The 72089-nt window shown below is 42.5% G+C and overlaps 3 protein-coding genes across 3 annotated transcripts in view; 2 read left to right on the forward strand and 1 right to left on the reverse strand.

Annotated features, from left to right (window-relative positions):
* Nucleotides 1-16884: 16884 nt before the first annotated feature.
* On the forward strand, nt 16885-36792 carry LOC140366245 (high-affinity choline transporter 1-like). The gene is made up of 8 exons (XM_072452912.1): nt 16885-17089; nt 18714-18830; nt 20089-20244; nt 24297-24445; nt 26769-26912; nt 28285-28438; nt 33271-33488; nt 36247-36792. The coding sequence occupies exons 1-8, from the start codon at nt 16906-16908 to the stop codon at nt 36790-36792; spliced, it is 1668 nt and encodes a 555-aa protein (XP_072309013.1). The 5' UTR covers nt 16885-16905.
* Nucleotides 36793-37747: 955 nt separating this feature from the next.
* Nucleotides 37748-39164, reverse strand: LOC140366305 (nuclear factor 7, brain-like). The gene has a single exon (XM_072452973.1). The coding sequence runs from the start codon at nt 39162-39164 to the stop codon at nt 37764-37766; it is 1401 nt and encodes a 466-aa protein (XP_072309074.1). The 3' UTR covers nt 37748-37763.
* Nucleotides 39165-68116: 28952 nt separating this feature from the next.
* LOC140366246 (high-affinity choline transporter 1-like) overlaps nt 68117-72089 on the forward strand; it is a 19920-nt gene continuing 15947 nt past the window's right edge. The window contains exons 1-3 of the mRNA XM_072452913.1: nt 68117-68321; nt 69946-70062; nt 71321-71476. Of these exons, the coding sequence (XP_072309014.1) occupies nt 68138-68321; nt 69946-70062; nt 71321-71476 (457 nt within the window). The 5' untranslated portion in view covers nt 68117-68137. The remainder of the gene's footprint in view (nt 68322-69945; nt 70063-71320; nt 71477-72089) is intronic.

The following is a 72089-nucleotide window of genomic DNA, read 5'->3' on the forward strand; positions in this document are numbered from 1 at the left end:
ACACTTGAACAAGGATGAATATCAAACACAAGGCTTAACTGCAGACTGAAATAAACTCAACTTGTCTGCTTTATTCACTGTTTTTTAACAGAAGTTACAACTTACAAATCACAAGCTACGAGCTAAGACTCAACTCCACAACAAGAGCATGTTGAGTATTGTTGACGAGTCAGTCTGGGTCAAGGGTCAAAGCAGCTGTTTCATCTGATACTATGTTTTGCCTTTAGACACATTTCCACTCTTTAATGTTGCAGATCCATTGGCATCAAAAGTCAGGTAAAAACCTTCAAACAGACAAAACACCAGTGTAAATAATTAAGTCACAGTTTAAAATAACAGAGATACAAAAACTAGCATAAAAGTCAACTTGAATCACTATAAAGCAATCAACAAAAGTAGAATATGAAAATATTTTACACAACAAATCAAAATAATACATCATATTAGCAGCATTAAACACCAGACCATATTTAACAACTGTAATTAAGCAATATTACTTTGACTTTACTTTGTATTTATTTAATGCCAAATACATCACACCACAACATAACACTTTTATTAACACAAGTTATTTCATTCATATTTACACCCAGACAAGACCACGCTGACCCCGCCCCTTTAACACGCGGCGGCCACAGCTTAAAACAGTTCAAATAAAGCCAGTGATCTTACCAGCTTCACTTCAATGTTCACATGTGGATATACCTGGTTCTGCGCAGCTCGACACGTACGAGGCGCTCCCGTCTCTCGCATCTTTAAACTTATTTCGCCGTCTTCAACTTAAACCCGGAAGACGCGTGCTTCGCTAATTAGGGTCCGTGTGCGCTATTGACGGCGGCGCGTGGCAGTGTTTACGTCTTTTCCAGCGAGAATTTCGCGATCAATGGAAGGTTTAAGATGGTTTAGATTCTAGAACAAAAAGGATATAGTATTTGAGTGTTATATTTTATATGAGTCCAGAACCGAATCACCGGGGTTTCGTTATTTTTGGACCTGAACCAAACGTTTTTACAAGTCCAGATCCGGTCCGTCGTAGCGGTACGCATCCCTAACTACAGCACAACAGAACTTTACAACACAGAGCCCAAGAGGTGCCCACCAGCTCAGAGGGCAAGAGGAAAGAGGAAAAACATGTCTGGAATGCTCTCTCAGCTTGTGGATACCCGGCTTGGGCTCTAAACAGATTGAAGGGAACCAAAAAGCAGGACAAAAGGGAAACAGAACACAGAAGGTAGGGTGTTTCTATCCCTTATGTCTCGGGACTGTCAGGAAAACTGCAAAGATTCTTTAGAAAACATGAAATCCCTGTTTATCTTAAAGCAGGCAACACTTTAAGACAAAAACTGGTTCACCCTAAGGACAAGATGTCGACACAAAAACAGAACAATGTAGTTTACTCTATCCAATGCAGTGAAGAAAAGTGTGAAGAGCGATACATAGGAGAGACTAAACAGCCACTTCACAAGAGGCTTTATCAGCACAGAAGACGTGCAAGTTCAGGACCACAGAGCGCCGTGCAGCTGCATCTTAAAGCCACAAACCACTCTATTGAGGACAGTGAGGTGAAGATTCTAAGCAGGGAAAAAAGATGGTTTGAAAGAGGAGTTAAAGAGGCAATCTTTGTTATAAAAGAAAAAAACATCTTTAAATAGTTAAGATTAAACCTTCCAGTTTTTTGTAATGGAATTTTGAATCCCTGGAGAGGTTGACACCCTGGGCATTCAGATGCTAATCAGTTACACAGTGAGGAAAGAGAGCATGAGTCAGGGACAATAGGAGGCGTAGAGTCCATTAAATGACTGATATAAAACAAAGAGGCTAGCTTGATATAATATCATACAAAGAGGTTTTGTTTCTGTTGTAACCAATAACACCTTTTATCAGGAGGTCCCGCCCGGTGGGCAGGGCCTACCCAGAGTAGGATATATATCTGAGTTCCCGGTCTTGATTCGCAGATTGAGAATGACTCTTGGATGAGAGTCGAAACGTATTGTTTTTTCAAAAGTCCAGATGACTACAACTGAATCTTTTTCTACTATAGATGCTTTTCTTATTAGGCCCGAGCCACAGCAGGGCGGAGGGCTCCACCCCATGGCGGCATGGGGAAGGCTTAGAGCTTTCAAACGATGTATAATTTGTTGTTATAGAAAAAACGGCTATATTGTTTTTGCTAAAAATATTATTATTATTAGGCCCGAGCCCCAGCAGGGCGGAGGGCCTATTGCTCCCGCAACGCTGCCAACGCTGCCAAAGGCAGCGTTGCAACTGTCTGACCAAACATGCGGGCGCAGTCCGCATGTTTGGTACCCTGTCGCCCCTGGCAAGTACAGTGAACTAGCCCATGCCGAAGGCATGGATCATGCATACTTACTCCTGCTATGACAGAAATAGTCAACAATGAGTGAATGGGCGTAGCCCATTCACTCATTGTTGACAACAGCAGCGCGAAGCGCTGCATTCCTCCAAAAACCCTCCTGGCATCGTCCCGTACGCGAAAATCCATGCCGCAGGCATGGGTCATGCTTGTATCTGCTCAAATCAATGGAAGTCTATGGGGAGTGGGCGGGGCATCCCGACGGAATAGGGAGTGACGAGCGCGTAAGCGCTCGTAATGATGATTCCACCCCATGGCGGCATCGGGAAGGCTTAGAGCTTTCAAACGATGTATAATTTGTTGTTATACTGGAAACGGCTATATTGTTTTTGCTAAAAATATTATTATTTTTATTTTTATTATTTTTCTTGTTCTTCTGCTTTTTGAGATCTAATTTGACCCCCTGAACATGCTCAAAAACTCACCAAACTTTGCCCAAAATTCAGAATCGGCGAAAAATTAGAGTTTTTCAGGGCCATTTTTTTTTTCGTCAAAAAATGGCGCGACAGCGCCACCGACAAAAGTCAAAATACATTGCGCCTATGGGAGACGCCCCTAGGTCAACTTTGTCGTAAAGCTACGAAATTCGGGACACGCATTCCTCTCGTGAGGACAAAAAAAAAAAATCATTGTGACCACGCCCCCAGACTTACTCGGTGTACGTCCTCTAGACAAGTGGGGCATCTAAATTTATCCAAATTTTAAGGATAACTTTTACGGTCTCTGTGCGACGGAGCCGGCAACGTTTCCCAGAATTCTGACTATTTGGCCTTCAGAGTGGCCTATAAACAATAGTTTTTCCAAATGACATGATATTTTGAACAAAATTCTAATTTGCCATCCTGATCATACAAGTATGAGAGCCAAAGTCATATTTTGTACGTACTGGTACGGTCTCTGTGCCGTGGAGCTGCAAATATACTGTCACAAATGGGAAAACGCCAAATCTTTGAAATGTTCACATTTACGCTTCACACTTTAACGAACTCCTCCTAGTGCGTTTGGCCCACTGATCTCAAAATCAGTGTACCTGCTCTAGACAAGTGGGGCATCTAAAGTTATTCAAATTTTATGGATAACATTTACGGTCTCTGTGCAGCTGAGCCGCAAACTTTTCGCAGAATTTGGACTATTTGGCCTTCAGAGTGGCCTATAAACAAGTGTTTTTCCAAATGACATGACATTTTGCACACAATTCTCATTTGCCATCCCCAAAATAAAAAGTATGGGAGCCAAAATCATATTTGGTAAAGCGTAGCCGTAGCGATGACAGAAACATCCCATGTTATCCCTATGGGGAAACCGCAAAATCTCTAAAATGACCACATTTTTACACTTCACACTTTAACATACTCCTCCTAGGGCGAATACCCGATCAAGTTCATATTTGGGGAGAATCATCTACACAAGCGGGGCATCAAAAGTTATCCATATTTTGATTTTAAGTGCTACGGTCTCTGTGCGGTAGAGCCGCAAATGTATGTCACAAATGGGAAAAACGCCAAATCCTTGAAATGTTCACATTTATGCTTCACACTTTAATGAACTCCTCTGTGGGCAATAGCTCGATCAAGCTCATATTTTGGGAAAATAATCTACACAAGCGGAGCATCAAAAGTTATCCATATTTTTATTCCAAGTGTCACGGTCTCTGTGCGCTGGAGCTGCACATTTGACCGACATTTGTGTTCATTTGCAATGGTTAAGCACAGGATTGTACATGTCCAATGTGTCACTGTCTTAGTTCTTAGACAATTGCGTTAGCGCCATCTCTGTAAAATGCAGAGAGCAGAGTCAGAAGGCCGGCGGCCCGCGAGGGCCGTTGGATGCCGCTTGCGGCTTTAATTTTTCTTGTTCTTCTTCAGCGCTTTGATCTCTAATTTGACCCCCTGAACATGCTCAAAAACTCACCAAACTTTGCCCAAAATTCAGAATCGGTGAAAAATTTTATTTTTTCTGGGCCATTTTTTTTTTCGTTAAAAAATGGCGCGACAGCGCCACCGACAAAAGTCAAAATACATTGCGCCTATGGGAGACGCCCCGAGGTCAACTTTGGCGTAAAGCTACGAAATTCGGGACACGCATTCCTCTCGTGAGGATAAACAAAAAAAAACATTGTGGCCACGCCCCCAAACTTACCCTATGGCCGCCATCTTCCTTTGAAAATGAAAACAAGCTGAGTTAGCCATTTTGTTTACGTCAAACTTTGACGAACTCCTCCTAGGGCGTTTTGCCCACCGACTTCAAAATCGGCGGACGTCCTCTGGACAAGTGGGGCATCTAAAGTTATTCAATTTTTTGAGATACCTTTAACGGTCTGTGTGCGGCGCAGCCGCAAAGTTGGACAACTTATTTTGGAATATTGCAGATCTAAAAATTGCTCCCATTTGATCAAAACCAGTCCGATTAGGACCAAATTTGAATCAGTTGTTAAACTTTCTAGTTTGGACCAGTTTAGGCTGACAAAATTGAAATGGCCGCGATAGCGCCCCCTACAGAGTGACCTTTAAATTAACATTGAAGGTCAAAAATTAGTTTTACCAAAATTGTCTAAACTTTACCCAAAATTCTATTTTGCCGTCCCGATCACAAAAGCCAATCACAAAAATGCCTAAATTTTTACGGCGTAGTCGTAGCGATGACAGAAACCTCCCATGTTATCCCTATGGGAAAACCACCAAATCTCTCAAATTACCACATTTTTATGTTTTACACTTCAACGAACTCCTCGTAGTGCGTTTTGCCCACCAACCTCAAAATCGGTGTACGTCCTCTAGACAAGTGGGGCATCTAAAGTTATCCAAATTTTAAGGATAACTTTTACGGTCTCTGTGCGACGGAGCCGTAAACGTTTCCCAGAATTCTGACTATTTGGCCTTCAGAGTGGCCTATAAACAATATAGTTTTTCCAAATGACATGATATTTTGAACAAAATTCTAATTTGCCATCCTGATCATAAAAGTATGAGAGCCAAAGTCATATTTTGTACGGCGTAACCGTAGCGATGACAGAAACATCCCATGTTATCCTTATGGAAAAATCGCAGAATCGCTCAAATCACCACATTTTTACGCTTCACACTTTAATGAACTCCTCCTAGGGCGATTGTCCGATCAAGTTCATATTTGGAGAATATCATCTACACAAGCGGGGCATCAAAACTTATCCATATTTTGATTCTAAGTGCTACAGTCTCTGTGTGGCGGACCCGCAAATATATGTCAGAAAACCGCGATATCTCTAAAATGACCACATTTTTATGCTTCACACTTTAATGAACTCCTCCGTGGGCAATAGCTCAATCAAGCTTTACTTTGGGAAATATCATCTACACACGCGGGGCATCAAAAGCTATCCATATTTATATTCCAAGTGCTACGGTCTCTGTGCGGCGGCGCAGCAAATTTGACTGACACTTGTGTTCATTTGCACTGGATTGGCCATGTCGAATGTGTCGCCGTCTGTCAAGTTCTTTTTTAATTCAAGACACAATAAGGGCGCCATCTTTATCAAGTCGAAAGCGCAGAGTCGGAAGGCCGGCGGCCCGCGAGGGCCGTTGGATGCCGCTTGCGGCTTTAATTAGGCCCGAGCCCCAGCAGGGGGAGGGCCTATTGCTCCCGCAACGCTGCCGAAGGCAGCGTTGCAACTGTCTGACCAAACATGCGGGCGCAGCCCGCATGTTTGGTACCCCGTCGCCCCTGGCAAGTACAGTGAACTAGCCCATGCCGAAGGCATGGATCATGCATACTTACTCCTGCTATGACAGAAATAGTCAACAATTAGTGAATGGGCGTAGCCCATTCACTAATTGTTGACAACAGCAGCGCGAAGCGCTGCATTCCTCCAAAAACCCTCCTGGCATCGTCCCGTACGCGAGAATCCATGCCGCAGGCATGGGCCATGCTTGTATCTGCTCAAATCAATGGAAGTCTATGGGGAGTGGGCGGGGCATCCCGACGGAATAGGGAGTGACGAGCGCGTAAGCGCTCGTAATGATGATTCCACCCCATGGCGGCATCGGGAAGGCTTAGAGCTTTCAAACGATGTATCATTTGTTGTTATAGTAAAAACGGCTATATTGTTTTTGCTAAAAATATTATTATTATTATTATTATTATTATTTTTCTTGTTCTTCTTCAGCGCTTTGATCTCTAATTTGACCCCCTGAACATGCTCAAAAACTCACCAAACTTTGCCCAAAATTCAGAATCGGCGAAAAATTTTATTTTTTCTGGGCCATTTTTTTTTTCGTTAAAAAATGGCGCGACAGCGCCACCGACAAAAGTCAAAATACATTGCGCCTATGGGAGACGCCCCGAGGTCAACTTTGGCGTAAAGCTACGAAATTCGGGACACGCATTCCTCTCGTGAGGATAAACAAAAAAAATCATTGTGGCCACGCCCCCAAACTTACCCTATGGCCGCCATCTTCCTTTGAAAATGAAAACAAGCTGAGTTAGCCATTTTGTTTACGTCAAACTTTGACGAACTCCTCCTAGGGCGTTTTGCCCACCGACTTCAAAATCGGCGTACGTCCTCTGGACAAGTGGGGCATCTAAAGTTATTCAATTTTTTGAGATACCTTTTACGGTCTGTGTGCGGCGCAGCCGCAAAGTTGGACAACTTATTTTGGAATATTGCAGGTCTAAAAATTGCTCCCATTTGATCAAAACCAGTCCGATTAGGACCAAATTTGAATCAGTTGTTAAACTTTCTAGTTTGGACCAGTTTAGGCTGACAAAATTGAAATGGCAGTGATAGCGCCCCCTACAGAGTGACCTTTAAATTAACATTGAAGGTCAAAAATTAGTTTTACCAAAATTGTCTAAACTTTACCCAAAATTCTATTTTGCCGTCCCGATCACAAAAGCCAATCACAAAAATGCCTAAATTTTTACGCCGTAGTCGTAGCGATGACAGAAACCTCCCATGTTATCCCTATGGGAAAACCACAAAATCTCTCAAATTACCACATTTTTATGTTTTACACTTTAACGAAGTCCTCCTAGTGCGTTTTGCCCACCAACCTCAAAATCGGTGTACGTCCTCTAGACAAGTGGTGTATCTAAAGTTATCCAAATTTTAAGGATAACTTTTACGGTCTTTGTGCGACGGAGCCGCAAACGTTTCCCAGAATTCTGACTATTTGGCCTTCAGAGTGGCCTATAAACAATAGAGTTTTTCCAAATGACATGATATTTTGAACGAAATTCTAATTTGCCATCCTGATCATACAAGTATGAGAGCCAAAGTCATATTTTGTACGGCGTAACCGTAGCGTTGACAGAAACATCCCATGTTATCCTTATGGGAAAATCGTAGAATCGCTCAAATCACCACATTTTTACGCTTCACACTTTAACAAACTCCTCCTAGGGCGATTGTCCGATCAAGTTCATATTTGGAGAATATCATCTACACAAGCGGGGTATCAAAACTTACCCATATTTTGATTCTAAGTGCTACGGTCTCTGTGTGGCGGACCCGCAAATATATGTCAGAAATGGGAAAACAGCGAAATCTCTAAAATCACCACATTTTTACGCTTCACACTTTAACGAACTCCTCCTAGGCCGATTGCCCGATCAAGCTCATATTTGGGGAAAATCATCTACACAAACGGGGCATCAAAAGTTATCCATATTTTGATTTTAAGTGGTACGGTCTCTGTGCCGTGGAGCTGCAAATATACTGTCACAAATGGGAAAAACGCCAAATCCTTGAAATGTTCACATTTACGCTTCACACTTTAACAAACTCCTCCGTGGGCAATAGCTCGATCAAGCTTTACTTTGGGAAAAATTATCTACACAAGCGCGGCATCAAAAGTTATCCATATTTTTATTCCAAGTGCTACGGTCTCTGTGCGGCGGCGCAGCAAATTTGACTGACACTTGTGTTCATTTGCACTGGATTGGCCATGTCCAATGTGTCGCCGTCTGTCAAGTTCTTTTTTTATTCAACACACAATAAGGGCGCCATCTTTATCAAGTCGAAAGCGCAGAGTCGGAAGGCCGGCGGCCCGCGAGGGCCGTTGGATGCCGCTTGCGGCTTTAATTTTTCTTGTTCTTCTTCAGCGCTTTGATCTCTAATTTGACCCCCTGAACATGCTCAAAAACTCACCAAACTTTGCCCAAAATTCAGAATCGGCGAAAAATTTTATTTTTTCTGGGCCATTTTTTTTTTCGTTAAAAAATGGCGCGACAGCGCCACCGACAAAAGTCAAAATACATTGCGCCTATGGGAGACGCCCCGAGGTCAACTTTGGCGTAAAGCTACGAAATTCGGGACACGCATTCCTCTCGTGAGGATAAACAAAAAAAAACATTGTGGCCACGCCCCCAAACTTACCCTATGGCCGCCATCTTCCTTTGAAAATGAAAACAAGCTGAGTTAGCCATTTTGTTTACGTCAAACTTTGACGAACTCCTCCTAGGGCGTTTTGCCCACCGACTTCAAAATCGGCGTACGTCCTCTGGACAAGTGGGGCATCTAAAGTTATTCAATTTTTTGAGATACCTTTTACGGTCTGTGTGCGGCGCAGCCGCAAAGTTGGACAACTTATTTTGGAATATTGCAGGTCTAAAAATTGCTCCCATTTGATCAAAACCAGTCCGATTAGGACCAAATTTGAATCAGTTGTTAAACTTTCTAGTTTGGACCAGTTTAGGCTGACAAAATTGAAATGGCAGTGATAGCGCCCCCTACAGAGTGACCTTTAAATTAACATTGAAGGTCAAAAATTAGTTTTACCAAAATTGTCTAAACTTTACCCAAAATTCTATTTTGCCGTCCCGATCACAAAAGCCAATCACAAAAATGCCTAAATTTTTACGCCGTAGTCGTAGCGATGACAGAAACCTCCCATGTTATCCCTATGGGAAAACCACAAAATCTCTCAAATTACCACATTTTTATGTTTTACACTTTAACGAAGTCCTCCTAGTGCGTTTTGCCCACCAACCTCAAAATCGGTGTACGTCCTCTAGACAAGTGGTGTATCTAAAGTTATCCAAATTTTAAGGATAGCTTTTACGGTCTTTGTGCGACGGAGCCGCAAACGTTTCCCAGAATTCTGACTATTTGGCCTTCAGAGTGGCCTATAAACAATAGAGTTTTTCCAAATGACATGATATTTTGAACAAAATTCTAATTTGCCATCCTGATCATAAAAGTATGAGAGCCAAAGTCATATTTTGTACGGCGTAACCGTAGCGTTGACAGAAACATCCCATGTTATCCTTATGGGAAAATCGTAGAATCGCTCAAATCACCACATTTTTACGCTTCACACTTTAACAAACTCCTCCTAGGGCGATTGTCCGATCAAGTTCATATTTGGAGAATATCATCTACACAAGCGGGGCATCAAAACTTACCCATATTTTGATTCTAAGTGCTACGGTCTCTGTGTGGCGGACCCGCAAATATATGTCAGAAATGGGAAAACAGCGAAATCTCTAAAATCACCACATTTTTACGCTTCACACTTTAACGAACTCCTCCTAGGGCGATTGCCCGATCAAGCTCATATTTGGGGAAAATCATCTACACAAACGGGGCATCAAAAGTTATCCATATTTTGATTTTAAGTGGTACGGTCTCTGTGCCGTGGAGCTGCAAATATACTGTCACAAATGGGAAAAACGCCAAATCCTTGAAATGTTCACATTTACGCTTCACACTTTAACAAACTCCTCCGTGGGCAATAGCTCGATCAAGCTTTACTTTGGGAAAAATCATCTACACAAGCGGGGCATCAAAAGGTATCCATATTTTTATTCCAAGTGCTACGGTCTCTGTGCGGCGGCGCAGCAAATTTGACTGACACTTGTGTTCATTTGCACTGGATTGGCCATGTCCAATGTGTCGCCGTCTGTCAAGTTCTTTTTTTATTCAAGACACAATAAGGGCGCCATCTTTATCAAGTCAAAAGCGCAGAGTCGGAAGGCCGGCGGCCCGCGAGGGCCGTTGGATGCCGCTTGCGGCTTTAATTAGGCCCGAGCGCCACAAGCTGGCGAGAGGCCTATTAATCTCGTAAGGCCGTGCGAAGCACGGCTGCGAAAGTGCGCACGTAGTGCGCACGAAATCGAGCGCGAAGCGCTCGCCCACTTCCAAACACTCACTAACGCACTCCTCCACTCATGCACGCCCCGTGCATACTAATTAGTTGTAGGAAAATGGAACATTACCGTTGTAAACGGGCGAAGCCCGTGCAAAAGTTCGCACTAAACGAGCACTTTACATTGGGATGACGACCGCGAAGCGGTCGTCATCCCCATATAAAGCACTCATTTGCGCTAAGTAGCTCACGAATACGTTCCCCATCTCTTGCATGTTCCGTGCATATAAGCATGTAATGCAAAAATTGAACATTATTACTGTATAGAGGGCCAAAAACACAAAGTGGGCGGAGCCCACTCAAAATTATCGAAAGTACCCGTCAGTGACCAGGGACCCACACCATGAGGTAGGAAAGCGCGAGCGCTTTCCGAAAATGTATAGTTTATGATATTTGAAAAATGGGAAACATTGTTTTCGCATCGGAATATTATTCTTTCTTTCTTTCTTTCTTTCTTTCTTCTTCTTCTCGGGACCAACCCCCCTATTTTTCACCCAGTGAACATTGACGAAAAGTCACAAAAATTTGCACACCTCTAAAAATCGTGCCTCTCTACATTCTGGCTATTTCCCTTTTCTAAAATAAAAAAAATTGGCGCGTCAGCGCCACCAAATGTACCAAAAATGCATTGAGAGATGGGAAATGACCCAAAAAAAATCTGATCGTAGAATCATGAAATTTGGCGCAGAGGTAGATGGTGACAAGAGAAGTAAAAAATATTATTACGGCAACGCCGTCCCCCGAACCAAATGTCGGCCATATTACTTCAAAAATGGCTAAACATGACTTCGGAGTTTTTCCAAACATCGTACTTTTACGAACTCCTCCCAGGGCGTTGGCCCTAAAAAGCTGAAATTTGGTGAAAATGCTACTGAGGAGTGGGACATCAAAAGTTATCCAAATTACATTGATACCTCTCACGGTCTCTGTGCGGCGAAGCCGCAAACTGTAACTAAAATTTCAGAAATCTCCCATATTTAAAATTTCTGCCGTTTGCGCAGATAAAGTCCGAATTGCGTCAAATTAGAATCAGTTGTTAAACTCTTTGCCCTAAACCTACTTGAAGTGAAATAAATTCATTTGGCGCCACAGCGCCCCCTACAGATTTTATATGGAGGTTAAATGTTTAGTTTTGCGAAATTATATGAAATTTGACACACAACTCAATTTTAGCATCCCCATCAAAAAAGTCAATGAGACCCATGTCATAATTGTTATGGCGTTGCCGTAACGATGACCGAAACCTCCCATGTTATTCCAATGGGGCCAGAACATGTTTACACTTTAGACTTTCACAAACTCCTCCCAGGGCGTCAGCCCTATTAACCTGAAATTTGGTGAGACTCATCTTCAGGGGTGGACCATCAAAAGTTATCCACATTTTCATTCAAAGAGTCACGGTGTCTGTGCGGCAAAGCCGCACATTTTGCCAAGAATTCAAAATAAAATTGCTTTTTGATGGTAAAACAAAGGGGAGAACATGTGACAGCGTCACAGATTCAGCAGTAGGCGTGATAAAAGGACAATTGGGGCGCGTTAGCGCCCCCTCCTCTTGCGGCGTGGCGAGGGCCGATCATTGCCGCTTGCGGCTATATTTATTATTATTTTTCTTGTTCTTCTTCAGCGCTTTGAACTCTAATTTGACCCCCTGAACATGCTCAAAAACTCACCAAACTTTACCCAAAATTCAAAATCGGCGAAAAATTTTGTTTTTTCTGGGCCATTTTTTTTTTCGTTAAAAAATGGCGCGACAGCGCCACCGACAAAAGTCAAAATACATTGCGCCTATGGGAGACGCCCCGAGGTCAACTTTGTCGTAGAGCTAAGAAATTCGGAACACGCATTCCTCTCGTGAGGACAAAAAACAAATATTATTGTGGCCACGCCCCCAGAATTACCCTATGCCCGCCATCTTCCTTTGAAAATGAAAACACGCTGTGTTAGCCATTTTGTTCACGTCAAACTTTGACGAACTCCTCCTAGGGCGTTTTGCCCACCGACTTCAAAATCGGCGGACGTCCTCTGGACAAGTGGGGCATCTAAAGTTATCCAATTTTTTGAGATACCTTTTACGGTCTGTGTGCGGCGCAGCCGCAAAGTTGGACAACTTATTTTGGGATATTGCAGATCTAAAAATTGTTCCCATTTGATCAAAACAAGTCCGATTAGGACCAAATTTGAATCAGTTGTTCAACTTTCTAGTTTGGACCAGTTTATGATGACAAAATTGAAATGGGCGCGATAGCGCCCCCTACAGAATGACCTTTAAATTAACATTGAAGGTCAAAAATTAGTTTTACCAAAATTTTCTAAACTTTACCCAAAATTCTATTTTGGCGTCGCGATCAAAAAAGCCAATCAGACAAATGCCTTAATTTTTACGGCGTAGTCGTAGCGATGACAGAAACATCCCATTTTATCCCTATGGGAAAACCGCAAAATCTCTCAAATTACCACATTTTTATGTTTCACACTTTAACGAACTCCTCCTAGTGCGTTTTGCCCACCAACCTCAAAATCGGTGTACGTTCTCTAGACAAGTGGGGCATCTAAAGTTATCAAAATTTTAAGGATAGCTTTTACGGTCTCTGTGCGACGGAGCCGCAAACGTTTCCCAGAATTCTGACTATTTGGCCTTCAGAGTGGCCTATAAACAATAGAGTTTTTCCAAATGACATGATATTTCGCACAAAATTCTAATTTGCCATCCTGATCATAAAAATATGAGAGCCAAAGTCATATTTTGTACGGCGTAACCGTAGCGATGACAGAAACATCCCATGTTATCCTTATGGGAAAATTGTAGAATCGCTCAAATCACCACATTTTTACGCTTCACACTTTAACAAACTCCTCCTAGGGCGATTGTCCGATCAAGTTCATATTTGGAGAATATCATCTACACAAGCGGGCCATCAAAACTTATCCATATTTATATTCTAAGTGCTACCGTCTTTGTGTGGCGGACCCGCAAATATATGTCACAAACTGGAAAACAGCGAAATCTCTAAAATGACCACATTTTTACGCTTCACACTTTAACGAACTCCTCCTAGGACGATAGCTCGATCAAGTTCATATTCGGGTAAAATCATCTACACAAGCGGGGCATCAAAACTTATCCATATTTTGATTTTAAGTGCTACGGTCTCTGTGCCGTGGAGCTGTAAATATACTGTCACAAATGGGAAAAACGCTAAATCTATGAAATGTTCACATTTACGCTTCACACTTTAACAAACTCCTCCGTGGGCAATAGCTCGATCAAGCTTTACTTTGGGAAATATCATCTACACAAGCGCGGCATCAAAGTTATCCATATTTTTATTCCAAGTGCTACGGTCTCTGTGCGGCGGACCCGCAAATATATGTCAGAAATCGGAAAACAGCGAAATCTCTGAAATGTTCACATTTGCGCTTCACACTTTAACCAACTTCTCTAAGGGCAATAGCTCGATCAAGCTCATATTTGGGGAAAATCATCTAAACAAGCGGGGCATCAAAACTTATCCATATTTTTATTCCAAGTGTCATGGTCTCTGTGTGGCGGACCCGCACATTTGACCGACATTTGTGTTGATTTGCACTGGATTGGCCATGTCCAATGTGTCGCCGTCTGTCAAGTTCTTTTTTAATTCAACACAATAAGGGCGCCATCTTTATCAAGTCGAAAGCGCAGAGTCGGAAGGCCGGCGGCCCGCGAGGGCCGTTGGATGCCGCTTGCGGCTTTAATTTTTTTGTTTTTGTCTTCAAAAAAGACCAAGGATTTAAATTGTCTTTTTTTACAGTTTTAACAAGATATCTGAGACACGTTCGTGGGAATATGGAAAACGGACTCTTCTGAACGCAGTTGGAAATATCAATAGGAAATTCATGAGCTACAAGCACGGATATTTTCTTTTGATTCTGAAAAAGGACTCCACGATTCAATTCCAGTGTCATCCAGTGGTAAGAAGTCCACATTTTTTTACAAGAAAAACTGCTACTTTCAACCTAAACCAGAGTGACTCTAGTCACCCTCTAGTGAGGGAGCGGACAGAGAACCTGCTCCACGCTCTGGGCAGTGTCCTGAGCAGATAGTTAAAGAAGAGAGGAATAAGAGAAGAATTCTTTCAACATCAACAGCACCACAACCACAGCCTCCACCAAAGGATTTATTAGCAGCCACTCCACCACTCACAGCAAAGGATTCACTCCAGCTGCTCCACAATCACCTCCACTGCCTCCAGCAAAGGACTCATCAGCAGCAGCGCCGCAACAATCTTCACCACTGCCAGTGTAGGAGTCATTTCAGTTTTTTCCTTCAGGGCCCTCATCAAAGGCCTTGGACCCATCTGTGACAGGCCCGGCAGCATCTCTGCCGTTGCCCCTGCCCTCAGAGCAGCCCTGGGTCCCCTCTAGAACATCTATTTCCACTACAGAATCCTCACTCTCCTTCCCATCTCCACTCTCACCCAGGCCTCCCCAACCATCCATTGTCCATCCAATCAGGCATTAAGATTGTTTCACTCATGCCCAATAAAACCAGATCAAGAGTTCTGATATCAACAATGATGAACTCTTCACTGACTCCAGCTACACCAACAAAAAACGCCCGACAAACCTCACCACTTATCCCCCCTCGCCTTTCAGCTGGTATCTCCCATGGGTCTCAGCGTTGCTGGGACGTATAGTCATAATAAAAATCATTACTTGGTTCCTCTTGATTTAACATCATTCGGAGGAACCAGCCTCCTGCTGGTGCCCATAGTCAGGACTAAACATGGGGAATCTGCGTTTCAGTTTTATGCAGCTAAAATCTGGAACAATAACTCTGACAAAGTTCAAAACTAAAAGCGCTCGAGAGGAACCGTGGCTATTTAGGCACAGTTAGCTTTAAACGCCACTTCTTATGTTCCAACGCTGCTGCTGACATGTGCCGCTGTGTCATGCGCCGTGTACCGGCGCACGCCTCGACCTCTGTTTACACCATCTCCATGATACATCACGGGGCGGGCGGGGAACGCACGCTCACGCTGAGACTACTTCATTGGTTGGGCGGGGGAGGCAGATTGCTCTTTACGAGGGTGGCCGCGAATCTCAAACTAAGCCGACTGCATTTCCGGGTTTGTGAGCGGGGACTAAGATATGGGAGCTATTTTATAACTATTATGTTATGGGTGTTGCACAACACTTATTATTATCAAATATGCCTTAGGGCAGGGGTGGGCAATTATTTCCCTCCGAGGGCCATATTCGAATCCAGGCAAGTAGCGGAGGGCCGGCCCACGATCATTGGCGTGAAAAAAAGAAAATATATATACATATTAAATATCAAATAAAATAAACTTTTCTGTCAAATATAGGCTATTGAATCTATTATTTATTATTTATTTATTTATTTCATGTCACCTTTAGGGATCATCTCAAAATGGGTTGAAGCTGAAAAGAACCTATATTTCGTCTTTTTGTTGCTTTGAAGCTTCAATACATCGTTGTGGCAGTAATTTTTTGAAATGCTAAAAAACTCTATCAGCAACGGGCATCAGGCCAACATTAGGCGGCGGGTGCGGGCGGAGCGCGGGGGGTGCGTGCGTGGGTGCAGAAAATGATCAAGAGATTTGGCTCTAGTAACGTGCCTACGCACCGCCCGGAAGAAGGACCAACACAAACCCTGCATGAGGTTTCGGCCAATCACAGAAGACGTGAGATTCTCACTGAGACGGAAGCGCGTGTTCTGTTTCTGTCACTCTGACAGCACGTCTAAGGTCTAAATGCAGGCAATTGCCAATTACCATTTTGACAAGAAACATTAGTTTCTCACCAGAGCATCCTTTTGAAACTATCTCAATTCGGTCATCTCACAATTTGGGTTGAATGGGATGTGCCGTAGGGCCCGTGGACCATGTGGATTGAGTAAACAAACATGCGCGACAGGCGACTTCTATCGTTTTATCAAAATTTTATGTGATGCGGGACTTTTTTTTTTTAGTCATTTGGGGGGAGAGCAGCACGTTTCCGCGTGTCTAAGCGCATTGATCATAATATAGTTCCCTCAGTGTACAGGACAAAATTAAGACGGAGGAAGACAGTTCGAGCTGTCTCAGAAGAGACGGAAATCTACGGGAGACGAGAGATGCGATGCGATCCGTCGCGCTATTAAACAAACGCACGTGTGTGTTGTATCAGTCCGCACGGGGGAGTGCACATGCACACTTCCGCCTGCGTTCTCAAATCGCCTTTAAGTAATTTCAATGTTGTTGTTAGATCTGGGCTGTCGGAGGTTTGGGGGTATTTTTCATGTGACTGATTCTGCTTGAATGAAGATTTAATAAATGTTTTGGTAAAGTCAAAGTTTCTCTCTCTCTATCTGTCTATCTTTAAACCTTTAGTTATACAGTGCATGTCTGTTCCACTTACAGACGCATCATGGCAGTGAACGTAGCTGGAGTTGTGGTGATAGTTTTGTTCTACCTGTTGATTCTTGGCACGGGGATCTGGGCTTCATTCAAGTCCAAGCAAGAGGCGCGGAAAAGATCAGCTGGAGAAATGGAAGTGGTTTTACTGGGAAACCGCAGCATTAACTTTATTCTGGGGATATTCACCATGACAGGTACGTTAGACCACACTTCGATCACGCTAACTATGCTACTCCGACCCATGATAATTACGCTACTCCAACCCACAGCAGCTAATTCTGCTACTCCCACACTAGCCATGCTACTCCGACTCATGCCATCTATGCTACTCACTAACTATGCTACTTGCTAAATAACGCTAACTACGCTACTCCGACCCACGGCAGCTAATAGTGCAACACTGACATCAGCTACTCCGACCCACGCTAGCCATGCTACACCGAGTCACGCTTTCATTTTTGGGGCATTTAAAGTGTCCGTTGTCACCCCCTGCTGTCTCCGGGTGGAGAACCAGCTCTCCGGAGAAACCCTTCTAATACCTTCTACGACTCTGTGGTGGCATCAGCTCCTGTAGGCGTGGCCTGCTGGAGCAGCAGCATCACAGAGAAGGAGAGGAGGAAGCTGGACAAAGTCATTAAGAATTCCAGCTCCGTCCTGGGCTGTGCTCTGGACTTCAGAAGGGTCCTGGCTAAATTCACCTCTATGCTGGACTAATTAATACTTATATACTTATACTCCGGAGCGACCTGTGATATTATTTATTTTCACACTTGCAACTGCATTTCATACTCCAGTGTGACTTATATGTTTTTTATTTTATTATGCATTTTTTGGCTGGCGCGACTTATACTCCGGTGCGACTTATAGTTCGGAAAATAAGGTAATCTTACTTTAACAAGACCAAATTCGATCAGCATTTTAATCCTTTAATCCTTTAAAAAAAAACTTTAAATAAATTCAAGACGATACAAATTTCTTTCTTGACACCCTCAATTTGCCTCTTATGTCAGAAATAATAAATTATGAGCTGAAATACCAATTTTGGAAACACAAGGCGCAATCAAAAGATTAAGGAACAATAAATCTCCGGGGAGCGATGACTTCATCAGAGTGGTATAACGCTTTAAAAGTCCTTTCTTAGTTGGAAAGACGCCATCATATCTCGCACACCAAAAGAAGGGAAGGACCATCATATGGACCTATTTCTATTCTGAATGTGTACTATCGTATACACACGACAATTATGTCCAAAACAATGGAACAAATACTCTCAAACTTAATCCACAATGATCAAACGGGATTCATTAACAAACTACAAACACAAGGCAACAAAAGACGATCCTTACACATAATAAATCATATACACAAACAACAAAACAAAGCTGTAATAATTAGTTTGGATGCTGATAAGGCTTTTGATTCGGTTAGTTGGCCATATTTATTTAAAGTGCTAAACACATTTTAAATCTGCGATTTTGATTATAGAAAAAAATATTGGGGTTCTTTAGGTCCCTAACATCAAGAATTAAAATCAATGGTCATCTGACAGGTCCACTGACTCTGGAAAGGGCGGTCAGGCAGGGATGTGTCTGGTCTCCCCTCTGTATTTGGAACCATTGGCCCAATTTATTTGACAATCAAAAACAATTTACGGAAAAACTATTGATGGGATGGAACTCTTTAAATGGCAAATGGAATCTCTTCGATATCTAAGTGTGAAGAAGTTTCCAAGATAAGAAGATTCTAACATAATAACGTAGATAGGCAAAATGAAAAGCATAATATAGGCCCTTAAGCTCCTTTCTTATTTGTTTGCAGCAACATGGATCGGAGGAGCGTTTATCCTTGGCCTGGCGGAGATGGTGTATACTCCGTCTTTAGGCCTGGTTGGAGCTCTGCTGTTTCTCACGTCCTACTCTTCCTCCTTCATCGTGGGTACGTAACCAGCATCAAAAAGCTGTCTACACCAACCCAAACAGGAGTTGTGTGAGATGTTTGTTGAAGTTGCGTGTGCAAATGAGCATCCACAACTGGGCTATTTTGAAAAAGGTTGGGGGAAATCTGGCTCCACGGGTTGCGGTTTTCTCAGGCTGGTATTAAAATGTGCATATTGCATCACTAGTTGATGTGCAAAATGATTTGCCACCTGCTGTCCACTGCACCCCTTCCTTCTAGTAGAACCACCAGGTTGAGCATACAAGCGCGCAAATAGACAGCCGGTTTCAAGTTTTAAAAGATGATAAAATGGACAAGCCCCTCAAAGCATTCAAGAGCACGCACTTTGTGTCTGATCGTAATACCTGACTAGAGAGTTGGAAATAGTCTAATGGAGATGGGGGGCACGCCCGTTTAGAGGAGCAAAGAGCTGTGCCAGGGCGGCGCGAGGCGTTTCTTACATATTACGAGCAATGGACATGTTTTCAGCAACAGACAGACAGCCAGCGCCACCGTGGGGTTAATATCTGCATACATAGGGCAGCAGAGGAGTGGAGCGGTCTGTCTCTCTGTGCTGAGCTGAGAGGAGGAGGAGAGAGAGAAAGAGACAGAGGGAGGTGAGAGGAGGAAAGGAGAGACAGGGAGCTATTGGAGGAGAGGATATACAGAGGGAGCTGAGAGGAGGAGAGGATATACAGAGGGAACTGAGAGGAGGAGGAGATAGAGGGAGCTGGGAGGAGGAGAGGAGATACAGAGGGAGCTGAGAGGAGGAGGAGAGAGAGAGCTGGGAGGAGGAGAGGAGATACAGAGGGAGATGAGAGGAGGAGAGAGAGAGAGGGAGCTGGGAGGAGGAGAGGAGATACAGAGGGAGATGAGAGGAGGAGAGAGAGAGGGAGCTGGGAGGAGGAGAGGAGATACAGAGGGAGATGAGAGGAGGAGAGAGAGAGGGAGCTGGGAGGAGGAGAGGAGATACAGAGGGAGATGAGAGGAGGAGAGAGAGAGGGAGCTGGGAGGAGGAGAGGAGATACAGAGGGAGATGAGAGGAGGAGAGAGAGAGGGAGCTGGGAGGAGGAGAGAGAGAGGGAGCTGGGAGGAGGAGAGGAGATACAGAGGGAACTGGGAGGAGGAGAGAGAGAGATACAGAGGGAACTGAGAGGAGGAGAGGAGCTGTTTGTGGGCTTCATGCACAAACCAATGAAAGATTACACATCTACAAAAGCCTATTGCATACTTCGGTTTGTCTTTTTACTTGAATCAGGTGCTTTTGTGTTCGTGAAGCCGATGAGGGAGATGAAGTGCCTGACCATGATGGACCCGCTCCACCTGAAATATGGTAACTTTGTGACCGTTCCACTGTGTCTGACTTCCATGCTGGTCGACATGTTGTGGATGGCAACCACGCTCATCGGCCTGGGTAAGATATCATGGGTTTTCATTTTAAAGCACAACTCTGCAAGTAATTTTTATCCCAGTATTTTGAAAACAATTTTTAAATAATGAATGTATTTTCTTGTTAATGTACTTTTCAGACTATATAGTGCTCCTGAATAAAAGCCGTGCACACACTATTTATGAAGAAAATAGAACTTGTACATATACAGGCCGCACCTGACAATAAACCGCAGGTGCCCATGTTCTAACATGAGAGATTTACACATACATAATCACTGTAGTGATGCGTCTTTTGAACCAGGGGTCTCGTGGCGCACCTGAGGTCCACTGCGCTACATTACTAGTTGGACTCATTTCTAAACTGCAGATCGCCATAATCGCATGTGTCTTTGTATTCTGCCGCGTCTAGATTCAATTAATCCTTTAAACTAATTTCTCTGTGAATATAAGTCTGATTGTAATAAAACACACAGCCTTTTGAAGCTTTAACTTTAGCAAACATGATGTATCCCTTGGACAGTGCTTCCACTGACGTCTTCTTCTACAGCGTGCCAAACGCTTGCGCTTCCTGCTAGAGTGCCCTCTGGTGGCCGTTTGACAGTAAAAATCTATAAATTAGACGCACCGTTATAATGACCACAGGGTTCAAAGCGTTGCCTTAAAGTCCGAAAAATACAGTAATTTATGTAAATTTTTTAGGGCTAGATTTTTAAGAGGAATTGACTGGATTTTCATCCCAATACACAACATTTCACAATCAACATCTGGTTCACAACAGTCAGTTTTAATAAAATATATTATAAACTGTAATTCAAAAGGAAACAAAAACATGAGGAAAAAAAACAAATGGCATTAACAGCCAAAGCGAGTCACGCCACTTCCTCAACTCGTAAAACAGTCGTGCACAACCTCAAACAAACTCCTCTATTGTTCGCGTTTCAACACAATAGAAGCATGATAATTATACCCAACAAAAACAAGTCTAAACTAACTCCACATTGTGTCCCATGGAGGACAGACGCATCTGAAAGGAGCTGACTGTGGCTGTAAATGAGCTCAGACTGCACTGGTACCAGCTCTGGGAGTGGGCTGTATTCTTATTCATTTTTAGAATTTCAGAATTTGAAATGAAAGTTGAAACATTGTGGATTGTTTTTTTGTTTTTTTACTAACTGAATCTGTTTCTACAATGATAAAAACGAAGAATGCAGTTTCAGTGATTCAGGGTAACACAGGTAAATAACTGTAGCCATAAAGGAAAAAGGGCATCCACAACATGTAGATATCCCAGTGTGGCCCTCAGGAGAATATGATGCCCACCACATGGTCTATGGCAGTGTTTCCCAAACAGGGGTACAGGGACTAGTGGTTACTTGGAATTGTTTCAAGTATTAAAAGATGATACAATTGACTTTTAGCTACATAAAAAAAAAGTGTTGGTAAAAGAAAAAGCGAAAATAGTAACTTAACATGTGAATTATACTATCATGACAAAATATAGTCTGCATATAGATGTGGATGTAGGGATGCTGTGGCTGCACCTGTGGAGATGCACTCTCACCCCTGCACAGTGCTATATCTAACTCCAAAACAGTTGTTGGATTAAAAAAATGGAACCCTATTTAATACTTCAGCAGAAGTGTTTTTATTATTTAGTAGCTTTCATTATCTCAAAAAATAAGGGTTGATGATTTGAAACAGAATCAGAATCAGGAAGGGTTCATTACCATTGTCAATTAACAAAATTCACAAACATAGAAACTTGCTTTGGTGATTCGGTGCAACATACAACAGTGAACAATAATGAAGCATATAAAATCAAAACGGGCATGCATGAAAGAAAATCTATTTAAATCTACCATATGATAAAAATAAAAATAGGCTTACTATGTAAACAAAATGTACAGTTAAATTTACAGATGTAGTGCAGAAAGTGAACAGTGCAGTGGGTGATTGATTAAAGTATATTTAAAGTGACAGGTGTTTAAGAAGTGTTCATGAGTCCAACGATAGAGGGAAAAACTGTTCTTGTGGCGGGAGGTTTTGGTCCGGATGGACCAAAGGGGAGTGGCTCGAATAGTTTCCAGGGTGAGAAGGGTGTCATCCGACCTGCTTGTCTCAAAGTCCTGGAGAGGTCCCACAGAGTTGCGCTGTAGTCTCTGTTTGTCCCTGGCTGTGGCTCCAGCGTACCACACAGTGATGGAGGAGTAGAACTGCACCATCATCTGCGCTGGCAGCTTAGTATTACTCCTCTTCACTTGTTAGGTCAAATTTAAAGGTCCCATAACATTCAAAATCGACTTTTCAGAGCTTTTAACCTTCTTACATCGCTATTTGTGCTTCATATAAGTACCCAGAGTGTTTTTTGATTGATTCCCGCAGTGTTTAGCTATAGTACAGACTATCTCCTTTCTGCGAATCTCCAAACAGACGGGCGGTGGCTGCAAGACCGCGTCATAACCCCAGGCACGCGTCATCATCCCCCCTAACCCAAACGTGCCTTACCTTCCTTTAATTTAGAAAACGAAACAGGTGTTACAGGGTTCCAAGGTGTAGGTGCATCAGTCATTAAATTGAGTTATTTATTACTTCAACTGCTGTCTTCGTACCACACCTCTATTACCCAGAAGCCTTCTTATACTAGTCTAACGCCTCAGTCAACACTCGACCTGCCCTCCCCAACCTGCAACTCGCACATCCATTAGTATGTAATTTATTTATTGCCATATATGGCAATCTGAGTCAGATCTTTTGCCCCGTTGTTGTTCCTGTCTTTTGGGGGTTTTGAGTAGTCTTAACAAATGCAAATGTCCCCTGTAGACATTGCATCTGCGGTATATATCAGCAATTTCAGAAGCTTGGCTCCAAACTCCAACGTGCACCCCTCTGTGGTTCCAGTGTTTGCTCTTCATTAGCTTCCGTATGTTTTTCCTGACTGAATTCTCCAGTGCTATCGGCTCCCGATTACTTTCAATGTCCTTACGTTCTGCAATTGTCACTCACTCCTTCCAAAACATTTGCCTACCAACTTACTTGGCTCCTGATCTGTTCAGGTTTGCACTGTCTGCTTTCTTCACAGAGCTGTTGACACAGAAGTTTGTTTTCTTGTTGTTAGCTCCACATTAGCGCCACTTTTAGAGCAGCTCTAACGTCCTTCCTTAATCAGACCTCTGCTCAAGTCTGTCAAATTTTGAGCGTGTCAACACTCAGTCCTCTGCACTTCCTCTGCAAAGGACTATGGGACTTGTAGATGTAGCGATAAAAACACTATATCGGAAAAACATCTTTGATATAAATTAGAAATGTTTTGGGGGCCGGATGTTTGACCCCCCTGCATTAGAGCTTGCTCACTAAATATTTACGATTACTGATTACACCAAGATTAAAACAAAACATAGTTCCAAACATGTTTTGAATGAGTATGTAACAATATAACATGGTTAAAGTGTAGCATTATATTCACCTTATTCTGCCCCGCCCTCTTTTATTTCTGACTGCTACTGAATCACAAGTACAGACCAAAAGTTTGGAGACAGAGTTGTCTTTATTTTCATGACTATGAAAATTGTAGATTCAAACTGAAGGCATCAAAACTATGAATTAACACATGTGGAATTATATACTTAAAAAAAGTGTGAAACAACTGAAAATACGTGTTATATTATAGGTTCTTCAAAGTAGCCACCTTTAGCTTTGATTACTGCTTCGCACACTCTTGGCATTCTCTTGATGAGCTTCAAGAGGTCGTCACCTGAAATGGTCTTCCATCAGTCATTTGTTGGCCCTTTTACCTTCACTCTGCAGTGTGTGTCCAAACGTTTGGTCTGTACTGTAGAACGAAAGGAAAGTCTTGCAGTTCAAATTTTACATATTTTACCATTGGTTATTATGTGTGTAAAATGTTCAAATTCAAGTGTCCCATCGATTTCAACCCTTTTTCTGGATGCTTGAAGTCTGTAAATCACTTTTTTTTTTTTTTATATCAACCATGACCATATGTCAGTACAGGAATACGATGAACAGAGCCTTCAAATAAGTAATTTGGATAATAATAGTAGAATAAACTATGTTTAGGTTTGACGATGAGCGTGGTGTTGGACATATCCTACTCCCTGAGTATCTGGATCTCGGCTGCTGTGGTGATCGTGTACACTCTGTTGGGAGGCCTCTACTCTGTGGCTTACACGGACGTCATTCAGCTCCTCCTCATATTTGTCAGTATGGTGAGTCAATAAATGTTATGAACTTAGGCTGCCCCAAATAAATTGTCTGTTTGCTGTAACCCGAGTCAACATTTTTCAAGTGGGTCGGTCGGTAGGCAAATTCTTATTTTTTTTACTTTGAAGGCAAAAAAAAAGATCAAAATTTTGCTATTTTTTGACTCGAAGTGACCGCCAGGGGTCAGGCTTCAACAGTCAATGACGAAAAACGTCTCGATCAATTCGATCGGGAGACTAAATCTCACGATTTTAAGATATTTCAATCGACCTTTTGTAAGTCGTTATCCTTTATTTCGGTAGCGAAGGCAAGCGGGGGGGACATGCGGGGGACACGGGCGCCGCCATGTTTGTTGTGATGACGCTGCTGGGCGTTTTTCAATCCCAGAATGCATTGCGTAAACCAAATTTAAACCAAGCACACCATGATAGAAAGTGACATCAACTACGGTTAGTTCAGTGACGCTGACAGAGGTAAACCAGTTTGAACAAGGCAATACTAATTCCGTCCTTGCGCGTTCTGTAACATTACAGAAGCATGTGGAGGACCGACAATGAAGATGCATATGCTTTGCGCAATGCGTTATCAGTCCTTTGGGATGAAAGATAGTCTTTACAGTGCGATACTGGTCGGTGAGTTGGCAAAATAATAGAAAAATAAAAGAATTTGACGTTTCTTCAACAAAAAGCTGACTTTTTTTTCAGTTGGCTAGATTTATACCGGGTCGGTCAGGTTACGGCAAACAGACATATTATTTTGCTCAGCCTTACTCACTAACTTTTCATTCAATCATTTTCACTAGCACACAGGCTCAGAAAATGCCTCCCCTGTCCTTAGACCCTCCTTCTCTGCAAGGAAAAACTACAAAAAACCTTGTAGGAAAAAGTAGAGGAAAAATTTGAGAGATCCTACTCCCATGGACGGACAGGCTGCAGGTGATTCAGGACTGACGTACATCCATTTGCAGATAGACTGTGGAGCTGGAAATAGTCAAGAGAGGGTGGCTCATCTAGAATAGGGAGAGTTCATCCAGGCAGATGCGGAGCATCTAGCCACAGTTGAAGAGCGTCCAGGTCCACAGGTCAGGGTCGTGAGATGGGGTGGGGCATATACTGTTAAGTCATCACTTGAGCAGCAGCAGCAGCAGCAGCATCTGGAACAGTAACACTGCCACAAAGGTAATGTGAACAAGCGAAAATGTGACGGACTAAAGGTGGATTAATACTGACAAGTGTTTATAGGAAAAGTAGTCAGAAGCAGAAGGTAGTGCAGCATACCAGCATAGTTGCTTCTAGGGCAGCGTATCTAAGACAGGGCTTTATTTCTAACACTCACCCTATGGCTTTATATGGCACATTTCATAAACAAACTGAAAGCTGCCATGAATGAACATAAATTATCCCTATTTTTAAGAGTTGTAAGAAAGTGTGCATTTTACTCCCTAACAGTAAAACCATGCCAACATCAATAATTAAATTCAATTAGGTGTGGGGCTAAAACAGAACCTTGAGGCATTCCCTTCATAGTCACAAAGAGAATATCAGAGCAGAGATTATCCAACTTGCAACCTATTGCTAAAATAGTTGCATTGCAAGTTTTGGGATAATCCTATGCTAATAAATCTGTTTTGGAATACTATTGTCGAAACAGTTCAAATGTACTGCTAGGGCTGCTTAATTCTCAAAACATATTAATATGGTCACAATCGGTTCATTATTGAATTCACAATTATTGTTCAATTGCTGTCAAAATTAACCTTCATCAAAGTATAGACCTAATATATTTAATTATGAATGTTTTGCGACACTTTGTATCCATTTAGAAAAGTGCATTTCCTCCAGGTTTTAAGTGGCAGAAAAAGCACAAATCATTCTCAACAGAATGAACAGAAGGCAATTAACTGTATTTCCGATGACAGCATTTTTGTTATTGAATAGAGTAGTAACTGAATTCCCCACTGCCCTAACCAAACAATTTATACTTATTAGAATCAAAAACACATATTCAAAATGCCAGATTATTGCCTTGTCTCAGTTTACCTGCATTACAGTTTTTTTTAGAGAAAATATTACCTTTTCCAATTTAGGAGGTTTGAAGTCTTGAACAAAGAAGAGTGTTCCAAACAAGCTAGCCATTGCTTTATTTATTATTTCTGGATTTATCTCTGGCTATATTGGGTCTTGGTTACTGTAAATTTAAACCTGGGGTAGACAGTAGAAAGTAGAAGGTTTGAGAGTCGATACTATCCAGATGAACTTCTGTAGCCATAATGTTTTGTGTTACTCAAACAGTTGAAATGGCTTTGTATTTTACCCTTGGTCTCTGCAGTGGATTTGGGTTCCATTCGTCCTGACCAACCCTCACACCGTCAGCATCAGTCAGACTCTATTCAACAATTCAGGCTACGCTCCCTGGATTGGAGAGGTTGCTCTGGGGCAAATTGGAATCAAAATCGATAACCTCCTTGTTGTGGTGAGTCAAAAGAAACAAAACAAAAAAATTAAGTTAAACTAGTAGAAATATTATTATTTCATGATTTTACGAATTAAATCTACCAGTAGTAGAAAGAAGAAGACCCAATGCCCAATTGGACAGAATGGATCCAGGGTGGGATTGAGTCACTGTGACCAAGTCCCCTTACTTACTGTTTTTGAAGTAATGATATAGGCCGTGGTAGAAGACAGTAGAAGAGGAACTACAATTAAAAATGAATACTTTAACTTTTCGATATGCCTTAATTCTTTCAATTGAGCTTCTGCCGCTTTTGTCACACAATCCTAACATGCAAACTCCGCACTGGCAGAGATGGCGGCAGGAAACTCTTATAGAAACTAATCGCGTCAGCTGTAATTAACAAACGTTTAAGAGATTGTGGATTACTGTTGCGCACCAGGATGTACAAATCATCCACAGAACCTTGTACGGGATCGTCAAAGTTTTACAGGAGAAATTTACAACACATTTTCACAATTTCATCAATATCACATCCTTTTGATCATCAATATCAGTAAACATTATACATACAGGATTTTATAATAGTATGCCTTATAAACATTTTCAGGAACACTTACAATATTAAAGGAATTATAGAGGATTTTTTGGCGCCAAATCTTTCATCGTGGCGTGGACAGCCGAGTAGTTGATTCACATGTCAATCATAGGATGCACCTACTGCACAGCTGCAGCCTCGTTGGCTCGTCCCCAGCATAGCAGCACGTTTCCATGGCTGCGCATGCGTGGTTGATATGCCGGTGTGTGTCTAAGCGCATGGATCTATTATAATATAGTTCCCTCAGTGTACAGGACAAAATTAAGACAGAGAAAGACAGTTTGAGCTGGCTCAGAAGAGACGGAAATCTACGGAGACGAGAGATGTGACACGTCGAGCTAATAAACAAACGCACGTGTAGCAGTTGTTGTGTGCTTCCGCACGGGGGGACTGCGCATGCGCACATCCACTTGAGTTCTCAAATCGGCGAAAAATCCTCCATTATTCCTTTAAGGTAGAAAGTGATATTAAGGGCTCAATCCATGCAATCTATTCTATTTAAAACCAGACTCAAGTATGTTGCTAATGTTTAATCTAATTCGTTTTTAAAATGTTTTGTTATTTACGGTTTAATTTAAAGCCAAAAAAGCTAAACTTCAGGCTCGATGCCATTCATTACTGCCATATCTTCACTGCCATCATGAAGTCTTCAGCAAATTTAGCCATGTGCATGCAGGAGCTCTATAGTAGTACTCTATTGTACTGAAGCGCGAATAATTTGAAATAAACTGCTGTTACAGTTTATCAATTTCAAAGGTTTAACAAACGAAAAATCATGGTCTTTTCTCCTCCTAGTGTCTGGGCGGTTTGGCATACCAGTGCTTCCACCAACGGACATTAGCGATGTCTTCGATTCGTGCGGCTAAAATTTCCTGTGCCTTTGCGGCCGGTTTAATTCCACTGTTTGGAATCCCACCTATGCTCATCGGGGCTGCAGCAGCCTCTACAGGTATGTCTGGGAACTCAATTCAGTGTTTTTCTGTAAAGCCCAAAATCCCAACAGCAGCAGTCGTCTGGCAGGCCCTCAGATTTTTTTTGTTTATCCAACAGAAACAGAAATCGAACAATGAAACAGGCATTCATTGCTCAATAAAAAACATGCAGCCTAAGGAAACAAGCAAATGGATTCTTATTCTTAGATCGTCCTTCCCAGCAAGGAAAAACTCAAAAGACCCAGTGGGGTAAAAAAGGAAACCCTCAAAGAGAATCACAGGAAAGTGTGATTCTGTGTGATTATACTTATATTCTTACGATAAAGAAAGTCAGAAAGATGTTTGTGTCTGTTCTCTGACTATTTTCAAAAGAGGGCTGCAGAGGGAGCTCTATCGCCAAAGTGATTTAGTTCTGCATTTCCGTACTTTTCGGGCTATACAGCGCTTAATAAAAGCAGCGCGCGCAAAATTTACGAAGAAAATAGAAATTGTTCATATGCGGATACCTGTCAATAAACTGCCCTTGTTGTAACATGAGATATTTACACATAAATATGTAAACGTTAGTGATGCGCCAGTTGTCTTTTGAACCGGGGTTCTTGCGGTGTACGTGCAGTCCGCTGTGCTGTGGGTCTAATTAGACTGATACCAGTGAATATGAGTTGGATTGTAATAAAACACACAGTGTTTTGATGCTTAACAAACAGAGAACACATCAGACACTACTGTCCCCTCTGTTCTTGATTACTCTGTGTGAGCTGATTTACCTGTGTCTGTGTCTTCATGTCATGTTCATCTGCTCCTGAGCTTGTGCTTATCGAGTGACTGTTACGTTGTAACATGAGATATTCACACAGAAAAATGGTCCATGCTAGTGACACACATGTTGTCTTTTGATCGTGAGGCTGCCCCAAATAAATTGTCTGTTTGCTGTAACCCGACCTAACATTTTTCAAGTCGGTCGGCAGGTAAATTCTTATTTTTTTTTACTTTGAAGGCAAAAAAAAAGATCAAAATTTTGCAATTTTTTGACTCGGAGTGACCGCCAGAGGTCAGGCTTCAACAGTCAATGACGGAAAACGTCTCGATCAACCCGATCGGGAGACTAAATCTCACGATTTTAAAATATTTCAATCGACCTTTTGTACGCCGCTATCCTTTATTTTGGTAGCGAAGGCGAGAGGGGGGAACATGCTCGGGCACCACCATGTTTGTTGTGATGACGCTGCTGGGTGTGTTTCCCTCCCAGAATGCAAAGCGCAAGTCAAATTTAAATTAAGCCACACCATGACGCAGAACGACATGAGTGGTGGCGAGGCCAGTGGCGCTGACAGAGCCAAATTAACAAGGAAAAGACTATATAGATTCCCTCCTACATGGGTTGTATAATACAGAAGCATAGGACCGAAAATGAAGACCCATATGCGTTGCGCAATGCGTTATTTGTCCCTTGGGATGAAAGATAGGTTTACCAGCACTATAAAATTATTCTACACAGCGCTTTAGGAAAGACCGGTCGGTGAGTCGGCAAAATATTTGAAAAATAATATAATTTTGTGTGTTTTTAACAAAATGCTGATATTTTTTTTTCAGTCGGCTAGTTTTATACCGGGTCGGTCGGGTTACGGCAAACAGACATCATTTCAATATGGCAGGTTCTAAACTGTCCTCTGCCGTATAGGTTCAAAGCGTGGGAAAAAAGTAACTGCTTATTGTCCGAAAAGTACAGTAATACATGTGCCAAAAATATGTATTCAGAATTTTCATTTCGGCTAACTGTATTCTGGTACAGTAATGAAGCTGTGACGATTATTTGTCTAATTGTGACTAGTCGACTCTTATTTCAAGTCAAATCAAACATTCTGGATAAATCAGTGTATACAAACAAAAAATCCTCTAAAAATCAAATAAAGTTAGTAGGACTTTTATATGGATTCTGCCTGAACTTTTCTACTTTATTACAATCCCTAAAACTTATTTTTAGTTAAATTAGCTTAAGCTTTTAAAGAGAAATTGTCCACACCCAACAAAAGCTCAATCAGACCTACACCAGCTTTACTCCTCTTTATATTTACCTAAAGAGATTTAAAATCTGATTTTTCTCTGTGCAGAGCTCATTTCCAATTATAATCAGTAAATCAGACGTCAGAGGCCGAAACTACCGAGTAACTAAACGAAAACATAGAAACCTAAATCGCTAAAGTCCCACGAACTGCACAATATTAGTGAGAAACAGAACATTTTTCCTTCTATAATCATTTAGGTTGCATGTTTACACTATAACATAAGCAGTGTACAACCAGAAAGAATATATTGAAATGGTATTTAGGTACGGAATATTAGAAACCTGGGTTCAAATGTTTTGAATTTTCTCAATATTTAGAATACTTTCATATTGATTTGAACTATGTTTTAAAGTGAAAACACCACATAGGATTAAAACAGTGTTTATGTTGTTCTGCATTTATTTGAAAGATAAGAGAAACTTTATCACAAATTAGAGAAGGAAAAATTGCACTTGGACTATTTCAGTTCAGTTTGAATCTTAAATTTAAGATAAGATAATCCTTTATTGTCCACACATGGGGAAATTTCATTGATACAACGCAGCAGATACAGAGGAAAAGGACGGATCACAGAATATAGGAAGTTTAAAAAACACTCTCAATAGAAGAACTCTTATAAACAAAAACTCCTATAGACAAAACCTCCCATTTCCCTAAAAGGGATGGAGGGGAAAAATGAGCATGTCCGCCGGGATAACGTGACGATATCTGGGTAAGACGATGGTTCTCCGCAGTTTCATGAGTTCCTCCTTTGTATAAACGCGTTCCGTACGGCGCCGGTGGCCGGGGGGCGCGGAGGGCCAGCGCGGGGGGGCTGGCTCGGAGCCAGCGCACATCACGACGACACGACGAAAAACACTCAATAATCCAGCCGAACAAAGTCGAAACAAGTTGAATCAAAGCGTTTCCAGCGCGTGTCCCGATCGCACAAATAAAGTAGAAAAAAATGTACAAAATACAAAAGATAAAGCACAATAAGTGTGAAAAAAGAGCGGAGCGTTGCACCGGGCTGCCACAATGTAGTCCTGTGATTCTGTAGTTTGAACACCTCCAAAAGACAGAGTAACTGTACCTGAATACAGTTACTCAAAATTAGAATTCTGAATACATTACATGTGTTTAGTTACCTCCCAACACTCAACATATCATTGCACGACTAAGTATTCTACTATTCAGAATACAGTACTCTGGTTGGACGATGTATCGGAATACATTATACAATAAATATGAACATATTCAGTATTTTCAAAGTATTCTTCCAAAGAGTGTGGCTCATCCAGAATGGGATTGTTGAAATGCAAACAACTTTACAACCACCAGATGGCACAATGTCCTCTCGGAATCACATATGGGTGCATTGGTGGTTTTTACAGTGATTCTAGATGATGCCATACACTCATTTTACAGTTGATTGCGTTGGAATTTGCCATGAACTATTTAAAAGTTAAATTAATACATCTTTGAGATTATTTTTCTTTAAATTACATATTAATTTATTGTATTACAACAAAAACTGATTTTGAATTTTATTTTCCCCATCTGTATTAAATAGAATATTCACACCATAAATGTAATAAGTTACAAATACAAATTGATTTACCTGTTACATAATACTAATACTCTTTCCATTTAATATTTTTTTTAAATTGTAAAATAATAATTGTAGCAGCACACTTACATGATTTGTCCTAAATTGCATTTTGGGTACTCTATTAATTCGATATCAAATTTAACTTGTCGTAAAATGGGGGCATTGGAACTGAGTGTCTTGTGCCCTGCTCTGTTCCACTACTTTTACATTAGTTTGTTTTGGTTATTTAGGTTTTGACGTTTAATACGATTCTTATAATCAGACCTAATGACTACAGACCTGTGCCACTGACGTCTGTAGTCATGAAGTCATTGAGCGCCTGGTCCTCCCCCACCTCAAGTCCTTCACCTCCCCCCTGCTGGACCCCCTGCAGTTCCCCTACAGAGCCAACAGGTCTGTGGACGACGCCATCAACCTGGCACTTTACTTCATCTTGAAGCATCTGGACTCCCTGGGAACCTATCCCAGGATCCTGTTTGTGGATCGGGCTCATCTCGGACAGGGATGAGTCTGTCTACAGGAGGGAGACAGCGCTAAAAACGCCCAGAAGACAGTGGAGATGATTGTGGACTTCAGGAAAGTCACAGCCCCCCCACAGCTAGATATCCCTATCCTCGGTTAGAAGGAAAGTGACTTGAGGAGAAGAAATCACTGAGGTCCGGAGTCTCTGATGTAATTTCAATGAATTTATTGAACAGTGAAAAAAGGTGGTGTCTATGTGTGTGTTTTTTTAGCATTTAGCACAGGCACACCTCCAACACCACACACGAGGCTCACAGGTAACACCGGTCTGGAATAAAGCGGCACACACAGGTGAAGTGGGTCAAACAATTATGGCAGGGGGGAAAAGTGGGATAGTCTGAACTGTTGTTATCACAGGGGATTTGTGTATTCTACATGTGTGCACGGACAGTGCTGGATCAGCGGTGCAATGCGCGGGAAAGAGACGTGTACATTGCGCTAGCTATGTTTTAATTGATAGATAAGCAAAAGTAATGCTCAATACCTTTGAGAATGTCAGGAGGAAGCAGAGGAGGAGTTGTCAGCGCAGGGCAGGACTACGATCAGACCAGGACCAACTAAACCAGGTCCAATTCATTTAGGGCTTCACGTTTAAAAACTCGGAAAAAACAAAACAAACTTGAGGTGATGATACATCAACACAACCTATTTTTTGTTCTTCTGCCCTCAGACTGGAACCAGACGTCTTATGGCCTGCCCTCTCCGCTGGCCCGCGGGGAGGTGGCTCAGATCCTGCCCTTGGTGCTGCAGCACCTGACCCCTCCGTACGTGTCCGTACTGGGCATCGGCTGTGTGGCTGCTGCCGTCATGTCCTCCGCAGACTCCTTTCTCCTGTCTGCGGCCTCTATCTTCACTGCAAACATATACAAGAAGATACTACGGCCACAGGTTAAGAATGCAGCTTAAAGGGAGATATTATGCAGTCAACTTGAATTTTTTTTGTTTTGATTACTTCCTACATGTAATGGCCCTGGTAATGTAATGTTATGAGATCACGGTGGCTTAAGGCGCCTTGTAAGGCAGTGCAGGAGGGGATAAGCAACTGCAGCTCCTTAATGGACTACAAAGCGTAGATGCATGATGGGAAATGCAGTACTGTGTAACACATGAGGAGGCAGCACACTGGCAGCTGATTGGGCCGGAATCTGTTTTTATCAGAAATGTGATGCCCTGCCATTCTGCACCGGTCCTCCTCCGCTCTCCTCATCCCAGGGCTCTAGGCATTTGATGGCCCTGGACAAGATTTTGGTTGTGGCCCACAAAATGGCATTAATTATAAAGATACAGATAGAAGATAATAAAATATAGACTTGAGGCACTATCTAAATCCAATGCAAAATTATAATTAAGGAATGAGGAGCGGCCCTGGGACAAAAGGTGACTCAGGGTCTCTAACAGAGCAGACACTTAAACATCAGCATTTACATGATTTTTAAAATGTTGAACAAAAATCCCACATAATGTTTCTGTAATCGTGTACATTTTAGATGTGACATTATTATCAATGAATTACTCTATCTACTATTTTTGAGAAACCCCTAACGCTGTTTCATTGCAAAACAATGATTTGTGCCACTGCTGTACTACGTGCACCAAATGTTACCAAATGTATCACAGTACTGTGTATCACACACAGTACTGTGTATCACACACAGTACTGTACTGTACTGTATCACGTGAGTCTATTCTGTCATTCAATCTAAACTGGTGGAGCTTGTGGCACTCGATGGCCTCTGCACAGTGCGTTTTGTGGTGAGCGGTAGCACGTCATCGTTTTAAAGGGTGCAGTTTTCCTGCTGCTTGTTTAAAGCAAAGCACAGGAGAGTTTGTTAAGCTCACAAACATCTACTTAGGTTGTTTATGCCACGGGCCGGCCCTGCCTCATCTCATCCATCTATCTTTATTGTGAGCTCTGTATTGTTTGCACTGGTTATGTCCAGTGTGTGAGAGAGGAATACATTCACAATGTTTTGTTTAGTTTAGTTTTATTAGTGCTCTACTTCAAATAAACACGAGATCTGTCCTTTCCCATCCCTTTTACCATAACTGATGTTCTCGCGATCAGTGACGTGGCTTTGAGAATATTGTCTGCTGTTTTTAAGTCCATAAACCCTCTCCGGACTGAGCATTTCTCCTATCTACCGTAATCACGATCTGTACAACTGCATTCTGAGACCAAGAAGTGAGAGGCCAGCTTGAAATGCATTAAAATATTTATCTTATGCTGTATATAATCCGGTCAGCAGCCAGTAGATGACACCAAAACACAGGTAGTCCCGGGGGAAACAGGAACGCAATTTACTATAAATATGTATATTTTTTAAAGGCACCAAAGAGCAAGTTTAAAGGGTGATACCCATACAAATAATGCATAACATTTGTCATGTAAGACATGCTTCTCAGGGCTATGGATACATTACAATTATTATTGAGATTAAGTTGATTTTTTTTCATCAGGTTTTCATGTTTCTCTAATCACTACTTGACCAATGAAAAAGTCCTTGTGGTTAATGTTTATCATAGTTTTACATCACTCAAGTAGCAGGGAAAAGAAAAGGAGGCTATCAAATTACAGGAAGCAGTAGTTCATCTAACATCAACACAGAAAATTCTATCCAAAATGTAGAATTTATGCACAAGGAACACAATTTTCCAACAGTTTAGACATTTATTTAAAGAACAAAAGGTATTATCATTTATGTTTCTTAATCTAATTTTCACTATTATGTAATTAAGATAAGCTTTGCCCAGTATGGTTATGGAAATACATATGGGCATGTCACATCTGCGTGAACCAGGAAGTAACCATTCAACCAAATAGAAAATCTTAGCAATGTTTTTGTTTACTAAAAATCCTCAAATGCTGTCATATGAAGCCTGCATAAGTTCACCTGGAAGACCTAACTCCATCTGCGTCGACCACAATGGCAGGGCACTTCTCCCCAGCTCCATCAACGCACTCAAGCGGGCGTCCGCCTCTCTGTCCTTCACACGGAGCTCCTCCAGGTTTCTATTTTTCTCAAGGAGGTTTTTTGTCGTTTTTCCTGGCCGAGAAGGAGGGTCTAAGGACAGGAGACTCCTGCGTCATCGCTCCTCGCACCTGCTCCCCATACTCAATCATCGCGCTCAAGTCACTCCTCCCCGGGCACGGCGCACCTCCTCTGCTCCCAATCAGCGCACAGGCGGTCGCATTTAAGCCCTCAGGCAGATGGCTCAGCCGCTTGAAACCGTACTGCGACCCACCACCTCCCCTCCTCCTCTCATCCTCTCTACTATCTCTCCATATCTACCACCACCAGTCTCCAGGTCCTGGGGGGAAACATCTAATTCAATTAGATTATGGAGTGCCCATAATCGCTATGTCTTCCGCCGGGGTCTGAGCGCCAAATAACCATTGTAATAAAGCTTGCTAAACGATCTTTCCCGTGTTCTGTGTCTGAGTCTCTCCAGGGTGAAAGACATTTTAACTACTCTACCAACTACTATCCAGTGTTTTTTGTTTCTCATTATTCTTGAAGATATAAATAATAACCAATGGATTAGTTATTTCATTTTATTTTGTATGTATTTTTAACAGCAGATAATTATTTTTATGCTATCTCAATAATCTTGTAAAATAAATAACACATTTTCTTTCTGTCAGCAGGCATCAGACAGAGAAATCCAGTGGGTGATCCGTGTCTCCGTGGTGATCTTTGGTTTGATTGGCACCTCTCTCACCACGTTTGGAAGCAGTATTATTCTGTTTTGGTTTCTCGGCAGTGAAATTGCTTACATCGTCATCTTCCCTCAGCTCATCTGCGCTCTGTTTTTCAAGCTTTCCAATGGTTATGGTGCTATTATGGGATTGCTCTTTGGCTTTCCATTGCGGTTACTATTTGGAGAGGCGTTGTTTGGTTTGAAGCCTGTCCTACATTTCCCAGGATGCACTGCAGAGGACGGCGTGTACGTCCAGTGCGCTCCGGTCAGAACCATCTTCATGTTGTCTGCGGTGGCAGCTATCTTGTTTTTTTCCTTCCTGGCTGCGCTGCTCTTCAACAAACACTTGGTGTCAGAAAGATGGGATGTTTTCAAAGTCAAAAGTCAACCGTTAGCGCCTCCTGGCGAATATGAAGATGCTCTAGTGGATAAAGTCGATAGAAATGGTTTGCAGATGGAAACTACGGAGCCAATTCCCAATACTTCGAATTAGCACAGAATTAGCGACAATACTATTTCATATTCTTAATTGAAATAAATAAAAAGGAAATATGTTTAAGTTTTTATGTTTTGTTAAGTCTAATGGTGTTTTTTGGTTGTCTTTGGGGATATTATTTTTTTGTTCTGGAATGCACAGAGCTCTCGGAATATCTACTCGGAATGTCGGAATACTCCAGTAACAAGTTAATTGTTTTGTATTTTTGTATGTATTATAGGACTGAAATATGTCATTGTTTGTGATGAAAAAATATGTTTGTCTGTGCATACCATGTACAACAGTGGTTGCAAAAAAAAAAAGTTCCCATCACAAATGCTTTTATTTACAGCTTGATTCAGCTCAAAAACTCCACAAAATGAGATCTTGTAGAAATGTATGTTCTCAATCCGACAAAAAAACAAACATATATTCACTTTCTAATTATACATCAAAAGTTGCTGCGATTTGATTGGTTACTCAGTCTGTATTTATTTTTTATGTATGTATTTGTATCTCTATTTGTTAATTTCCGTCATGTATGTATGATAATGCTACTGAACCCTGCTCCGAGCTCATCAATCAATAAAAAAAAAACAACAAGGCCAGAAATCAAACTTTTGTTAAATCCAGTTGTGCAAAAAGCATTTACATCTGTCCCATCCACAAATACATAAAGACCGCTATCTGCACATTTAAACAAACAAATAGTCTGTATTCCTGCTAAAATAGGCCAAAGTATATTCGTCTGTGCTGCCAAACCACAATGCTCCGCTGTGATTGGTCCAGTCTCTGCACCACTGGTTTTTCTAGCACAATCACAATCTAACGCAACAGCCGGAGCCTAAAAAGATGGATTCTCAAGAGTTTGTGAACTTGATGTGAACTGATGAATACAGTATGGCATTGAATTCCAGGCAAAACAAATACATTCCCTCAACCAGAAAAGTAACGCCATGTAAACTTGCCCATTAACACATTTTCCTTTACTAAAACCACCACCAAAGTCTGTTGTTGCTATCGGGAGGAGCCTGAGGCTCAATTGCCAGTGGCAAAGTATCGATAGTGTTAAAAAGGGGATAAATCTTCCCATTGAAATTATATGTGAATGTATGAATGTGTGCGTCAGTATTTGCATCACAAACAGACAACTTCCATTTTTGAAAGTCTAAGGTTAGTCTGATTTTAGTTGGCTTGTTCTTTGGGGAAAGTTTGATGACGTTGTTGGGCACGGAGAAGGCAATGTATTCACCGCCACACAAACTTACTCTCCACAAGCCCGAGTCTGAACCCTTACATGTCTTTCGCTGGAATGACTCAGAGACCACCCCCAAAAGCCAGTTTGAATTGTCCCCTACTTCAACCACCCAACTGTGAGTACCACTTTCAAAGCCCTCGGAACCCAGCACGGACAGGAACCTATCAAACCTCTCGGGGTTATCTGGGAGACTCTTCTTGCTGGCATCTCTTACATTGGTCAGATCATCGGACAATAGCAACGCTGGATTGGCCGTATTTGGATCTAGAACAAAGGGCCTGTACTCCACCAGTGTCTTCATGTTGCTCCAGCTGTTGAAGGCCAGGTTGTGCAGATGTTTGGCCTGGTCAATCAGAGCTCCTGTGCCCAGCTGTGGTTCCTCCTGCAGGGGGCAGTACTGCACTCTCTCCACTGCAGCCTTGTATTTGAGCAGGAAGGAGACGTCTGTCGCTCTCAGCTGCTCCTCTGTGGCTCTGATGGTTTCTGACAGACCTTCTATCTCTTTGCTCACAGCTGCCATCTTGTCCTTCATCCTCTGAGTCTTCTGCTCCTCTTCCTCCATCAGAGCCTTCATCCGGGCCTCCTCCTCCTCCATAAGAATCTTGTGCAGCTTCAAGAACTCATTACAGATCTGCTTTTGTGTGTCCCGAGCTTGCTGTTTGATATGGTCCACTGTCTGAACACAGCTGATGTTAAATTCTAGAAGGATGTTGAGTTTTTCTTTAAGTGGCAGTAGGCATGTTGTCAGTACCTCTCTGTTCTCTATGGCAGCCTCATTCACAGGCCTAAAACGGTGGTCCTTATGTGCAGAGGAGTCCCGACACACGACACAGACAGGCTCCTGGTCCTCCAGACAATAGAGCTGCACTCTCTCAGAGTGCAGGCTGCAGGTCACCGCATTGGGCTGCTTTTGTAAATGAGCCTCACACAGAATCTTCAGAGCCAAGTTGCGAGGCGGATGAGTTTGTGATGTTTGTTTCTTACAAACTGGACACTCGCGGGCGGATTTCTCCGTCCGCCATTTTGTGATACAGTCTTTGCAGAAGCTGTGGCTGCACAACAAGAGGACAGGCTCATGGAAAATGTCGAGGCAAATGGGGCAGATAAGGTTCTCCTCAGACACACTAGACATATTGTCCACCTGCAGAAACAAGAGCAAACAATAACAGTTCAGTTAACTGAGGACCAGAGATGAAAACATTGTAAATAAATAAAATAATTCATCCAGATATTTTAATGTATTTCTGTGTCCCTTATATGCCAATTTGTGGGTGTGGTGTAATTGAGAGAACAACTAAAATATTAACACATTTGTTTTATTTATTTGTTTATTTGATTAGGGACAGATACAAACACGTTGAGGTGCTGTAGCATTGTGCTTGTAGCCCGAGCTAGAACCTGTCCCTGGGAGCTTGAACACATAACAGAGCAGAGGAAGGAAATGAAGTTGATATAGAGCCATGTTCAACATTAGACACAGAGAGACACATTAGAAACACATCAGAAGCATATTAAGCATGAGTGCAGTGCTGCTGCTGCCACATCCAAGATTTTGTGTTTTTTAAATATGACAAGTTTTCAAGTCTGTGTAATCCCTCACTCCTCCAGGAGTGACCCATTGTAGAAAACGATTCAGCTGTAGTCGTCTGGAAACAACTTGTTTTCTCCAAATCAGTGTTCAGATGAATTGTTTTCTACAATGTTTTAGATTTTAAATGGACAGGGAGATTATTCCACACACTCACTCCCCTCACTGAGAAGGTGATCATTTGTTTTTAGAAAAAGTACTTTTACTTTTACAGTTTCCTGATAAAGCTGCTCAAAGGATGTTTTTGGGCCAAACAATTGGCGCTTTAAAAAAACCCTAAAAAACTGTTAGAATAATACTAAAATTAATACAATTTGAGAACGATAAAGTTGTACTTCAATAAAATGTTACAGTGTTTTTTGGTGTCAAACCCCTTTAGGACCCGGTTGTACAGACTTCCACTTCCTTACAGACAGTGGCTTCATAGGACAGATGGAAGCGGATCATAGAAATTAAAAACGTGTGCACACTCAGAGGTCAGGCATTTTCTTATTGTTTGATCTGAATGTTGTACACACTTCCTGAATATTTCTCCTCTGGTCAATTAACTCCCCATGAATTTAAACCTGAAGGGAAGTAACCAGGGCTTTTTTGGCAGAAAAACAAATACACTTGGTTTCTTGGGGCCGTATTTTGCCCCGCTCTTCTAGCGGTAACAGGAGCGTTAACAAATTCATTTGGTGACATCTTGAGTCAGGGCAACTGCTGAGAGCATAGGGTGTGGAACTCGCTGGGAGGCATTCTGTGGATTCCAGAGTCAAAGCTTGTAAACTAGTGCACTAAAAAACACAACATGGGTAACACGCCCGCCAAGACATTTCCTGGAGTCGTTTGACTGTCCCCATAGGAACAAGATCATTATAATAAAACAACCTTCATGGGCATAAATAACACAAATGATACTTTATAGAATGATGAATGTCTGCAAAGAAGGGATATGTCCCTGTATATGGTTAATCTGTGGTTGATTTGTTCAATTGAGTTCAGATTCATCTGCTTCCAGGTCAATAAAAGGCTGAAATTAGACATTTTTTTAACACTAGGGGTGTTCTCCACCCTCCACTCTCCACTTCCTCACGGACAGTTTTTATTTTTTGTCAGTAGAGCTCATCTTTGCGTTGTTTCATTTAGTCGTTAGCTCATTGAAAAAATAAGTACCGTATTTTCAGAGTTTTGGCCGGGGTGCGAGCGACTGATATTATTCGTTATTTTCACACTGGCAACCACAAGAGGGCGCTCTAGGCTCTAAGCGACGCAGAAGAAGAATCAGCACTTCCTCTTCCTCCGGAGTTTGTGGAGTTGTTTAGAAGTGACACAGAGGAAGATGAATTCAATGGATTTAGTGATTTGGGGTAAAACTGATGCTTTGGTAAACGTGTTAGCAAGTTCTTTATGCTATAGTTATCTGAATAACTGTTCATATGTTACGTTAACATACCAGACACTTACCACAGTTCTGTCTGTGCCTCATGTAGCTGAAGGTGTTAGCGTTAGCATACGTACACCTATTCACCATGTTCTCTCATCTGTTATTATTTTAAACTGCATTTCAAGATGAAATGTCTGTTCTTGGTCTTATAAGTTTCCCCCGGCAACTTATCCTCTATAAATCATTTTTGAGCTGGTGCGACTTATAGTCCGGAAAATACGGTACATTTTTATCTGGCACGAGTGCGGACGAGCGCAGCGTCTTTCTGACATGACATGAGCAAAGGAACCATTGCTATTATGTGTGCAAATGTACGCAAAACAAGGGTTCAAACGTACAGTACTGTAGTTTAGGTATATATCTCTGCGTGATGTAGTATCAACAGCTTCTATTGAACTGGTTTATCAGGTTATCAAAGGGAGGAGAGAGCAGCAGAATACTGCAGAGCATTTTGGTTCTACTTTCTGCTAAGTCCATCTCGACAAAACTATTTGTCAAAATGTTACATAGAATTGCTTTAATGCACATGTTTTTTTCTTTTTAGTGGATCAAATAGCACAGACACAAACACTTCTACATACACATAAAGCATTGCACAAGTGATGTTTAGAGTGTCATACGAGAGAGTCTGGCCCAACCACATTCTTTCAGTTATCTGGCGATACATGCAAAGAGCTTCACTGTAGAATTAACCATAACTTAGTCCGTCAGCATTAATATTATTAGTACAGCAGTAACAGGCAGTAAGGGACTGAGTGACCGAGCAAAATGTACCACACGCACTACAACTCTCTATCCAATGACACCAGACAGTCCGGGCATATGAGTGGAACCGACTAAATGGACAATGAGTGGACTGACAGTAGAGCTTAGCGATCAACCAGATACAATGAGACTTGTTTTAGGACATGACATAATCATCACGGAAACTAAAGCTAACATAATGCACGAGGTATTTGTGAACGACGAGGAGCTTTACTCTCAGCATAAACCCGCAAATGCCAACCGTGCCAGAGGTCAGAGAATGAGAGCTAGAGGTAGCACCCTTTTTATTGCTATATATGCTATTACAAAACAACTGAATTACAAAAAAAAAAATCGTCACTACTTACGGTTTCCCGTTTAGTCGTTTTTAGGAGAGCTTATTGTTCTGCTGTTTGTCAAAGCCAGGATCGCCGACTAGTGAATGCCGTTTTACTTTCTTTTTCAAAAATAGATATCAGGGTGAGGCAAGCTGCACCTGTACGTTCACCTTTGTATTTGTCAGTATGTTGACTATGGAGCAAAATGGAGGCAAGACACTGCTCGCAAAACTGTTTTTCTTTTTCTTTAGTCAGTTTGCTCTCTCAACATATAGACTTTCAGTTGGAAACCAAAACATTGTCCTATCTGCATTTCAAAAAATAATAATACATTTACATGGTACATGTGTTTTCTTAAAGGCTGTTTTTCATTTATTTAAATGTATTTTTAGGGACATAAAGGCAAGGCACGTTTATTTGTAGAACACAATTTGTACACAAGACAATTCAAAGTGCTTCACACAACAGGTAAAAAAACACATTAAAATCACAAAGACAAGACAGAAATCATAAAACCTTTTATATTCATTCAATTAAACGATTTTGCGAACACGATTTATAAATCTTTTCCGTGCTTAGTGACTCTTACACTCTTTCCCATATTTATTTGACATTGCCAGTGTGACAGTTGTCTCCGGGATGGACACATAGATTGATTCTTTCCCATGTGTGCCATCCAAATCAAATCTGTCTCTGCACACGTCTGTGCTGAGCGTATGTATCCCTCCTGAAGTAGAATAATTTGGGCTTAAAACCTTGGATCTAGTTCGGGAACTCGAATCCACAGCCAGAAAAGTTGCAGGCAACAGGAACCATTTGAGGTTCAATCTTAGATGCAGACAAAACAATATAATCCCAAAGAGCCTACAGATCAAACCACAAGTTAAAGGACAAAGAGCAGAAAAGATTTGGAGAAGGAACCTAAGGCAGATGCTCAGCGAAAGGATCCAGGAAAACAACTTGGTCAGAATTGATCAATTGAAGGCCAGAACAGAAACTTTACAGAAGAAATTAACTAGCATACTCCCTGAAGAAGCCTTCAAGAGAGGGTTGGATTTTACACAGACAGCACAAGAAACACAGCACAGGAAGAAGTTTAACATTCTCTTAAACAAAAAGAACGCAGGTAAGGACCAGCAGGGCAGTAGGACAGAGACAGACCAATTGGAGACCAGCAAAAACAATTGGATCAAGAACCGTGATCCGTGAACCAAGAACCGGATCAGACCGTGTCCTGTCTCAAGCAGAAAAGGACGTGCTCTCTAAAGGTCTTAACTTTTCTATCACCTCTAAACACATCCCTACAGAAGACTACATCACAGCCACAGAAACGGCCATTCCATCCATCCATTTTCTGCCGCTTATCCGGGGCCGGGTCGCGGGGGCAGCAGTCTGAGCAAACGGCCATTAGGAATAACAAAATGACAGAATCGGAGGCTGCAGACCTGAGGTTACGAGTCACAGCTACTCTGAGGAGTGCCAAACCACCTACTTCTAATATCACATCTGAAGAGAGGAAGGCACTCTCAGCACTACAAAAAGATCACAACATAAACATCCTCCCAGCGGACAAGGGACGCTGCACGGTGATCCTCAAGACAGCTGATTATGAAGCCAAAGTCCACAGCCTCCTCGAGGACACGACCACACAGAATGACTGTCTACAAAAGCTGGAAAAAGAGGAGGTGACCTTTGTAATAGGCCTTTGTATTACAGACTGTATCCTGGGGAAGCGATTCCATGCATTTATGGCCTCCCTACAATACACAAAAGAGATGTTCCACTCAGACTCATAGTGTGCAGCACAGATTCCATCACGTACGATGTGGCCAAGCATTTAACAACTATCTTGGCACCATTGGTGGGGAATTCGGAACATCATGTGGAAAACATGATTTTTTGGACAATGTGAAGCATCTCCAATTGGACCCAGATGACCTCATGGTTTCATATGATGTCGTGTCCCTGTTCACCTAGCAGCGGTGAGGACCAGACTGCAGGAGGATACCACCTTACAGGAAAGGACACCACCTTACAGGAAAGGACCAAACTGACACCTGAACACATATGCAAGCTACTGGACATCTGTCTTGACACCACATACTTTCAATTCCGGGACAATTTTACAGACAGATTCACGGCTGTGCCAGGGGCTCTGCCGTCTCTCCCATAGTGGCCAACCTGTACACGGAGCACTTTGAGAAGAAGGCACTGACCTCCTTTTCGGATATTGCCCCAAAGCGTTGGTACGCTAAGGAGAACCTTTCTTGATTGTCCCACTATCAGAGGAGAGGACGGAAAGCTCCAAATAGAAGTATACAGGAAACCTACACACACGGATCAGTACCTGCTCTTTGACTCTAACAACCCACTACAGCTAGGGATGCATACCTAAACCCGCGTTCAAGTTCAAGTCCGGATTCGAATCCAGAGGTTTAGGTTCAGGTCCGGACTCATTAGGTCCGGACCTAAACCATGCCATATTTGCATAATGTTACAACAGTGTAACACAAGCTACTTGGCTCAATTAAGTTGAAGACACTTGAACAAGGATGAATATCAAACACAAGGCTTAACTGCAGACTGAAATAAACTCAACTTGTCTGCTTTATTCACTGTTTTTTAACAGAAGTTACAACTTACAAATCACAAGCTACGAGCTAAGACTCAACTCCACAACAAGAGCATGTTGAGTATTGTTGACGAGTCAGTCTGGGTCAAGGGTCAAAGCAGCTGTTTCATCTGATACTATGTTTTGCCTTTAGACACATTTCCACTCTTTAATGTTGCAGATCCATTGGCATCAAAAGTCAGGTAAAAACCTTCAAACAGACAAAACACCAGTGTAAATAATTAAGTCACAGTTTAAAATAACAGAGATACAAAAACTAGCATAAAAGTCAACTTGAATCACTATAAAGCAATCAACAAAAGTAGAATATGAAAATATTTTACACAACAAATCAAAATAATACATCATATTAGCAGCATTAAACACCAGACCATATTTAACAACTGTAATTAAGCAATATTACTTTGACTTTACTTTGTATTTATTTAATGCCAAATACATCACACCACAACATAACACTTTTATTAACACAAGTTATTTCATTCATATTTACACCCAGACAAGACCACGCTGACCCCGCCCCTTTAACACGCGGCGGCCACAGCTTAAAACAGTTCAAATAAAGCCAGTGATCTTACCAGCTTCACTTCAATGTTCACATGTGGATATACCTGGTTCTGCGCAGCTCGACACGTACGAGGCGCTCCCGTCTCTCGCATCTTTAAACTTATTTCGCCGTCTTCAACTTAAACCCGGAAGACGCGTGCTTCGCTAATTAGGGTCCGTGTGCGCTATTGACGGCGGCGCGTGGCAGTGTTTACGTCTTTTCCAGCGAGAATTTCGCGATCAATGGAAGGTTTAAGATGGTTTAGATTCTAGAACAAAAAGGATATAGTATTTGAGTGTTATATTTTATATGAGTCCAGAACCGAATCACCGGGGTTTCGTTATTTTTGGACCTGAACCAAACGTTTTTACAAGTCCAGATCCGGTCCGTCGTAGCGGTACGCATCCCTAACTACAGCACAACAGAACTTTACAACACAGAGCCCAAGAGGTGCCCACCAGCTCAGAGGGCAAGAGGAAAGAGGAAAAACATGTCTGGAATGCTCTCTCAGCTTGTGGATACCCGGCTTGGGCTCTAAACAGATTGAAGGGAACCAAAAAGCAGGACAAAAGGGAAACAGAACACAGAAGGTAGGGTGTTTCTATCCCTTATGTCTCGGGACTGTCAGGAAAACTGCAAAGATTCTTTAGAAAACATGAAATCCCTGTTTATCTTAAAGCAGGCAACACTTTAAGACAAAAACTGGTTCACCCTAAGGACAAGATGTCGACACAAAAACAGAACAATGTAGTTTACTCTATCCAATGCAGTGAAGAAAAGTGTGAAGAGCGATACATAGGAGAGACTAAACAGCCACTTCACAAGAGGCTTTATCAGCACAGAAGACGTGCAAGTTCAGGACCACAGAGCGCCGTGCAGCTGCATCTTAAAGCCACAAACCACTCTATTGAGGACAGTGAGGTGAAGATTCTAAGCAGGGAAAAAAGATGGTTTGAAAGAGGAGTTAAAGAGGCAATCTTTGTTATAAAAGAAAAAAACATCTTTAAATAGTTAAGATTAAACCTTCCAGTTTTTTGTAATGGAATTTTGAATCCCTGGAGAGGTTGACACCCTGGGCATTCAGATGCTAATCAGTTACACAGTGAGGAAAGAGAGCATGAGTCAGGGACAATAGGAGGCGTAGAGTCCATTAAATGACTGATATAAAACAAAGAGGCTAGCTTGATATAATATCATACAAAGAGGTTTTGTTTCTGTTGTAACCAATAACACCTTTTATCAGGAGGTCCCGCCCGGTGGGCAGGGCCTACCCAGAGTAGGATATATATCTGAGTTCCCGGTCTTGATTCGCAGATTGAGAATGACTCTTGGATGAGAGTCGAAACGTATTGTTTTTTCAAAAGTCCAGATGACTACAACTGAATCTTTTTCTACTATAGATGCTTTTCTTATTAGGCCCGAGCCACAGCAGGGCGGAGGGCTCCACCCCATGGCGGCATGGGGAAGGCTTAGAGCTTTCAAACGATGTATAATTTGTTGTTATAGAAAAAACGGCTATATTGTTTTTGCTAAAAATATTATTATTATTAGGCCCGAGCCCCAGCAGGGCGGAGGGCCTATTGCTCCCGCAACGCTGCCAACGCTGCCAAAGGCAGCGTTGCAACTGTCTGACCAAACATGCGGGCGCAGTCCGCATGTTTGGTACCCTGTCGCCCCTGGCAAGTACAGTGAACTAGCCCATGCCGAAGGCATGGATCATGCATACTTACTCCTGCTATGACAGAAATAGTCAACAATGAGTGAATGGGCGTAGCCCATTCACTCATTGTTGACAACAGCAGCGCGAAGCGCTGCATTCCTCCAAAAACCCTCCTGGCATCGTCCCGTACGCGAAAATCCATGCCGCAGGCATGGGTCATGCTTGTATCTGCTCAAATCAATGGAAGTCTATGGGGAGTGGGCGGGGCATCCCGACGGAATAGGGAGTGACGAGCGCGTAAGCGCTCGTAATGATGATTCCACCCCATGGCGGCATCGGGAAGGCTTAGAGCTTTCAAACGATGTATAATTTGTTGTTATACTGGAAACGGCTATATTGTTTTTGCTAAAAATATTATTATTTTTATTTTTATTATTTTTCTTGTTCTTCTGCTTTTTGAGATCTAATTTGACCCCCTGAACATGCTCAAAAACTCACCAAACTTTGCCCAAAATTCAGAATCGGCGAAAAATTAGAGTTTTTCAGGGCCATTTTTTTTTTCGTCAAAAAATGGCGCGACAGCGCCACCGACAAAAGTCAAAATACATTGCGCCTATGGGAGACGCCCCTAGGTCAACTTTGTCGTAAAGCTACGAAATTCGGGACACGCATTCCTCTCGTGAGGACAAAAAAAAAAAATCATTGTGACCACGCCCCCAGACTTACTCGGTGTACGTCCTCTAGACAAGTGGGGCATCTAAATTTATCCAAATTTTAAGGATAACTTTTACGGTCTCTGTGCGACGGAGCCGGCAACGTTTCCCAGAATTCTGACTATTTGGCCTTCAGAGTGGCCTATAAACAATAGTTTTTCCAAATGACATGATATTTTGAACAAAATTCTAATTTGCCATCCTGATCATACAAGTATGAGAGCCAAAGTCATATTTTGTACGTACTGGTACGGTCTCTGTGCCGTGGAGCTGCAAATATACTGTCACAAATGGGAAAACGCCAAATCTTTGAAATGTTCACATTTACGCTTCACACTTTAACGAACTCCTCCTAGTGCGTTTGGCCCACTGATCTCAAAATCAGTGTACCTGCTCTAGACAAGTGGGGCATCTAAAGTTATTCAAATTTTATGGATAACATTTACGGTCTCTGTGCAGCTGAGCCGCAAACTTTTCGCAGAATTTGGACTATTTGGCCTTCAGAGTGGCCTATAAACAAGTGTTTTTCCAAATGACATGACATTTTGCACACAATTCTCATTTGCCATCCCCAAAATAAAAAGTATGGGAGCCAAAATCATATTTGGTAAAGCGTAGCCGTAGCGATGACAGAAACATCCCATGTTATCCCTATGGGGAAACCGCAAAATCTCTAAAATGACCACATTTTTACACTTCACACTTTAACATACTCCTCCTAGGGCGAATACCCGATCAAGTTCATATTTGGGGAGAATCATCTACACAAGCGGGGCATCAAAAGTTATCCATATTTTGATTTTAAGTGCTACGGTCTCTGTGCGGTAGAGCCGCAAATGTATGTCACAAATGGGAAAAACGCCAAATCCTTGAAATGTTCACATTTATGCTTCACACTTTAATGAACTCCTCTGTGGGCAATAGCTCGATCAAGCTCATATTTTGGGAAAATAATCTACACAAGCGGAGCATCAAAAGTTATCCATATTTTTATTCCAAGTGTCACGGTCTCTGTGCGCTGGAGCTGCACATTTGACCGACATTTGTGTTCATTTGCACTGGTTAAGCACAGGATTGTACATGTCCAATGTGTCACTGTCTTAGTTCTTAGACAATTGCGTTAGCGCCATCTCTGTAAAATGCAGAGAGCAGAGTCAGAAGGCCGGCGGCCCGCGAGGGCCGTTGGATGCCGCTTGCGGCTTTAATTTTTCTTGTTCTTCTTCAGCGCTTTGATCTCTAATTTGACCCCCTGAACATGCTCAAAAACTCACCAAACTTTGCCCAAAATTCAGAATCGGTGAAAAATTTTATTTTTTCTGGGCCATTTTTTTTTTCGTTAAAAAATGGCGCGACAGCGCCACCGACAAAAGTCAAAATACATTGCGCCTATGGGAGACGCCCCGAGGTCAACTTTGGCGTAAAGCTACGAAATTCGGGACACGCATTCCTCTCGTGAGGATAAACAAAAAAAAACATTGTGGCCACGCCCCCAAACTTACCCTATGGCCGCCATCTTCCTTTGAAAATGAAAACAAGCTGAGTTAGCCATTTTGTTTACGTCAAACTTTGACGAACTCCTCCTAGGGCGTTTTGCCCACCGACTTCAAAATCGGCGTACGTCCTCTGGACAAGTGGGGCATCTAAAGTTATTCAATTTTTTGAGATACCTTTAACGGTCTGTGTGCGGCGCAGCCGCAAAGTTGGACAACTTATTTTGGAATATTGCAGATCTAAAAATTGCTCCCATTTGATCAAAACCAGTCCGATTAGGACCAAATTTGAATCAGTTGTTAAACTTTCTAGTTTGGACCAGTTTAGGCTGACAAAATTGAAATGGCCGCGATAGCGCCCCCTACAGAGTGACCTTTAAATTAACATTGAAGGTCAAAAATTAGTTTTACCAAAATTGTCTAAACTTTACCCAAAATTCTATTTTGCCGTCCCGATCACAAAAGCCAATCACAAAAATGCCTAAATTTTTACGGCGTAGTCGTAGCGATGACAGAAACCTCCCATGTTATCCCTATGGGAAAACCACCAAATCTCTCAAATTACCACATTTTTATGTTTTACACTTCAACGAACTCCTCGTAGTGCGTTTTGCCCACCAACCTCAAAATCGGTGTACGTCCTCTAGACAAGTGGGGCATCTAAAGTTATCCAAATTTTAAGGATAACTTTTACGGTCTCTGTGCGACGGAGCCGTAAACGTTTCCCAGAATTCTGACTATTTGGCCTTCAGAGTGGCCTATAAACAATATAGTTTTTCCAAATGACATGATATTTTGAACAAAATTCTAATTTGCCATCCTGATCATAAAAGTATGAGAGCCAAAGTCATATTTTGTACGGCGTAACCGTAGCGATGACAGAAACATCCCATGTTATCCTTATGGAAAAATCGCAGAATCGCTCAAATCACCACATTTTTACGCTTCACACTTTAATGAACTCCTCCTAGGGCGATTGTCCGATCAAGTTCATATTTGGAGAATATCATCTACACAAGCGGGGCATCAAAACTTATCCATATTTTGATTCTAAGTGCTACAGTCTCTGTGTGGCGGACCCGCAAATATATGTCAGAAAACCGCGATATCTCTAAAATGACCACATTTTTATGCTTCACACTTTAATGAACTCCTCCGTGGGCAATAGCTCAATCAAGCTTTACTTTGGGAAATATCATCTACACACGCGGGGCATCAAAAGCTATCCATATTTATATTCCAAGTGCTACGGTCTCTGTGCGGCGGCGCAGCAAATTTGACTGACACTTGTGTTCATTTGCACTGGATTGGCCATGTCGAATGTGTCGCCGTCTGTCAAGTTCTTTTTTAATTCAAGACACAATAAGGGCGCCATCTTTATCAAGTCGAAAGCGCAGAGTCGGAAGGCCGGCGGCCCGCGAGGGCCGTTGGATGCCGCTTGCGGCTTTAATTAGGCCCGAGCCCCAGCAGGGGGAGGGCCTATTGCTCCCGCAACGCTGCCGAAGGCAGCGTTGCAACTGTCTGACCAAACATGCGGGCGCAGCCCGCATGTTTGGTACCCCGTCGCCCCTGGCAAGTACAGTGAACTAGCCCATGCCGAAGGCATGGATCATGCATACTTACTCCTGCTATGACAGAAATAGTCAACAATTAGTGAATGGGCGTAGCCCATTCACTAATTGTTGACAACAGCAGCGCGAAGCGCTGCATTCCTCCAAAAACCCTCCTGGCATCGTCCCGTACGCGAGAATCCATGCCGCAGGCATGGGCCATGCTTGTATCTGCTCAAATCAATGGAAGTCTATGGGGAGTGGGCGGGGCATCCCGACGGAATAGGGAGTGACGAGCGCGTAAGCGCTCGTAATGATGATTCCACCCCATGGCGGCATCGGGAAGGCTTAGAGCTTTCAAACGATGTATCATTTGTTGTTATAGTAAAAACGGCTATATTGTTTTTGCTAAAAATATTATTATTATTATTATTATTATTATTTTTCTTGTTCTTCTTCAGCGCTTTGATCTCTAATTTGACCCCCTGAACATGCTCAAAAACTCACCAAACTTTGCCCAAAATTCAGAATCGGCGAAAAATTTTATTTTTTCTGGGCCATTTTTTTTTTCGTTAAAAAATGGCGCGACAGCGCCACCGACAAAAGTCAAAATACATTGCGCCTATGGGAGACGCCCCGAGGTCAACTTTGGCGTAAAGCTACGAAATTCGGGACACGCATTCCTCTCGTGAGGATAAACAAAAAAAATCATTGTGGCCACGCCCCCAAACTTACCCTATGGCCGCCATCTTCCTTTGAAAATGAAAACAAGCTGAGTTAGCCATTTTGTTTACGTCAAACTTTGACGAACTCCTCCTAGGGCGTTTTGCCCACCGACTTCAAAATCGGCGTACGTCCTCTGGACAAGTGGGGCATCTAAAGTTATTCAATTTTTTGAGATACCTTTTACGGTCTGTGTGCGGCGCAGCCGCAAAGTTGGACAACTTATTTTGGAATATTGCAGGTCTAAAAATTGCTCCCATTTGATCAAAACCAGTCCGATTAGGACCAAATTTGAATCAGTTGTTAAACTTTCTAGTTTGGACCAGTTTAGGCTGACAAAATTGAAATGGCAGTGATAGCGCCCCCTACAGAGTGACCTTTAAATTAACATTGAAGGTCAAAAATTAGTTTTACCAAAATTGTCTAAACTTTACCCAAAATTCTATTTTGCCGTCCCGATCACAAAAGCCAATCACAAAAATGCCTAAATTTTTACGCCGTAGTCGTAGCGATGACAGAAACCTCCCATGTTATCCCTATGGGAAAACCACAAAATCTCTCAAATTACCACATTTTTATGTTTTACACTTTAACGAAGTCCTCCTAGTGCGTTTTGCCCACCAACCTCAAAATCGGTGTACGTCCTCTAGACAAGTGGTGTATCTAAAGTTATCCAAATTTTAAGGATAACTTTTACGGTCTTTGTGCGACGGAGCCGCAAACGTTTCCCAGAATTCTGACTATTTGGCCTTCAGAGTGGCCTATAAACAATAGAGTTTTTCCAAATGACATGATATTTTGAACGAAATTCTAATTTGCCATCCTGATCATACAAGTATGAGAGCCAAAGTCATATTTTGTACGGCGTAACCGTAGCGTTGACAGAAACATCCCATGTTATCCTTATGGGAAAATCGTAGAATCGCTCAAATCACCACATTTTTACGCTTCACACTTTAACAAACTCCTCCTAGGGCGATTGTCCGATCAAGTTCATATTTGGAGAATATCATCTACACAAGCGGGGCATCAAAACTTACCCATATTTTGATTCTAAGTGCTACGGTCTCTGTGTGGCGGACCCGCAAATATATGTCAGAAATGGGAAAACAGCGAAATCTCTAAAATCACCACATTTTTACGCTTCACACTTTAACGAACTCCTCCTAGGCCGATTGCCCGATCAAGCTCATATTTGGGGAAAATCATCTACACAAACGGGGCATCAAAAGTTATCCATATTTTGATTTTAAGTGGTACGGTCTCTGTGCCGTGGAGCTGCAAATATACTGTCACAAATGGGAAAAACGCCAAATCCTTGAAATGTTCACATTTACGCTTCACACTTTAACAAACTCCTCCGTGGGCAATAGCTCGATCAAGCTTTACTTTGGGAAAAATTATCTACACAAGCGCGGCATCAAAAGTTATCCATATTTTTATTCCAAGTGCTACGGTCTCTGTGCGGCGGCGCAGCAAATTTGACTGACACTTGTGTTCATTTGCACTGGATTGGCCATGTCCAATGTGTCGCCGTCTGTCAAGTTCTTTTTTTATTCAACACACAATAAGGGCGCCATCTTTATCAAGTCGAAAGCGCAGAGTCGGAAGGCCGGCGGCCCGCGAGGGCCGTTGGATGCCGCTTGCGGCTTTAATTTTTCTTGTTCTTCTTCAGCGCTTTGATCTCTAATTTGACCCCCTGAACATGCTCAAAAACTCACCAAACTTTGCCCAAAATTCAGAATCGGCGAAAAATTTTATTTTTTCTGGGCCATTTTTTTTTTCGTTAAAAAATGGCGCGACAGCGCCACCGACAAAAGTCAAAATACATTGCGCCTATGGGAGACGCCCCGAGGTCAACTTTGGCGTAAAGCTACGAAATTCGGGACACGCATTCCTCTCGTGAGGATAAACAAAAAAAAACATTGTGGCCACGCCCCCAAACTTACCCTATGGCCGCCATCTTCCTTTGAAAATGAAAACAAGCTGAGTTAGCCATTTTGTTTACGTCAAACTTTGACGAACTCCTCCTAGGGCGTTTTGCCCACCGACTTCAAAATCGGCGTACGTCCTCTGGACAAGTGGGGCATCTAAAGTTATTCAATTTTTTGAGATACCTTTTACGGTCTGTGTGCGGCGCAGCCGCAAAGTTGGACAACTTATTTTGGAATATTGCAGGTCTAAAAATTGCTCCCATTTGATCAAAACCAGTCCGATTAGGACCAAATTTGAATCAGTTGTTAAACTTTCTAGTTTGGACCAGTTTAGGCTGACAAAATTGAAATGGCAGTGATAGCGCCCCCTACAGAGTGACCTTTAAATTAACATTGAAGGTCAAAAATTAGTTTTACCAAAATTGTCTAAACTTTACCCAAAATTCTATTTTGCCGTCCCGATCACAAAAGCCAATCACAAAAATGCCTAAATTTTTACGCCGTAGTCGTAGCGATGACAGAAACCTCCCATGTTATCCCTATGGGAAAACCACAAAATCTCTCAAATTACCACATTTTTATGTTTTACACTTTAACGAAGTCCTCCTAGTGCGTTTTGCCCACCAACCTCAAAATCGGTGTACGTCCTCTAGACAAGTGGTGTATCTAAAGTTATCCAAATTTTAAGGATAGCTTTTACGGTCTTTGTGCGACGGAGCCGCAAACGTTTCCCAGAATTCTGACTATTTGGCCTTCAGAGTGGCCTATAAACAATAGAGTTTTTCCAAATGACATGATATTTTGAACAAAATTCTAATTTGCCATCCTGATCATAAAAGTATGAGAGCCAAAGTCATATTTTGTACGGCGTAACCGTAGCGTTGACAGAAACATCCCATGTTATCCTTATGGGAAAATCGTAGAATCGCTCAAATCACCACATTTTTACGCTTCACACTTTAACAAACTCCTCCTAGGGCGATTGTCCGATCAAGTTCATATTTGGAGAATATCATCTACACAAGCGGGGCATCAAAACTTACCCATATTTTGATTCTAAGTGCTACGGTCTCTGTGTGGCGGACCCGCAAATATATGTCAGAAATGGGAAAACAGCGAAATCTCTAAAATCACCACATTTTTACGCTTCACACTTTAACGAACTCCTCCTAGGGCGATTGCCCGATCAAGCTCATATTTGGGGAAAATCATCTACACAAACGGGGCATCAAAAGTTATCCATATTTTGATTTTAAGTGGTACGGTCTCTGTGCCGTGGAGCTGCAAATATACTGTCACAAATGGGAAAAACGCCAAATCCTTGAAATGTTCACATTTACGCTTCACACTTTAACAAACTCCTCCGTGGGCAATAGCTCGATCAAGCTTTACTTTGGGAAAAATCATCTACACAAGCGGGGCATCAAAAGGTATCCATATTTTTATTCCAAGTGCTACGGTCTCTGTGCGGTAGAGCCGCAAATGTATGTCACAAATGGGAAAAACGCCAAATCCTTGAAATGTTCACATTTATGCTTCACACTTTAATGAACTCCTCTGTGGGCAATAGCTCGATCAAGCTCATATTTTGGGAAAATAATCTACACAAGCGGAGCATCAAAAGTTATCCATATTTTTATTCCAAGTGTCACGGTCTCTGTGCGCTGGAGCTGCACATTTGACCGACATTTGTGTTCATTTGCACTGGTTAAGCACAGGATTGTACATGTCCAATGTGTCACTGTCTTAGTTCTTAGACAATTGCGTTAGCGCCATCTCTGTAAAATGCAGAGAGCAGAGTCAGAAGGCCGGCGGCCCGCGAGGGCCGTTGGATGCCGCTTGCGGCTTTAATTTTTCTTGTTCTTCTTCAGCGCTTTGATCTCTAATTTGACCCCCTGAACATGCTCAAAAACTCACCAAACTTTGCCCAAAATTCAGAATCGGCGAAAAATTTTATTTTTTCTGGGCCATTTTTTTTTTCGTTAAAAAATGGCGCGACAGCGCCACCGACAAAAGTCAAAATACATTGCGCCTATGGGAGACGCCCCGAGGTCAACTTTGGCGTAAAGCTACGAAATTCGGGACACGCATTCCTCTCGTGAGGATAAACAAAAAAAAACATTGTGGCCACGCCCCCAAACTTACCCTATGGCCGCCATCTTCCTTTGAAAATGAAAACAAGCTGAGTTAGCCATTTTGTTTACGTCAAACTTTGACGAACTCCTCCTAGGGCGTTTTGCCCACCGACTTCAAAATCGGCGTACGTCCTCTGGACAAGTGGGGCATCTAAAGTTATTCAATTTTTTGAGATACCTTTTACGGTCTGTGTGCGGCGCAGCCGCAAAGTTGGACAACTTATTTTGGAATATTGCAGGTCTAAAAATTGCTCCCATTTGATCAAAACCAGTCCGATTAGGACCAAATTTGAATCAGTTGTTAAACTTTCTAGTTTGGACCAGTTTAGGCTGACAAAATTGAAATGGCAGTGATAGCGCCCCCTACAGAGTGACCTTTAAATTAACATTGAAGGTCAAAAATTAGTTTTACCAAAATTGTCTAAACTTTACCCAAAATTCTATTTTGCCGTCCCGATCACAAAAGCCAATCACAAAAATGCCTAAATTTTTACGCCGTAGTCGTAGCGATGACAGAAACCTCCCATGTTATCCCTATGGGAAAACCACAAAATCTCTCAAATTACCACATTTTTATGTTTTACACTTTAACGAAGTCCTCCTAGTGCGTTTTGCCCACCAACCTCAAAATCGGTGTACGTCCTCTAGACAAGTGGTGTATCTAAAGTTATCCAAATTTTAAGGATAGCTTTTACGGTCTTTGTGCGACGGAGCCGCAAACGTTTCCCAGAATTCTGACTATTTGGCCTTCAGAGTGGCCTATAAACAATAGAGTTTTTCCAAATGACATGATATTTTGAACAAAATTCTAATTTGCCATCCTGATCATAAAAGTATGAGAGCCAAAGTCATATTTTGTACGGCGTAACCGTAGCGTTGACAGAAACATCCCATGTTATCCTTATGGGAAAATCGTAGAATCGCTCAAATCACCACATTTTTACGCTTCACACTTTAACGAACTCCTCCTAGGGCGATTGTCCGATCAAGTTCATATTTGGAGAATATCATCTACACAAGCGGGGCATCAAAACTTACCCATATTTTGATTCTAAGTGCTACGGTCTCTGTGTGGCGGACCCGCAAATATATGTCAGAAATGGGAAAACAGCGAAATCTCTAAAATCACCACATTTTTACGCTTCACACTTTAACGAACTCCTCCTAGGGCGATTGCCCGATCAAGCTCATATTTGGGGAAAATCATCTACACAAACGGGGCATCAAAAGTTATCCATATTTTGATTTTAAGTGGTACGGTCTCTGTGCCGTGGAGCTGCAAATATACTGTCACAAATGGGAAAAACGCCAAATCCTTGAAATGTTCACATTTACGCTTCACACTTTAACAAACTCCTCCGTGGGCAATAGCTCGATCAAGCTTTACTTTGGGAAAAATCATCTACACAAGCGGGGCATCAAAAGGTATCCATATTTTTATTCCAAGTGCTACGGTCTCTGTGCGGTAGAGCCGCAAATGTATGTCACAAATGGGAAAAACGCCAAATCCTTGAAATGTTCACATTTATGCTTCACACTTTAATGAACTCCTCTGTGGGCAATAGCTCGATCAAGCTCATATTTTGGGAAAATAATCTACACAAGCGGAGCATCAAAAGTTATCCATATTTTTATTCCAAGTGTCACGGTCTCTGTGCGCTGGAGCTGCACATTTGACCGACATTTGTGTTCATTTGCACTGGTTAAGCACAGGATTGTACATGTCCAATGTGTCACTGTCTTAGTTCTTAGACAATTGCGTTAGCGCCATCTCTGTAAAATGCAGAGAGCAGAGTCAGAAGGCCGGCGGCCCGCGAGGGCCGTTGGATGCCGCTTGCGGCTTTAATTTTTCTTGTTCTTCTTCAGCGCTTTGATCTCTAATTTGACCCCCTGAACATGCTCAAAAACTCACCAAACTTTGCCCAAAATTCAGAATCGGTGAAAAATTTTATTTTTTCTGGGCCATTTTTTTTTTCGTTAAAAAATGGCGCGACAGCGCCACCGACAAAAGTCAAAATACATTGCGCCTATGGGAGACGCCCCGAGGTCAACTTTGGCGTAAAGCTACGAAATTCGGGACACGCATTCCTCTCGTGAGGATAAACAAAAAAAAAACATTGTGGCCACGCCCCCAAACTTACCCTATGGCCGCCATCTTCCTTTGAAAATGAAAACAAGCTGAGTTAGCCATTTTGTTTACGTCAAACTTTGACGAACTCCTCCTAGGGCGTTTTGCCCACCGACTTCAAAATCGGCGGACGTCCTCTGGACAAGTGGGGCATCTAAAGTTATTAAATTTTTTGAGATACCTTTAACGGTCTGTGTGCGGCGCAGCCGCAAAGTTGGACAACTTATTTTGGAATATTGCAGATCTAAAAATTGCTCCCATTTGATCAAAACCAGTCCGATTAGGACCAAATTTGAATCAGTTGTTAAACTTTCTAGTTTGGACCAGTTTAGGCTGACAAAATTGAAATGGCCGCGATAGCGCCCCCTACAGAGTGACCTTTAAATTAACATTGAAGGTCAAAAATTAGTTTTACCAAAATTGTCTAAACTTTACCCAAAATTCTATTTTGCCGTCCCGATCACAAAAGCCAATCACAAAAATGCCTAAATTTTTACGGCGTAGTCGTAGCGATGACAGAAACCTCCCATGTTATCCCTATGGGAAAACCACCAAATCTCTCAAATTACCACATTTTTATGTTTTACACTTCAACGAACTCCTCGTAGTGCGTTTTGCCCACCAACCTCAAAATCGGTGTACGTCCTCTAGACAAGTGGGGCATCTAAAGTTATCCAAATTTTAAGGATAACTTTTACGGTCTCTGTGCGACGGAGCCGTAAACGTTTCCCAGAATTCTGACTATTTGGCCTTCAGAGTGGCCTATAAACAATATAGTTTTTCCAAATGACATGATATTTTGAACAAAATTCTAATTTGCCATCCTGATCATAAAAGTATGAGAGCCAAAGTCATATTTTGTACGGCGTAACCGTAGCGATGACAGAAACATCCCATGTTATCCTTATGGAAAAATCGCAGAATCGCTCAAATCACCACATTTTTACGCTTCACACTTTAATGAACTCCTCCTAGGGCGATTGTCCGATCAAGTTCATATTTGGAGAATATCATCTACACAAGCGGGGCATCAAAACTTATCCATATTTTGATTCTAAGTGCTACGGTCTCTGTGTGGCGGACCCGCAAATATATGTCAGAAAACCGCGATATCTCTAAAATGACCACATTTTTATGCTTCACACTTTAATGAACTCCTCCGTGGGCAATAGCTCAATCAAGCTTTACTTTGGGAAATATCATCTACACACGCGGGGCATCAAAAGCTATCCATATTTATATTCCAAGTGCTACGGTCTCTGTGCGGCGGCGCAGCAAATTTGACTGACACTTGTGTTCATTTGCACTGGATTGGCCATGTCGAATGTGTCGCCGTCTGTCAAGTTCTTTTTTAATTCAAGACACAATAAGGGCGCCATCTTTATCAAGTCGAAAGCGCAGAGTCGGAAGGCCGGCGGCCCGCGAGGGCCGTTGGATGCCGCTTGCGGCTTTAATTAGGCCCGAGCCCCAGCAGGGGGAGGGCCTATTGCTCCCGCAACGCTGCCGAAGGCAGCGTTGCAACTGTCTGACCAAACATGCGGGCGCAGCCCGCATGTTTGGTAGCCCGTCGCCCCTGGCAAGTACAGTGAACTAGCCCATGCCGAAGGCATGGATCATGCATACTTACTCCTGCTATGACAGAAATAGTCAACAATTAGTGAATGGGCGTAGCCCATTCACTAATTGTTGACAACAGCAGCGCGAAGCGCTGCATTCCTCCAAAAACCCTCCTGGCATCGTCCCGTACGCGAGAATCCATGCCGCAGGCATGGGCCATGCTTGTATCTGCTCAAATCAATGGAAGTCTATGGGGAGTGGGCGGGGCATCCCGACGGAATAGGGAGTGACGAGCGCGTAAGCGCTCGTAATGATGATTCCACCCCATGGCGGCATCGGGAAGGCTTAGAGCTTTCAAACGATGTATCATTTGTTGTTATAGTAAAAACGGCTATATTGTTTTTGCTAAAAATATTATTATTATTATTATTATTATTATTTTTCTTGTTCTTCTTCAGCGCTTTGATCTCTAATTTGACCCCCTGAACATGCTCAAAAACTCACCAAACTTTGCCCAAAATTCAGAATCGGCGAAAAATTTTATTTTTTCTGGGCCATTTTTTTTTTCGTTAAAAAATGGCGCGACAGCGCCACCGACAAAAGTCAAAATACATTGCGCCTATGGGAGACGCCCCGAGGTCAACTTTGGCGTAAAGCTACGAAATTCGGGACACGCATTCCTCTCGTGAGGATAAACAAAAAAAAACATTGTGGCCACGCCCCCAAACTTACCCTATGGCCGCCATCTTCCTTTGAAAATGAAAACAAGCTGAGTTAGCCATTTTGTTTACGTCAAACTTTGACGAACTCCTCCTAGGGCGTTTTGCCCACCGACTTCAAAATCGGCGTACGTCCTCTGGACAAGTGGGGCATCTAAAGTTATTCAATTTTTTGAGATACCTTTTACGGTCTGTGTGCGGCGCAGCCGCAAAGTTGGACAACTTATTTTGGAATATTGCAGGTCTAAAAATTGCTCCCATTTGATCAAAACCAGTCCGATTAGGACCAAATTTGAATCAGTTGTTAAACTTTCTAGTTTGGACCAGTTTAGGCTGACAAAATTGAAATGGCAGTGATAGCGCCCCCTACAGAGTGACCTTTAAATTAACATTGAAGGTCAAAAATTAGTTTTACCAAAATTGTCTAAACTTTACCCAAAATTCTATTTTGCCGTCCCGATCACAAAAGCCAATCACAAAAATGCCTAAATTTTTACGCCGTAGTCGTAGCGATGACAGAAACCTCCCATGTTATCCCTATGGGAAAACCACAAAATCTCTCAAATTACCACATTTTTATGTTTTACACTTTAACGAAGTCCTCCTAGTGCGTTTTGCCCACCAACCTCAAAATCGGTGTACGTCCTCTAGACAAGTGGTGTATCTAAAGTTATCCAAATTTTAAGGATAGCTTTTACGGTCTTTGTGCGACGGAGCCGCAAACGTTTCCCAGAATTCTGACTATTTGGCCTTCAGAGTGGCCTATAAACAATAGAGTTTTTCCAAATGACATGATATTTTGAACAAAATTCTAATTTGCCATCCTGATCATAAAAGTATGAGAGCCAAAGTCATATTTTGTACGGCGTAACCGTAGCGTTGACAGAAACATCCCATGTTATCCTTATGGGAAAATCGTAGAATCGCTCAAATCACCACATTTTTACGCTTCACACTTTAACAAACTCCTCCTAGGGCGATTGTCCGATCAAGTTCATATTTGGAGAATATCATCTACACAAGCGGGGCATCAAAACTTACCCATATTTTGATTCTAAGTGCTACGGTCTCTGTGTGGCGGACCCGCAAATATATGTCAGAAATGGGAAAACAGCGAAATCTCTAAAATCACCACATTTTTACGCTTCACACTTTAACGAACTCCTCCTAGGGCGATTGCCCGATCAAGCTCATATTTGGGGAAAATCATCTACACAAACGGGGCATCAAAAGTTATCCATATTTTGATTTTAAGTGGTACGGTCTCTGTGCCGTGGAGCTGCAAATATACTGTCACAAATGGGAAAAACGCCAAATCCTTGAAATGTTCACATTTACGCTTCACACTTTAACAAACTCCTCCGTGGGCAATAGCTCGATCAAGCTTTACTTTGGGAAAAATCATCTACACAAGCGGGGCATCAAAAGGTATCCATATTTTTATTCCAAGTGCTACGGTCTCTGTGCGGCGGCGCAGCAAATTTGACTGACACTTGTGTTCATTTGCACTGGATTGGCCATGTCCAATGTGTCGCCGTCTGTCAAGTTCTTTTTTTATTCAAGACACAATAAGGGCGCCATCTTTATCAAGTCAAAAGCGCAGAGTCGGAAGGCCGGCGGCCCGCGAGGGCCGTTGGATGCCGCTTGCGGCTTTAATTAGGCCCGAGCGCCACAAGCTGGCGAGAGGCCTATTAATCTCGTAAGGCCGTGCGAAGCACGGCTGCGAAAGTGCGCACGTAGTGCGCACGAAATCGAGCGCGAAGCGCTCGCCCACTTCCAAACACTCACTAACGCACTCCTCCACTCATGCACGCCCCGTGCATACTAATTAGTTGTAGGAAAATGGAACATTACCGTTGTAAACGGGCGAAGCCCGTGCAAAAGTTCGCACTAAACGAGCACTTTACATTGGGATGACGACCGCTTCGCGGTCGTCATCCCCATATAAAGCACTCATTTGCGCTAAGTAGCTCACGAATACGTTCCCCATCTCTTGCATGTTCCGTGCATATAAGCATGTAATGCAAAAATTGAACATTATTACTGTATAGAGGGCCAAAAACACAAAGTGGGCGGAGCCCACTCAAAATTATCGAAAGTACCCGTCAGTGACCAGGGACCCACACCATGAGGTAGGAAAGCGCGAGCGCTTTCCGAAAATGTATAGTTTATGATATTTGAAAAATGGGAAACATTGTTTTCGCATCGGAATATTATTCTTTCTTTCTTTCTTTCTTTCTTTCTTTCTTCTTCTTCTCGGGACCAACCCCCCTATTTTTCACCCAGTGAACATTGACGAAAAGTCACAAAAATTTGCACACCTCTAAAAATCGTGCCTCTCTACATTCTGGCTATTTCCCTTTTCTAAAATAAAAAAAATTGGCGCGTCAGCGCCACCAAATGTACCAAAAATGCATTGAGAGATGGGAAATGACCCAAAAAAAATCTGATCGTAGAATCATGAAATTTGGCGCAGAGGTAGATGGTGACAAGAGAAGTAAAAAATATTATTACGGCAACGCCGTCCCCCGAACCAAATGTCGGCCATATTACTTCAAAAATGGCTAAACATGACTTCGGAGTTTTTCCAAACATCGTACTTTTACGAACTCCTCCCAGGGCGTTGGCCCTAAAAAGCTGAAATTTGGTGAAAATGCTACTGAGGAGTGGGACATCAAAAGTTATCCAAATTACATTGATACCTCTCACGGTCTCTGTGCGGCGAAGCCGCAAACTGTAACTAAAATTTCAGAAATCTCCCATATTTAAAATTTCTGCCGTTTGCGCAGATAAAGTCCGAATTGCGTCAAATTAGAATCAGTTGTTAAACTCTTTGCCCTAAACCTACTTGAAGTGAAATAAATTCATTTGGCGCCACAGCGCCCCCTACAGATTTTATATGGAGGTTAAATGTTTAGTTTTGCGAAATTATATGAAATTTGACACACAACTCAATTTTAGCATCCCCATCAAAAAAGTCAATGAGACCCATGTCATAATTGTTATGGCGTTGCCGTAACGATGACCGAAACCTCCCATGTTATTCCAATGGGGCCAGAACATGTTTACACTTTAGACTTTCACAAACTCCTCCCAGGGCGTCAGCCCTATTAACCTGAAATTTGGTGAGACTCATCTTCAGGGGTGGACCATCAAAAGTTATCCACATTTTCATTCAAAGAGTCACGGTGTCTGTGCGGCAAAGCCGCACATTTTGCCAAGAATTCAAAATAAAATTGCTTTTTGATGGTAAAACAAAGGGGAGAACATGTGACAGCGTCACAGATTCAGCAGTAGGCGTGATAAAAGGACAATTGGGGCGCGTTAGCGCCCCCTCCTCTTGCGGCGTGGCGGCGGTGTGGCGGCGGCGTGGCGAGGGCCGATCATTGCCGCTTGCGGCTATATTTATTATTATTTTTCTTGTTCTTCTTCAGCGCTTTGAACTCTAATTTGACCCCCTGAACATGCTCAAAAACTCACCAAACTTTACCCAAAATTCAAAATCGGCGAAAAATTTTGTTTTTTCTGGGCCATTTTTTTTTTCGTTAAAAAATGGCGCGACAGCGCCACCGACAAAAGTCAAAATACATTGCGCCTATGGGAGACGCCCCGAGGTCAACTTTGTCGTAGAGCTAAGAAATTCGGAACACGCATTCCTCTCGTGAGGACAAAAAACAAATATTATTGTGGCCACGCCCCCAGAATTACCCTATGCCCGCCATCTTCCTTTGAAAATGAAAACACGCTGTGTTAGCCATTTTGTTCACGTCAAACTTTGACGAACTCCTCCTAGGGCGTTTTGCCCACCGACTTCAAAATCGGCGGACGTCCTCTGGACAAGTGGGGCATCTAAAGTTATCCAATTTTTTGAGATACCTTTTACGGTCTGTGTGCGGCGCAGCCGCAAAGTTGGACAACTTATTTTGGGATATTGCAGATCTAAAAATTGTTCCCATTTGATCAAAACAAGTCCGATTAGGACCAAATTTGAATCAGTTGTTCAACTTTCTAGTTTGGACCAGTTTATGATGACAAAATTGAAATGGGCGCGATAGCGCCCCCTACAGAATGACCTTTAAATTAACATTGAAGGTCAAAAATTAGTTTTACCAAAATTTTCTAAACTTTACCCAAAATTCTATTTTGGCGTCGCGATCAAAAAAGCCAATCAGACAAATGCCTTAATTTTTACGGCGTAGTCGTAGCGATGACAGAAACATCCCATTTTATCCCTATGGGAAAACCGCAAAATCTCTCAAATTACCACATTTTTATGTTTCACACTTTAACGAACTCCTCCTAGTGCGTTTTGCCCACCAACCTCAAAATCGGTGTACGTTCTCTAGACAAGTGGGGCATCTAAAGTTATCAAAATTTTAAGGATAGCTTTTACGGTCTCTGTGCGACGGAGCCGCAAACGTTTCCCAGAATTCTGACTATTTGGCCTTCAGAGTGGCCTATAAACAATAGAGTTTTTCCAAATGACATGATATTTCGCACAAAATTCTAATTTGCCATCCTGATCATAAAAATATGAGAGCCAAAGTCATATTTTGTACGGCGTAACCGTAGCGATGACAGAAACATCCCATGTTATCCTTATGGGAAAATTGTAGAATCGCTCAAATCACCACATTTTTACGCTTCACACTTTAACAAACTCCTCCTAGGGCGATTGTCCGATCAAGTTCATATTTGGAGAATATCATCTACACAAGCGGGCCATCAAAACTTATCCATATTTATATTCTAAGTGCTACCGTCTTTGTGTGGCGGACCCGCAAATATATGTCACAAACTGGAAAACAGCGAAATCTCTAAAATGACCACATTTTTACGCTTCACACTTTAACGAACTCCTCCTAGGACGATAGCTCGATCAAGTTCATATTCGGGTAAAATCATCTACACAAGCGGGGCATCAAAACTTATCCATATTTTGATTTTAAGTGCTACGGTCTCTGTGCCGTGGAGCTGTAAATATACTGTCACAAATGGGAAAAACGCTAAATCTATGAAATGTTCACATTTACGCTTCACACTTTAACAAACTCCTCCGTGGGCAATAGCTCGATCAAGCTTTACTTTGGGAAATATCATCTACACAAGCGCGGCATCAAAGTTATCCATATTTTTATTCCAAGTGCTACGGTCTCTGTGCGGCGGACCCGCAAATATATGTCAGAAATCGGAAAACAGCGAAATCTCTGAAATGTTCACATTTGCGCTTCACACTTTAACCAACTTCTCTAAGGGCAATAGCTCGATCAAGCTCATATTTGGGGAAAATCATCTAAACAAGCGGGGCATCAAAACTTATCCATATTTTTATTCCAAGTGTCATGGTCTCTGTGTGGCGGACCCGCACATTTGACCGACATTTGTGTTGATTTGCACTGGATTGGCCATGTCCAATGTGTCGCCGTCTGTCAAGTTCTTTTTTAATTCAACACAATAAGGGCGCCATCTTTATCAAGTCGAAAGCGCAGAGTCGGAAGGCCGGCGGCCCGCGAGGGCCGTTGGATGCCGCTTGCGGCTTTAATTTTTTTGTTTTTGTCTTCAAAAAAGACCAAGGATTTAAATTGTCTTTTTTTACAGTTTTAACAAGATATCTGAGACACGTTCGTGGGAATATGGAAAACGGACTCTTCTGAACGCAGTTGGAAATATCAATAGGAAATTCATGAGCTACAAGCACGGATATTTTCTTTTGATTCTGAAAAAGGACTCCACGATTCAATTCCAGTGTCATCCAGTGGTAAGAAGTCCACATTTTTTTACAAGAAAAACTGCTACTTTCAACCTAAACCAGAGTGACTCTAGTCACCCTCTAGTGAGGGAGCGGACAGAGAACCTGCTCCACGCTCTGGGCAGTGTCCTGAGCAGATAGTTAAAGAAGAGAGGAATAAGAGAAGAATTCTTTCAACATCAACAGCACCACAACCACAGCCTCCACCAAAGGATTTATTAGCAGCCACTCCACCACTCACAGCAAAGGATTCACTCCAGCTGCTCCACAATCACCTCCACTGCCTCCAGCAAAGGACTCATCAGCAGCAGCGCCGCAACAATCTTCACCACTGCCAGTGTAGGAGTCATTTCAGTTTTTTCCTTCAGGGCCCTCATCAAAGGCCTTGGACCCATCTGTGACAGGCCCGGCAGCATCTCTGCCGTTGCCCCTGCCCTCAGAGCAGCCCTGGGTCCCCTCTAGAACATCTATTTCCACTACAGAATCCTCACTCTCCTTCCCATCTCCACTCTCACCCAGGCCTCCCCAACCATCCATTGTCCATCCAATCAGGCATTAAGATTGTTTCACTCATGCCCAATAAAACCAGATCAAGAGTTCTGATATCAACAATGATGAACTCTTCACTGACTCCAGCTACACCAACAAAAAACGCCCGACAAACCTCACCACTTATCCCCCCTCGCCTTTCAGCTGGTATCTCCCATGGGTCTCAGCGTTGCTGGGACGTATAGTCATAATAAAAATCATTACTTGGTTCCTCTTGATTTAACATCATTCGGAGGAACCAGCCTCCTGCTGGTGCCCATAGTCAGGACTAAACATGGGGAATCTGCGTTTCAGTTTTATGCAGCTAAAATCTGGAACAATAACTCTGACAAAGTTCAAAACTAAAAGCGCTCGAGAGGAACCGTGGCTATTTAGGCACAGTTAGCTTTAAACGCCACTTCTTATGTTCCAACGCTGCTGCTGACATGTGCCGCTGTGTCATGCGCCGTGTACCGGCGCACGCCTCGACCTCTGTTTACACCATCTCCATGATACATCACGGGGCGGGCGGGGAACGCACGCTCACGCTGAGACTACTTCATTGGTTGGGCGGGGGAGGCAGATTGCTCTTTACGAGGGTGGCCGCGAATCTCAAACTAAGCCGACTGCATTTCCGGGTTTGTGAGCGGGGACTAAGATATGGGAGCTATTTTATAACTATTATGTTATGGGTGTTGCACAACACTTATTATTATCAAATATGCCTTAGGGCAGGGGTGGGCAATTATTTCCCTCCGAGGGCCATATTCGAATCCAGGCAAGTAGCGGAGGGCCGGCCCACGATCATTGGCGTGAAAAAAAGAAAATATATATACATATTAAATATCAAATAAAATAAACTTTTCTGTCAAATATAGGCTATTGAATCTATTATTTATTATTTATTTATTTATTTCATGTCACCTTTAGGGATCATCTCAAAATGGGTTGAAGCTGAAAAGAACCTATATTTCGTCTTTTTGTTGCTTTGAAGCTTCAATACATCGTTGTGGCAGTAATTTTTTGAAATGCTAAAAAACTCTATCAGCAACGGGCATCAGGCCAACATTAGGCGGCGGGTGCGGGCGGAGCGCGGGGGGTGCGTGCGTGGGTGCAGAAAATGATCAAGAGATTTGGCTCTAGTAACGTGCCTACGCACCGCCCGGAAGAAGGACCAACACAAACCCTGCATGAGGTTTCGGCCAATCACAGAAGACGTGAGATTCTCACTGAGACGGAAGCGCGTGTTCTGTTTCTGTCACTCTGACAGCACGTCTAAGGTCTAAATGCAGGCAATTGCCAATTACCATTTTGACAAGAAACATTAGTTTCTCACCAGAGCATCCTTTTGAAACTATCTCAATTCGGTCATCTCACAATTTGGGTTGAATGGGATGTGCCGTAGGGCCCGTGGACCATGTGGATTGAGTAAACAAACATGCGCGACAGGCGACTTCTATCGTTTTATCAAAATTTTATGTGATGCGGGACTTTTTTTTTTTAGTCATTTGGGGGGAGAGCAGCACGTTTCCGCGTGTCTAAGCGCATTGATCATAATATAGTTCCCTCAGTGTACAGGACAAAATTAAGACGGAGGAAGACAGTTCGAGCTGTCTCAGAAGAGACGGAAATCTACGGGAGACGAGAGATGCGATGCGATCCGTCGCGCTATTAAACAAACGCACGTGTGTGTTGTATCAGTCCGCACGGGGGAGTGCACATGCACACTTCCGCCTGCGTTCTCAAATCGCCTTTAAGTAATTTCAATGTTGTTGTTAGATCTGGGCTGTCGGAGGTTTGGGGGTATTTTTCATGTGACTGATTCTGCTTGAATGAAGATTTAATAAATGTTTTGGTAAAGTCAAAGTTTCTCTCTCTCTATCTGTCTATCTTTAAACCTTTAGTTATACAGTGCATGTCTGTTCCACTTACAGACGCATCATGGCAGTGAACGTAGCTGGAGTTGTGGTGATAGTTTTGTTCTACCTGTTGATTCTTGGCACGGGGATCTGGGCTTCATTCAAGTCCAAGCAAGAGGCGCGGAAAAGATCAGCTGGAGAAATGGAAGTGGTTTTACTGGGAAACCGCAGCATTAACTTTATTCTGGGGATATTCACCATGACAGGTACGTTAGACCACACTTCGATCACGCTAACTATGCTACTCCGACCCATGATAATTACGCTACTCCAACCCACAGCAGCTAATTCTGCTACTCCCACACTAGCCATGCTACTCCGACTCATGCCATCTATGCTACTCACTAACTATGCTACTTGCTAAATAACGCTAACTACGCTACTCCGACCCACGGCAGCTAATAGTGCAACACTGACATCAGCTACTCCGACCCACGCTAGCCATGCTACACCGAGTCACGCTTTCATTTTTGGGGCATTTAAAGTGTCCGTTGTCACCCCCTGCTGTCTCCGGGTGGAGAACCAGCTCTCCGGAGAAACCCTTCTAATACCTTCTACGACTCTGTGGTGGCATCAGCTCCTGTAGGCGTGGCCTGCTGGAGCAGCAGCATCACAGAGAAGGAGAGGAGGAAGCTGGACAAAGTCATTAAGAATTCCAGCTCCGTCCTGGGCTGTGCTCTGGACTTCAGAAGGGTCCTGGCTAAATTCACCTCTATGCTGGACTAATTAATACTTATATACTTATACTCCGGAGCGACCTGTGATATTATTTATTTTCACACTTGCAACTGCATTTCATACTCCAGTGTGACTTATATGTTTTTTATTTTATTATGCATTTTTTGGCTGGCGCGACTTATACTCCGGTGCGACTTATAGTTCGGAAAATAAGGTAATCTTACTTTAACAAGACCAAATTCGATCAGCATTTTAATCCTTTAATCCTTTAAAAAAAAACTTTAAATAAATTCAAGACGATACAAATTTCTTTCTTGACACCCTCAATTTGCCTCTTATGTCAGAAATAATAAATTATGAGCTGAAATACCAATTTTGGAAACACAAGGCGCAATCAAAAGATTAAGGAACAATAAATCTCCGGGGAGCGATGACTTCATCAGAGTGGTATAACGCTTTAAAAGTCCTTTCTTAGTTGGAAAGACGCCATCATATCTCGCACACCAAAAGAAGGGAAGGACCATCATATGGACCTATTTCTATTCTGAATGTGTACTATCGTATACACACGACAATTATGTCCAAAACAATGGAACAAATACTCTCAAACTTAATCCACAATGATCAAACGGGATTCATTAACAAACTACAAACACAAGGCAACAAAAGACGATCCTTACACATAATAAATCATATACACAAACAACAAAACAAAGCTGTAATAATTAGTTTGGATGCTGATAAGGCTTTTGATTCGGTTAGTTGGCCATATTTATTTAAAGTGCTAAACACATTTTAAATCTGCGATTTTGATTATAGAAAAAAATATTGGGGTTCTTTAGGTCCCTAACATCAAGAATTAAAATCAATGGTCATCTGACAGGTCCACTGACTCTGGAAAGGGCGGTCAGGCAGGGATGTGTCTGGTCTCCCCTCTGTATTTGGAACCATTGGCCCAATTTATTTGACAATCAAAAACAATTTACGGAAAAACTATTGATGGGATGGAACTCTTTAAATGGCAAATGGAATCTCTTCGATATCTAAGTGTGAAGAAGTTTCCAAGATAAGAAGATTCTAACATAATAACGTAGATAGGCAAAATGAAAAGCATAATATAGGCCCTTAAGCTCCTTTCTTATTTGTTTGCAGCAACATGGATCGGAGGAGCGTTTATCCTTGGCCTGGCGGAGATGGTGTATACTCCGTCTTTAGGCCTGGTTGGAGCTCTGCTGTTTCTCACGTCCTACTCTTCCTCCTTCATCGTGGGTACGTAACCAGCATCAAAAAGCTGTCTACACCAACCCAAACAGGAGTTGTGTGAGATGTTTGTTGAAGTTGCGTGTGCAAATGAGCATCCACAACTGGGCTATTTTGAAAAAGGTTGGGGGAAATCTGGCTCCACGGGTTGCGGTTTTCTCAGGCTGGTATTAAAATGTGCATATTGCATCACTAGTTGATGTGCAAAATGATTTGCCACCTGCTGTCCACTGCACCCCTTCCTTCTAGTAGAACCACCAGGTTGAGCATACAAGCGCGCAAATAGACAGCCGGTTTCAAGTTTTAAAAGATGATAAAATGGACAAGCCCCTCAAAGCATTCAAGAGCACGCACTTTGTGTCTGATCGTAATACCTGACTAGAGAGTTGGAAATAGTCTAATGGAGATGGGGGGCACGCCCGTTTAGAGGAGCAAAGAGCTGTGCCAGGGCGGCGCGAGGCGTTTCTTACATATTACGAGCAATGGACATGTTTTCAGCAACAGACAGACAGCCAGCGCCACCGTGGGGTTAATATCTGCATACATAGGGCAGCAGAGGAGTGGAGCGGTCTGTCTCTCTGTGCTGAGCTGAGAGGAGGAGGAGAGAGAGAAAGAGACAGAGGGAGGTGAGAGGAGGAAAGGAGAGACAGGGAGCTATTGGAGGAGAGGATATACAGAGGGAGCTGAGAGGAGGAGAGGATATACAGAGGGAACTGAGAGGAGGAGGAGATAGAGGGAGCTGGGAGGAGGAGAGGAGATACAGAGGGAGCTGAGAGGAGGAGGAGAGAGAGAGCTGGGAGGAGGAGAGGAGATACAGAGGGAGATGAGAGGAGGAGAGAGAGAGAGGGAGCTGGGAGGAGGAGAGGAGATACAGAGGGAGATGAGAGGAGGAGAGAGAGAGGGAGCTGGGAGGAGGAGAGGAGATACAGAGGGAGATGAGAGGAGGAGAGAGAGAGGGAGCTGGGAGGAGGAGAGGAGATACAGAGGGAGATGAGAGGAGGAGAGAGAGAGGGAGCTGGGAGGAGGAGAGGAGATACAGAGGGAGATGAGAGGAGGAGAGAGAGAGGGAGCTGGGAGGAGGAGAGAGAGAGGGAGCTGGGAGGAGGAGAGGAGATACAGAGGGAACTGGGAGGAGGAGAGAGAGAGATACAGAGGGAACTGAGAGGAGGAGAGGAGCTGTTTGTGGGCTTCATGCACAAACCAATGAAAGATTACACATCTACAAAAGCCTATTGCATACTTCGGTTTGTCTTTTTACTTGAATCAGGTGCTTTTGTGTTCGTGAAGCCGATGAGGGAGATGAAGTGCCTGACCATGATGGACCCGCTCCACCTGAAATATGGTAACTTTGTGACCGTTCCACTGTGTCTGACTTCCATGCTGGTCGACATGTTGTGGATGGCAACCACGCTCATCGGCCTGGGTAAGATATCATGGGTTTTCATTGTAAAGCACAACTCTGCAAGTAATTTTTATCCCAGTATTTTGAAAACAATTTTTAAATAATGAATGTATTTTCTTGTTAATGTACTTTTCAGACTATATAGTGCTCCTGAATAAAAGCCGTGCACACACTATTTATGAAGAAAATAGAACTTGTACATATACAGGCCGCACCTGACAATAAACCGCTGGTGCCCATGTTCTAACATGAGAGATTTACACATACATAATCACTGTAGTGATGCGTCTTTTGAACCAGGGGTCTCGTGGCGCACCTGAGGTCCACTGCGCTACATTACTAGTTGGACTCATTTCTAAACTGCAGATCGCCATAATCGCATGTGTCTTTGTATTCTGCCGCGTCTAGATTCAATTAATCCTTTAAACTAATTTCTCTGTGAATATAAGTCTGATTGTAATAAAACACACAGCCTTTTGAAGCTTTAACTTTAGAAAACATGATGTATCCCTTGGACAGTGCTTCCACTGACGTTTTCTTCTACAGCGTGCCAAACGCTTGCGCTTCCTGCTAGAGTGCCCTCTGGTGGCCGTTTGACAGTAAAAATCTATAAATTAGACGCACCGTTATAATG

This window comes from Eucyclogobius newberryi, unplaced genomic scaffold (genome assembly GCF_026437365.1).
Source record: "Eucyclogobius newberryi isolate DKJ021-1_F unplaced genomic scaffold, fEucNew1.0.hap1 SCAF_19, whole genome shotgun sequence".
Classification (NCBI taxonomy): Eukaryota; Metazoa; Chordata; class Actinopteri; order Gobiiformes; family Gobiidae; genus Eucyclogobius; species Eucyclogobius newberryi.

Bases quoted from the DNA above. Each gene is read 5' to 3' on its own strand.
- LOC140366245 (XM_072452912.1), top strand. From the start codon at position 16,906: ATGGCAGTGAACGTAGCTGGAGTTGTGGTGATAGTTTTGTTCTACCTG. The intron at 17,090-18,713 runs GTACGTTAGACC...ATTTGTTTGCAG, and splicing joins GGGGATATTCACCATGACAG to CAACATGGATCGGAGGAGCG. The intron at 20,245-24,296 runs GTAAGATATCAT...AACTATGTTTAG, and splicing joins AACCACGCTCATCGGCCTGG to GTTTGACGATGAGCGTGGTG.
- LOC140366305 (XM_072452973.1), bottom strand. From the start codon at position 39,164: ATGTCTAGTGTGTCTGAGGAGAACCTTATCTGCCCCATTTGCCTCGAC.